Below are 72,089 nucleotides of genomic sequence, written 5' to 3' on the forward strand. Positions count from 1 at the left end.
CTTGTGACACAAGGCAGTGTGCGTCAACACATCCGCGGCGATATCTACTGGACTGGAAGTTGTATTACACTTGTTTTTGGCTGATGTTCGCCAACCATTCATGCAATTTTATTTATTCATTTTTTTTTTTTTTTAATAATCGATACTTGGCGTCAAGAATCGATGCAGTAGATCACGAAAATTAGAATCACGATGCATCATCATGACGATTATTTTGCACACCGCTACTGGCTACAGACATATGAAAATACTACAATGTTTTAAGATCAAGGCCATTCTGAACGCACAGTGAGAAATGTCTGACTGTGAAGAGTGATCCACTCTGCCTGTGCTTCATTACATTCCCAAATCTTTTCCTAATTAAATAAACAGCTTGGAAAACATGAGTCTTTACATTAACAGGCAGGTATTATTATTATTATTAGGCACATACCTGAACCATAAACATTATCCTAACAGCTCAATAAGTACATGGAATTTCTGAGAACAGAGAAGGGTCAGGCAACATAATGTTGAAATATAAGAATGAAAAACATTAATTTCTTTGCTACTTACATTTTATGATGAGTTTCCTTTTTTCTCTAATTGTGCCAGTGAAGCATACACTTTAGGCTCAAATCATCCCTAAATTCAAAAACATTAATGATTTAAAGTTTCTCTGAATGCAAATACAATAATGTGTCTCAACTGAGAAACAGAAGGGGAAATGAATCACAGGTAACTTTATGAACATGGTTACAGACCATGGCAGTGTCATAACAGCCACATGAAGCAATGAGAATAATATTTTTAAGTACTGTAATCCTAATTTATGGATTTAAACATCATCCCAGGTGTTGGAGTGTTTTACAGTCCATATTCTTCCAGATCCACCTGGATCCCAACTTTCAGGACTCTGCAGACTCGGATGCTTTCAGATGCTGCCTGCTCACAATGAGGTTTTTGATCACAAAACGGCAGTTTTCCACAATATTTCCCATTATTCACATCCATCAAACACGTGTTTGATAGATCTGAGGCCTGAAATGAGGACATTTATTCTGACCTGTTTGTTAATGTTTGTTGGTTTTAATCGGGCAACGAAGCAGCCACCTAATCTCTCCTATCATCTGTGTTATAGACCCTGTTTGTCATAATTTAATCTGATTGTTTCTCTATTTCTGCCTTTTGTTCTACAGGCTGCATAAACAGTCGGTTCCAGAGGAGAAGCTGATTTCCAACCTTTATGCTGTTTTTAGGTTACAAACGTTTCTTGTCCTGTCTGCTTGGATATCAAACCACCGTGACAGAGATTTGGGATCTGCTGACAGACCAGGATCTTTGGAGACTGATGTTAGACTGATTCACAGAGAATGGAGGATAGTGGGAGATGTTTCCTTTACTGGGAAATTATTAACATTCATTTCTTGTTCTTCATCATGCTGTTAAAAGCAAAAACTATTTTCATGTCAGTTAAAATGATTTAGTGAACTTCACAGTGACAGTCATTGACATAATATATGAGTAGACCCCACATTGATCGCTTTCACCTATGGACGCTGATGTGATTGGTGGCGCCATCTAGTGGCGGTGTTGAACAGCAATATAGAGCAGATTCCAGGTAAAACATCAGAGGTCTCTGTCTGGAAGAGCGCAGTCCTAGGAACAGCTAAGATACTGCGCAGAACCCTCAAACTCCCAGGCCATATATAAGTGTGTGTTTATATCTCTATATAACTATACTGTAAAAATAGTGTAAAGTACTGTAAAAATGTCAACAACTGTATTTATTTATATTTATATAAAAACATTGCACAGAACATTATTTTATGTTTTTCTTATATTTCATGCTTATTTATATTTCATATTATATGTGATTGTTATTTTTACTCATTTGTTTTGGTTTTTATTTATACTGTTTTATGTTTTACTTATTATTTTCTTTACGGCCCTTTGGTCAGCTGTGGTTGTTTTTAAGTGCTTAAGAAATAAATTAGATCGGAAGTTTTTTTTTTTTTTTTTTTTTTTTTTACTTTGTCACTTATTCTATTATTTTTATTTAAGGTCCACATAGTGTGAGCACTGTTGCTGTAATGTGTTGCTGCTGTAACTCCACTATTTCCCCACAGTGGGCCAACAAAGGGAGTTTCTATTCTATGTAGTGTATATCTGCTGTTTATTTAGTAATGTCTTCCAAAGCTCTGATGCCTTCATGAAGTTCTCCCTCCAGCCCTGATGTCAACAGTCTGTTGATTTAAACTAAAACACTCTGCAGTGCTGAGGCATCCTTCTACTGTTCTGCTTAAAGCAGCAGGTTAGGGCAGCAGGATGACCTCCCCAAGATGGCGCCCGTGATGTCTGCGCACAGACAGTCAATGCGGGGTCTAGTCTTATATTATCTCTCGATAGAGACGGGTTTCTGTGATTGCAGTGAACTAGGAGCGAAGAAGAGGTTTAACCGGAGCAAATTACTAAGTGGGCGAGCTGACCGCAGTAAGATGGCCGCCGACCAGAAGTTAGCTTAGCATGTTGATCTCCTCTAAGCAGTTTTCCAATCAGATGAGGCTAAAACCCACAGTGTGCATCATCAGGGAATCGTTTCTATCAGGTGTTTCCTACCTATCCGGTGTAAGATGATCTGGGGGATCCTGGTGAAATCCAGCAGTAGATGTTGATCGTCCATCTTTTCCTCCGAATTGACCAAACTCCCTTTAAACTCCGTGAATGTTTCTTCAGCAGGAGTTAACTGCTCGGTGATAAACTCTCCTTGAAGCTGGACTGAAGACATTCTCACTGCAAACACTCCCAGATTATCAGCCTCTCTACAATGACTCCACACACAAGCTAAGCTAACGCTGCTAATGCTACCCGATCACTACCAGCAGCTGATTGCGCATGCGCAGCTACATTTACATGCCGATTTTTTGAAGCGAGAGGGTCTGGATATTGCTACGGATTGAACTTTGTTTACCCCAGGCTCACACCGACTCCGGTCTTACCGTTGCGGTGCGGTGGGTGCGGCGCCGCAGTGATTCCAAGTCATTTAAAAGACGTAAACCTCTCTCACTGGCTGCTGAGCTGTCCGGCTGCGGTTACCGAGACACTCCGGCGCTGCAGAAAATTCCGCAAGAAAGCTATCCTTGCGGCGTGCCGGATCCCTCCGCAACAAGCTCTCGCAAAAATCCTTTATTTGGGCCGTGTTATCGCGTGAAGTTACGTGAACTCAAGTGAACTTCTGTTAAATCTCCGGACCTGTTGCCGGAGCCGCAGAGCCGCACCGCACCGTAGTCAAAAGGGCGGTGTGAGAGGGGGTGTGCGGGAGTTGCGGTCTCCGTCGGCTCGGTAACTGCACCGGAGCCAGTGTGAGCAAGGGGTTAAACGGAAAAATCAAGTAGGATATTTTAGATTCAAGTTTGGTTCAGCAATATTTAGTTAATAATTATGATGGATATGTTAAAATTTTTATAGATGCTTCAAAAATATTCAATAACAGGAATGGTGTTAATTTTAGATTTAAATTTTTAAATCAGGTGATCAATCAAAGATCAAAGAATCAAAGATAAAATCAAAGAATCAGTGATGGAGTTTTAGTGAACAGAGGAGAAATGTTTGTGATTATATTGACGTTAGAATAGATTGTAGAAATCCATCCAGTCAGAAGTTTAGTTTGTCCTGAATCTAGTTCATCATTATATTCACTTAAATACAATCATCCAGATAGCAGACCTGATATCTAATTAGGAATCCATCAGTTTTCCAGAATTAATGGGATTAATAGTTTCCGTTATATGGATTCTTTCTCATAAGGGAATAAAATGGAATGAGATGCTGATAAATATGCAAAACAAAGTACTAAAAGCAGTCAGATTGATATAATAGAACCATTTAGTAAAGGTGAAATGAAATCAGTAATTAAACTAAAGGTTAGAGGAAGATGTCAGAATTGGTGGGAGGAAGAAACAACTGGAAGATGGTGGAATGGTATTTAAAGAAAAGTTGGCATTATAAGGAAAACAGGAAGGAATAGAAAGGAGGAAATAATCAGATCAAGATACTACTTTGGTCACATCAGGGTAACACACTACAGGGAAATTAGATTTTTCGTTTCAATAACAATCAGTGGATCATGTTTTATTGTTTTGCACTAAATATGTAGATCAGAAAAAGGAATTGGTCAATAGATTACAAACCAATAAATTAAATTTAAACATAAAATACTTTTTAGACATGGACTCTAAATCAGAGGATCATTCTTTATTATTGAGATATCTTAAAACAACTAATTTGATAAAGAGGATTTAGTTCTTAGATTTCGTTTGTAGTAATGGTAGCAGGATATTGCATTAGTTCAACCCCGATCCACACTCCATTTCAGCTAGTGGTGGTAACTAACCAAAAGTTTTTGCCAATTGCCATAAAACACAAGAAGAAGAGTGGCTGCAGACCTGGGCCCTATTCGAATTCATGGGCTGCATCCTCAGAAGGCCAGATTCGAAGGACGATTACCTCGTAGCGAGGTCTGGTCAGATTCCAAGGCCGTTTCTCAATTCACGAGAACGCGAGTACGGACTCGTGTTCTCGTCAAATCAAGTACACCTTGCTAGCAAACAGAAAGGGCCGGGGAAGGACCTTCTTCTTCTTCTTGTGAGGTTTTATGGCGGCTGGCAAACTAGTGAAAAGTGCATTACCGCCACCAACTGATATGGAGTAAAGCAAGGAAACAGGAAACGATTCACCGCAGAAACAAAAAACTGTTTAACTTAACCCAACATAATAAATACTTAATCACATTTGCCCTCATAATTTAAATTTTCATTAAGTCATCGTCATTCTGCCAGTTTCTGATGGTCTTACTGGTTTTCCCATAATGATTTCAACCATTTCCCAGTTTAAATCTTTCACTTCCAGATAGTTTTCTGCAGCTTTCGCTATTATTTTAATTTTTTCGGTTTTTCTTGTCGTCTTTGCAGTACAATTGATCACTTCATTTTTTTCACGCTACCCTCTTCCAATCTGCTTCATTGTCACTATTTCCCTCTTCCATCCCACAAAAATTGCTTCCTGTTTCCTCACTACTCATGGCCCAGGACATTTCTCCACAAGCGACATTGAAACAGGCGCCATGCACCAAACAACCATCAGTGATGGGAGTAACAGCGTTGAAAGTAACGGCTTTACTAACGCCATTACCTGTTTTTAGTAACAAGTTATTCAAATTATAACTCTTACTGTAACTATAACGCAGTTACCATTGCCGACACCCCTGCACGTTACTCAGGTCGCCACAATAAACCTTTTTTCATGATAGGACTCATGCACGCCTTGTCATGAGAGAGGGGAGGATGGAGAGCGAGGAGGACTCCAGCGGCAAAACAGCGTTTTCCAGATGGAAATAGCAGTGTTACGTCGAGCTGCGTTTCCCCATCAGATACGGTTTCCCCTGCATCTCCGCACAGCGCAGGCGGCACGATAGATAGATAGATAGATAGATAGATAGATAGACAGACAGACAGACAGACAGACAGACAGACAGACAGACAGACAGACAGACAGACAGACAGACAGACAGACAGACAGACAGACAGACATCTATAGATAGGTATCTACAACAACCCAAAACACACAGGATTTCAGAATTAGACATCCCCAGGTATTAATTTCATAAACTCAACAGATCTGAACGCCCTCTTAAAAAACTTCACACCCATGACTAGAGGTAAGGCAGCCTGATGATATTTACACCCCATCAGATACCGTTACCCCCATGTTAAGCCGAGGGAACGCTATCTGATGGGGTTTAAAATGGGTCCCAGTGTTCCAAATCTTCATGTCCTGGATGGAACCCTTTGTTAAACATCGACAAACAAGGTCAAATTTCCCTTCAGAGGTAAACTTTATATATATTTGTACTTAAACCATGTGTCTAGCTTGCTAACGTGAGTGAACACGTACTATCCTACCTGCGGCCCAGACAGTGCTGATTGTTGTTCGAACCAAAGTAACTACTAATCTAATGTTTGGTGAACATGGTGCCTTAGCCCTTTGTTTAGAGTTTAATTAAAGCTATACGAATCTACATCGCCCAGCTCCCCAAATATAAATCTGTGTACACGTGCTAAGCAGTGTCTGTGTCTGTGCCTGCACGCTAAAACAAAGGGCAGATCTCTAGTTTCGTATTGTGACGGTACCAAAGTGAGTGTAAAAGACACTATATACTAAATGAAACTTGTGCATTGGTGCTATTCTACACATGTACACTGGAGCATGATCTGAACAATGACCATTTGTTGATTTGCTTTTGGTTTACAGACACAGACAACACTGGACATGGATCCCAGCTGTGAGTTGATCTCAGATACGAACCCTGAGTCCAAGCTTGTTAGCAAATTTTCCACTAGCTGGAAGAAAAGTGAAGCTTTAAGGGAGGCACAGAGGGAGCTAAACCTCTCAGAACATGCCATGGTGACAGCCTGCCAAACATGACCTGGGTCCACACAGAAGCTGATTTCAAGAATCCTGGAACAACAATGTGCCTTGACCAAGGTTTTGTCTACTGACTGCAAAGCTGCTGTCCTCATGGCAAGACCTGGATGTCTAACAATCCATGAAAAGGGCTCTCAGCCCTCTGCAGGACTTCACGGATGCATTGCCAGCTGAGCAATATGTCAGCATATCTTACCCGAAACCCATTCTCCATATTCTGATCACCTCAGTACTGGCCGAAGACCCAGAGGACCCTGACCTTACCAAGTCACTGAAAGCTAAAATCCTAAAATACTGTACCTCAGTAAATAACACTAAGTAACACATGGCCTGCTGAACATCACAACATTCCTTGATCCAAGTTTTAGAGCAAAATACAGTTCATGGGCACAGAGGACATGAGGGCCATAAAGGGACAAGGGGTCTCTGAGGTGATAATTAACTATTTTCTCTTTAGCTGCCATATTTTTGTTATGCAGCCATTCTTAAGTGTGCTATATACATTTAAAAATCAAATTTCTTGTTCTTCTAGGTGGTGGAAATTCACCAGCAGCAGCCTGAACCTCAGTGCAACATGGTGATAGAGGATAGTCCGGATTTGGACAATTCACCACCTGCAGCTTAAAAAAGGGGTACAGTAGGAGTACAGTTCTGTATCCTGAGGTACAATTTGGACTTACCCCTATAGGGCTACAAATTGGACTTTATGGCACATATTTGTACTTTTTGAGGGCCTGAAATGTACATTTTTGTTCTGTTAGGTTTTATTATTTATACATCATGTGCATTGTTAATTTGTTAGTCAGATTAGACAGAGCAGAAGGCCTTCCTTCACATTGTGGCTGTCACGGTGTGTACGGAGGTCATCTAATCAGGACAGCCTTCGTGTCTTTAAGAATACACAGGATATTGGAACATCTTGGAGCCGGTCTGATAGGAGAGCTGCTGTATCTGTAAACCTGAAGCATAGAAGCAAGCTGCATGGAGTTCAAGACATGGATGGCGTGTCAGTTTCTGATACGGACAGCTAAGCATCCACATGATGCAACACAGACTCAGAAGGTATAAGAAGCAGGGGACGACCTTCATCGGGGCTCAAACTTTGCCGGACGCTTGCGGACGTGATTTTTGAGACCACGTCTGTGCAAGCCCTAAACATTTTTCTCTGTCCTGTAACGACCTGATCTGGAATAAACTCTGTTACTTTTTTACTCCTGTTTTTATAGTCCTTTTTTATATGGTTTTACCCAGTTTGAGTTAAGAGCGGTAAATAACCTGCTCCCAGGAAAAGAACCAGTGAGTGACCCGGGGCGCTACAGCCTTTACTTCCAAGGGGACAAATCCTTCTCATTTTAACAGTTACCAAATAGTAAATTGTAGAAATATGTGCTATTAATTAATAATTTTAGGGTAAACTTTCAGAAGATGGACAACAAGGAAAGAAAAATGATAAGACAGTAATTAGAAGGTAACTGATTCAATGTTGATTTTACAATAAATGGCTATGGAAGAGTATTTTAAGAAGAAAAAAATACTGATTATTTTCTGCAATTAAAACAATCTGACATATTTAATACAGTTTACATTGGTATATTTCACATTATGCTGGAATTTTGCACTTGAGTGGCTTTTGAGTTGACTGGTCACCCATAGCGACCACCTGTCGCTATGAGCGACTGGGGGTCACTTTCCAGTTTGTGAAGGAAAGCACTATGGCATTAGCAGGTCTTTCAACCGAGGACCTGTTAAGAAAAGTAAAGAAAAAGGCATAGACAACTGTGATGCAGAAGCGCAGAGATAAGCTGTAAATTAATATAATGTACATTAAATGGCACGTGCCATTAAAATTAGCCAGACACCGTTTGCAATGTTAGCATTGGCATGAGCTGGCATTAGCGTGAGCTAGCGCTAATGTTAGTGTCGCTACCCGATCCATACCGGTAGCACGATCCGTACCATCAGCTCATTTGCGCCTGCGCAAACAGAATAACTTCCGGGTCGCCAAAAAATAATGTAATTACGGTACTGAAAAAACTTTATTTATATCCTTAAATAATTAAAGAATACTAAACTACATCGTAAAGACAATATTGAAGACTTTTCTGGAAGAAATTGATGCTTTTTAAATTCAATCCATTGTATTGCTTGACGTCATCATCAGACATGCTAAGAGCAGTCTGGGAATATATTATTGCGTAACGTTTATCTGATGCACTCTATTATATTTTTATAGTACAGAGTAAATAAAATATTTAAACAAATTTAAATATATATGCTTAGTGACGTATATTTGCGCATGCTCAGAGCAGTCAAAGTAACTATCACAAAGCGATTGAACTTTTTTATGTATTTCTGTTTTTTATTTTTAGAAAATGCAATATTGACGAAAATACAAAGATATACAAAAAGAAACCCATGCCTCTAAAAAATACAAAAGAATAAAAAAGTAAGAAAAAGGAAATATTGCCACCGGAAGTTATTCTGTTTTCGCACGCGCAAATGAGCTGATGGTACGGATCGTGCTTCAGGTACGGATCGGGTAATGACAGTTAGCATTAGCATGAGTTAGCACCGATGTTAGCATTAGCGTGAGCTAGCATTAGTGTGCGATTGCGCCAATTTTACCATTAACACGAGCTGGGATTAGCTAACACTAATGGCGTGAGCTAGCATTAACGCGAGCTAGCATTAGCGTGAACTAGCATTAGCACGAGCTAGCAATGTTAGCATTAGCGTGAACTAGTGCCAATTTTAGCATTAGCACCAGACTTCACTCAGTAAATGCAGGGCTGTCAACTCTCACCGACTGGGAGTAATATATATATATATTTATATATATATATATATATATATATATATATATATATATATATATGTATGTATATACCGTTCAAAAGTTTGGGGTCACATTGAATACTGTCTTACAGAATACTGTCACCTGCTGGACATTTAAAGACACTACAGGCAGCTTAATAAACTGAATTAATTTGATAACCTGGTACAATGATAGAATTTAAGTTATTGTAGGTTATATTGTATTATTTCAAATCTACGTTTAAATTGAAAAATCTTTGATATTTTTAGATGTAGCCAATAAATAATATCAACATAACATAACTTGAACATTTTGCAGAAAATGTGAGTAAGGATGGTTGTGGACTAGGATTTTAAATATTTTTAAAACAATAAGTACAGTAAAAACAGTCAATAAACTGAGAGTCAATTTGAAATGAACTTTAATTCAGATAAGTTGAGTGATAACAGAGGAAAAGCATGACACAACGAGAAAATAAAAATACGATGGCTACAACGTTCAAATTCCTTTTAGGCTGCTCGAAACTTTTATAATTTGAATGATAAACAGGAAAAAACGAACCATTTTCTTGGCATCATGTTGACAGATACGACTTAAACACAGTTTAGTGAGTCAGTCATTTAGAAACACCTCCTGGTTCGCTCACATGACTCCATCAATGATTCTTTGACCTGATTTTAAATAAAATTCTGGAACTACATACTAAACGCCATTCCTGTTATTTAATCATTTGAAGCATACGAAGAAACGTATCCATAAATAAAACAAAACAAATATTCATAATGTTTTTTATCTAAACATTGCTGAACAATAATTGATTCAGAAACATCCTGTTTGTTTTTTCCGTATAAACAGCAAAGTTAGATCCACATTTATAAGCAGACCCTCTAATTTTTCAAAATAAAATCGAGGGTGACCCGGAAGTAGATGTAGCTGCGCATGCGCAATGAGCTGCTGGTAGGGATCGGGTAACATTAGCAGCATTAGCTTAGCTTGTGTGTGGAGTCATTGTAGAGAGGCTGATAATCTGGGAGTGTTTGCAGTGAGAATGTCTTCAGTCCAGCTTCAAGGAGAGTTTATCACCGAGCAGTTAACTCCTGCTGAAGAAACATTCACGGAGTTTAAAGGGAGTTTGGTCAATTCGGAGGAAAAGATGGACGATCAACATCTACTGCTGGATTTCACCAGGATCCCCCAGATCATCTTACACCGGATAGGTAGGAAACACCTGATAGAAACGATTCCCTGATGATGCACACTGTGGATTTTAGCCTCATCTGATTGGAAAACTGCTTAGAGGAGATCAACATGCTAAGCTAAAGATAACTTCCGGTCGGCAGCCATCTTACTACGGTCAACCCACTTCTTACAGCTTTGTTTTTAATGACTGCGGTGAAATTAGTTTTAAGTTGGATATTCGACAGACATTTAAAACCTTTTTTCTCCTCCAGTTAAACCTCTTCTTCGCTCCGAGTATTTCTGCCCATCAGCAATGATAAACTGTACGGCTTTCTATACCCAGCAATTGTAGTATATAGACAAGAGCTGTCAGTCTGGTAAAGAATATCATTGTTATTCGAACTTGTAAAGGTTAACTTTATTTTGAAACACAGCTGACTAAATAATAAAACCTAACATGACTAAAACCTTTTTGAGTTTTAGTCGACTAAAACCTACTGAAACAATCACATATTGTAATGACTAAAATGCGACCAAGGCTAATAATAGTATTCATCCTAAAGACTAAGACTAAATCTAAGGTGGTCTTCAAAAACAACACTGGTTCCAGTGGTGAAATGGGCACTTCCTGTTGCCTGTTGTCATGGTGACTCAATGAGTCGTTTATTTTCAAACTTATTAAACTGAGTGGACCTACTTGGAGTTGATTGAACTAATTCATAGCAGCCGCTGTGAAACACTGAGAGTTCCCGACTTTTGGCTAGATCAGGGGTCTGCAACCTTTCCTATCCAAAGAGCCGTTTTGCCCAGAGTCCGACCAAGTAAAAGTTGTTTAGAGCCGCAAAATATACCATGACTTTTTCTAGAAAACCTTTTTTTTTAAATCTTGTATGGGAAATTAGTTGTTGCCATCTCAAACAATCAACAATTCATGTATTTTTAATGTTAAAACATATAATTTTCAAGCTAATTCATAGAAAAATGTCTCTTAAAACATATTTCTGGTTCTTTTAATCTCATTCTTTTCCATCTTATAAAAAACGCTAAAGCTATTATTTAGCTCTTTATATACATTTTAGCTACTATTAAGAGCCGCTGGAGAGGGTCCAAAGAGCCATATGTGGCTCCGGAGCCGCAGGTTGCAGACCCCTGGGCTAGATCAATTCAGATTTGCAAATTTCAATCTGAGTTTGTTAAACCTGATGGCAGCAGCCATATTTCTCTCCAGGATGGTGTCACAGCCAAACAGGAACAGAAGTATGGAGGACCAACTCTGCCATATTTGAAAGTAAATACATAAATAGACGCTCAATGAATAAATATGCATACTAATAATTGCCCCCAAAAATACAATAAACAAATGAATGTAGGTAGAAATTAAATTATACACTGAGACATAAATGTATTTTTCTCTTTTAATAAGCTTCTTCATTTATTTGCCTTTATAACAAATACCTTATTTATTGTCCATTATAATCTTCAACTTTATGTATTACTTTTTTTTATTAGTTTATTTATTGATGTGCATGATATAATATTTTTGTCTGTTGTATTCTTCCTTTGTATTCTTTTACCTTCTATATTTCTTCAACACTATTTATTTCTGCCTGTGGTTTTTACATTTCTGCCTCATTATGTTAAATTAGGAAGGAGTGTGTCCTAGGGGGCCCAACTTCTTAACTCACAGAGATCAGAGTGTTAAGTTAAAAGTTCTCTTTTCTGTTGCCGTTGTTCAATAAACGTACGTTTTAAGATCATTTGAGGCAAGTACATTATACTTTTAAGCATCACTATATATCCATATTAGAGACTGACATTTTTTCGGGAATCCCACGGGTCACTGGATTCCCATGGGATGGGAGTCAGTATTAGTAACGATCACGTGATTGGGTACAGGATTAAACATTAACGGGAGCAGACGGGAGCGAGAGCAAACCAATAATAACAAAAAAAAAAAAAAAAAAAAACTAGGATCGATGCCAAAAAATAAAATAAAATAGAAAGAAAAAAAATTCAGTACTGGCGCACCACATAGTTTTTTTTCCTTTAAGCCTACACTATAATGCGAGTCAAAAAAACTACACGACCCAAAAACCAACAGTGCTTCCGCTCTGAGTTTTTCACCCGCGCTCAAAAACAACAAGTATGGGGCTCTGTTCGAAATCCTGGGCTGCATCCTCCAAGGACGCGGTCTACCTAGACTGGATCCTTCGAAGTCCTTAAAAATAAGGAGACCCGAAGAGTTTTGCCTGTGTATTCGACCAGGTCTACCCTTCGGCGGGTTTTACCGCAGTATGCTCTGTTGCTTAGCAACCGCGAAAGTTGACACACAAAGCAGGAAAAGAATGAATACCGAAGTTTTCAAAACGGTTTGTTTATTTATTTATTTTTTATTATAAAGTTAACACATGACTGATGGGAATCCAGAGTGGAATAAAGGTTCCAACCACTGAGAGCAGGAACAAATAAAATCAAATGTAATGATAGAAACCTTAGTCAGTTAAATAACCTGCTGCTGTCATTCTGCACATCTCTGATGTTGCTGCTTTTTTCAAATATCCATTACTGTAAAAATGTCCATAGCTGCATATTGGTTATTTATTCTCCAGTTTTATATTGTTAAAACACTTTACAGGATTTTATTGTTTATATTTTAACTCTTCCCTATTATGTTATTCTTTCTAAGGTCGTCATTTGTGTGACCATTTTCAATAAGCTTTCTGCTGCTGTAAATTTGCCCATTGTGGGACAATAAAGACATTTTCTATTCTATAAAAGGGCTAGAAAGATATAAGTAAATCTAAACGATGTATGTATTAAAAAAATACATCTGCAAAATCTCTAATATTCAACAAGATATTGTGCAAAATGGCAACTAAAAAATAAAAATCCCATCAGATTTATAGTCCCCTCACTGCAGATATATTAGAATCTGTCCTTAAATTACAGCCAAACTCATTTACACAGTAACAGATAAAAACCTTTAGATAAATCAAACACTACCGCCACATATCTGACTCAATAACCATTAAAACAATATTTTCATTCATTTCAGACGGAACTATTCACAGAGTTGTATTATATTAAACTGAACTTCCAATTTTCACCACTGTTCGGCGCCAAGTAACCTTTCCTCTGATCCCGGCTTGCTTGGTCTCGCAATGAATCCTGGGTAAACCAAGAATACTGAGGTACATCGGACCCGTCCTTCAAATCGGCCAAAAAGAAGGACGCATTTAAAGGCCGCATAGCGAGGAGTCTTGGAATCCGACCAGACCTCGGCGCCGCGCTATGACCTAATCGTACTCTGAATCTGGCCTTCTGAGGACGCGTCCTAGGTTTTCGAACAGAGAATGGGAGTGGTGCAGGAGCGGGGGTGATTCTGAATGGGAGCGGGATGGCAGTGGGAGTAATTCCACCAGGAGTGGGACGGGACAGGATTTAGATTTCTACTCTGGCCCAGGATCTGGACGGGACACAATTTTTTTTTCTGTGGGAGTGGGACAGTACAGGAGTGAAAATCCACTCCTGTGTCAGTCTCTAATCCATATATATAATATATCCATTTACCTGTTTTATGAGTAATTTTAAATAAAATGTTCCGAACTTGAGTGGACCATGATAACCAGCGGAGCTCCGAGGCTAATGACAGCAAGGGCTAACAGCAGGCCGTCTATAGCAGCCCTCTCTCGGCATAGCATTTGCATGATGGGAAGTTATTATTTTTTATTATTATTTTTATTTTTTTGGTAAAATGTTCATTTGATTTGTGTTTATCTGATTGTGTTAATTATTATTCCCCCACTAAATGAAAAAAAGTCAGAATTTATTATTATCTAGAGACTATTAATAACAGGAGGAGAAAAGCAACTTCAGACGAGCCAAGCGTGTGGTGACGTCACGAGTACTTCTCTTCCAATTCACCCATATTTATGCTGTGGGCTCCCGTTCTCCCCGAGTCCAGACTTTCCTGGGTTCTTCTCAAGAACATACTTGATGAAGACTGTACTCGTGTTCTTATGAATTGAGAAATCATCAGACTCGACTTCAGACTCTCCTCTCCTCCTGTATATCTGACATATGCAGTAAAATGCTAACCAACCAATGAGCAGAAGTTGACCCTCTTAGACACAGCCCTTCCTCATTTGCATAATGAGGCATAAATGCATACAAAAATGTAAAAACGATAGGCAGAAATAAATTGTGTTGAAGAACAAGGTCAAAAAATACAAAGGAAGAATAAAACAAACAAAAATATTACATCATGCACATTTAGATAAATTATAATTGACAATAAATAAATAAGGTAATTATTATAAAGGCGAATAAATATAGGAGCTAAATAAAAGAGATGTATACATTTATGTCTCGCTTTATAACCTATATTTATTTGTTTATTGTATTTTGGAGGGCAATCAATCGAATGCTTATTTATTTATTGAGTATTTATTTATTTCTGTATTTATTTTAAGATATGGCAGAGTTGGTCCTCCATACAGATGAGGCAAAGCTACTATGAGCAAAAATGAAAAAGGGGTCCCTATGTCCTCCAGCAGTCTAAGCCTATAGCAGCAATATATAGAGATAGCTCAGGATAACCTGAGCCACTCTAACTATAAGCTTTATCAAAAAGGAAAGTTTTAAGCCTAGCCTTAAAAGTAGACAGGGTGTCAGCCTCACGGACTAAAACTGGTAGTTGGTTCCACAGGAGACGAGCCTGATAACTAAAAGATCTGCCTCCCATTCTACTTTTAGAAATTCTAGGAACTACTAGTAAACCTGCAGATTGAGAGCGAAGTGCTCTTTTAGGAACATAAGGAACAATCAGATCTCTGATATAAGATGGAGCTTGGCCTTTTAAGGCTTTATATGTGAGAAGGAGGATTTTAAATTCTATTCTGGATTTAACAGGAAGCCAATGAAGAGAAGCCAGGATAGGAGAGATATGATCTCTCTTTTTCATTTTCATCAGAACTCTGGCTGCAGCATTTTGGATCAGCTGAAGGCTTTTAACTACAGTTTGTTGACTTCCTGATAGTAAAGAATTACAAGCCTCGAAATAAAAAATGCATGGACTATTTCTCAGCATCTCCCCTGGTCATAATATTTCAAATTTTTGCAATGTTCTGGAGATAAAATAACTAAATGCTAGAAACTTGTTTGATATGGGATTTAAATGACAGGTCCTGATCAAAAATATACCAAGATATATTTATTTTATTATCTGAGATTGATTTAATTGAATCCAAATGAAGTGACTAATCTTCTTTTTCAAAAACTCTGACAGACATAATCTGCCTGTATCTGTTTAATGTGTAAGTGTATATATATTTGTATATTTGATATATATATATATATATATATATATATATATATAGCAGCTTAGCCGGGTGTAGCAGGAAAAAAAATCAGTTGTTGTGGAGAATTGTGTGGGTATGGTGAGTGGGAAAGAACAGGAGTTGGAAGACGCGCCAGCAGCACTTTATAGGTCTGCTGTATGGGAGCGCTTTGCATTTAGAGTGACCTACGATGACGGCGGAAAGAAAGTTGTGGATAAAAGTGCAACAGTGTGCAAGCATTGTGCAACACGTTTTGTTTACGCTAACAGCAACATGACCAACATGTCATGCTAACCCCGAAATCCCACATACTCCGTCAGCAACCCCCGCTCCGTCCCGCTGCGCTCCAGACCGGCTGCTCAAAGCAAAGCCTACAGCCCCCACTGTGGCTTCGTCTGCTCCCCTCTGAGTTCCTTGGAGATGGTAGAGGGCATGCGGGAGATGATTAAATTCAAAGCAGCAAAACATATGGAAATGATCCAGGGTTTCCGCGGATAGTTTAAAATAAATAAAATCCATTATTTTTGGGGCGATTTTTTCATTAATTCCATAAATTTTTATGGGATTTCGGTGTAACAATCGACATGTATCGAACCGAACCGAAAACCGTGACCAGAAACCGTGAATTGAACTGAACCGTGGATTTTGTGAACCGTTCCACCCCTAGTGTATATATACGTATGTATGTGTATATATATATATATATATATATATATATATATATATATATATATATATATATATATATATATATATATATAGTGTATATATATATATATATATATATATATATATATATATATATTAGGGGTGGAACGGTTCACAAAATCCACGGTTCGGTTCACTGTTTCGTGGTCACGGTTTTCGGTTCGGCAGTGATTTGCTGTAGCTCCGCTATCTGTAGCTAAGCTATTAGTTTAACTACATGTTCCAGTAGCTTGACCGTAGCGTCGCTGCTTTATTTATCAAGTAACTTTCCTGTAGTGGCGTTATTGCTTTGATCAAGTAGCGACGTAGCGTCCACAAACGCTACAAATCCAGGGCATAACTAAGAAATGAAACCAGGTTTTCTATTTCTAAACAACAATCAGCCACAAAACTACTGTAAATTGCAGTTTCAGCTGACGCTCTTATAAGTGGCGTAGTAGCACAGGCACATTCAGTAGGGTTAAGCAAGCGCACCCTTTCCGGGGCTGTCGTTCTATTGGTTGGAAAGGTTGCTAGGCGACGATCCAACTGCAATCCAAAAGAGAGCAAAAAAAAATCCGCAAGCAGAGCCTACGGGTTTGCGAGCGTATTTGAGACTCGAGCAGAGCGCAGTCTGTGCGCGAAGAGAAGGAGGCAAGCGAGAGGAGAAAATATCTGTGCAAGAAGCATTAAATCTGAGAGGAGAAACAAAGATTTGAGAGAGAAGAGAAAAGATTTGAGAGAGAGCGCATGTTTTGAGTGTGAGCATTATAAGTTTTGAGTGCAAGAAGATGAAATTCTTTTCTCAAAATGAAATGATGTGCTCTTGCATTATGGCAGGATAATTCTCCCATATGTGCCAGTGAGATACTCTAATTAGAGAGCAGTAGTGAAACTTCGATATTGTATTTTCATGGCCTAGTTTACCTGACAGGATGTTTACATAAATCTGTTTTTAGGCTTTGCACAGATAAGATTTTTTAGGTATGGAGGAACAGCTCTACCGTATATAAAATAAATACATAAATAAATTAATGCTCAATAAATAAATAAGCATCCAATTACCGTATTTTTACAACTACAAGGCGCATATAAACGTCTTTTTTCCCCCTCTAAATGTGCGGTGCGCCCTTTGGTGCGGTGCGCCCTATGTGTGTTGTTACTGCGGACTTTTGAGACCACCTCATTGAGGAGATGATGAAAGATTGGCTCAGGGAGGTGAATGTAAGGAGACCAGGTGGTTTTTTTCCACTCATCACCATTGCTGTTAATCTGTGACTGCATGCATGCCCATCTCACAGCTGATGTGAAATAAAAGGTGAATCTAATGAACGCTCTGCTCGCTGTTATCCCGGGGGTCTGACAAAGGAACTTCAACCGCTCGACATCGGTGTGAACCCGCTGTTCAAAGTAAGGCTGCGAACGGCGTGGGAGTAGGAATGTCTCACGGCCAGCTCCCAGGTTTGATTAATCCTTGTAATAAATACATGAATAAAGCACAATCATACTTAGTTTTGCTCCTGCTCTATTTTTAAATACGCAGTAGAGCTATTTAAAGGTAGTAGAGGACATGTACCTGTATATAAAAAACATGCCCAATAGTCCGGTGCGCCTTATGTGTGTGTTAAATACAGAAATGGCACACATAACTGAGACTGCGCCTTTTAGTACGGTGCGCCTTATGGTCGTGAAAATACGGTAATTGCCACCAAAAATACAATGAATAAATATGTAAGTAGAAATTTAATTATATGGTGAGACATAAATATATGTATCACTTAATTAGCTTCTTTATTTTTTCACCTTTTTTGTAAATGGTTTCATTTGTTGCTAGAATCGACTGTTTAATTGAGGTCTGAAGAAGTTTTCTCTAAGGGAGACCCTAAAGAAATAAGATGCCTTTTGTAGGGTTTTGTTTTCCCTAGAGATGTCCATTGAATGTAAACTCATAGCCATGTCTCGATGTGTAGAACAATACACCGTACCTTTAATTTGGTTCTAATAACATCAGATTGTTTATTTTTTGTCTACTAGTAAATAGTTCAGTTTTTATTTTAATATGCTGATCATAAAGCAATGTTTGCACTGTGACATAGGGCTGGGCGATAATTCAATAACGATATATATTGATCGATAGACATGTGGCACAATAGAAAAAAAGAGGGTCGATAAAAGTTCGATAAAGAAACGCAGTTTTCCTTCCTTCTCATTGTAGCCTATCATGTAGGTTTATGCTAGTCACTACTTCCTCCCAACCAATCACAATCGCGGACCCAGGCACGCCGTCACAAAGCGCCGCCCTCTCAAACCACAACACAGAGCACATGAAGATGTCGCAGCAAGGAGAGGAGGAGGAAATTGTTCCGCAGGAGTAGGCCCCGACGCGGCTCTCCTCCGAGGAATCTTCGGGAAAAAAATAAATAAATAAATAAATAAATAAATAAATATATATATATATATATATATATATATATATATATATATATATATATATATATATATTCAGTTCTGGGCAGTTTACCATGTAGTTCTAACAATTGAGAGAAAAATGCTGAGGGGCCAGCAACTTCAAAGTAATACCTCAGGTTAAAGCAGGAAACTAAGCTGAACCATAACGAGCTTCCAGCAGCACCTCTAGAAGAATAGGGGTGAGAAAAAATACCCCATAGAAATGCTAGGCTAAAGGGTGAGTTGATTTGGGTTTTTGTTTTTGTTGAGTGGAGTTTACATGGTAGCCTAGTCCTACAATCTTTTAATTACCACAAGCTGGTGGTGTACTATTCCCACCCAAATAGGGTATTCTATTTATTTATTTGTTATATTTATTTTGGTCACTTTTCTGGTCACTTTAGTTTATTCTTTGTCAGTATTTAATAACATAACTCAGGTCTCTTAAGTTATTTTTCTTTAAAACAATTCTCTTATGGTTAAAAAAGTTGGTTAAATAAAGATTTAATTGGAAGTCTGTGTTTGTGTTCTTTATTAAAATTAAATAATTTAGCAATATCATAAAAAGTCAAGGCAGAGCTGCACTTAAAATATGGTTTCAAATCTTTTCAATAATTATCGATATCGATCAATATGCATTTGTTTTTTATCGATAAGCTTTTTTTCTATATCGTCCAGCCCTACCTTTAAATATCTTAGCGTTTTAGGTAGCATATTCATTCAATCTATGTCTGGATTGTCATGGCATTACAAGGCATTTATGTAGGTTCTCTCTGTATTTTTTTTTCTTTTTTTTATATCAAAACCCTATGAGTTTAAATCTATTCTGACCCCTGAGCAGTGGTAACAAAGGGGTAAATTGGAGAAATAAAACTGAAATTGCTAAAGTAGAAAGAGGAATATTTTTGTTCTTTGCTTTTTTTTTTTGGAGTAATGAAGGTTGATTGATCTGTGTGTAATGCATAATTAATAGTGGATCAGGAAGTGTTTGCTTTTGAATGGGAACCTTGTTTGTCAAATCCATTCCTTTATTGTACATTTTGTTATTGTCCGTCTGCTTTATTAACCAATATGATCTGTTGCACTAGATCTGCTGTTTTAACAACTTTTGTGAGAAGCATTTATAAAATAGGGCATTCGTTCATAAAAAAGTTTATTTGAATTCTATAAATAAAAGTTTCCAGCACAACAGCAATGGTGGCAGAATTGTATACCCAGCAATTGTAGTATCTAGGTTAGAGCTCTCAGTCTGGTAAAGAATCTGGTTGCTATTAGAAATTGTAAAGGTTAACTTTATTTTGCAAAATAAAACTGACTAAAACCTTTTTATGTTTAGTCCACTAAAACCGACTAAAACCATCACATATCGTTAAGAATCAAATGTGACAAAGACTTATAATATTTTTCGTCAATATGACTAAGACTGAATCTAAGATGGCTGTCAAAAACACCACTCGATGTGGCTGATTTTCTTTTTTTTGTATAATAGCGCAATCTTAGCTCTCCGGAGCTTCTGTAGCTGGAGTATTGCTCCCACATTGCAGTTCGGCAAGCGACATAATGGCTACCAATGAGAGTGGGAAGTTTTTCCTGGAAAAATTATTGAAACCACCCATTGTTAAGAACTGGTTTGGGTTTAGAAACCCCCATGCGGCAACATTTCCCTAAAGGCAGTTGCTGTTATAAGCAGCAGCATCACAAAACTGTTTCAACATCTTAAACAGAGGTATCCAGCGGAATATGAAAAATGCCAGTCTCTCCGGGACGAACAACCCGTGCAGTTTTGGGGCGTACACATAGCGTATTCATAACGACTCCAGAACTTCTGTTCAACGACAGCACAATTTATGCATATTAACCTGCTGTTTACTACTAAAAAAAAAGAAAGAAAACAGAAAAAGAAAAAAAGGTTTGCAGTGGCAGCAGTTTCAGAAGCAGGTCTGCTAGGAAGTTTGTTGGTCGTGGCCGTGGGGGTGAACACAGGGAGGATCCATCACACTCACATTCTCTTTCCCCCTATGATGGTAATGAAGTCTGGAGTAGAACTGTTTCCAATATGCCTGGAACACTTCAGATACGTTGATACGTGTTGCAGATAAGTTCTTGATAAGTTATACACAAGTTACTAATAGATTTTGGATAAGCTAGACACCACAACTTACCTCTAATTTATGGCCCACGTATGGCAAATGCTGGCATACGTTGGGTACCCACCTCCCATGTCAAGCTCCTCAACGTACTTGCCGTATGACAGCATGTTTCAAACTGCTTCAGCATGCTCATAACTTATACAAAACTTTCCCAAAACTTATCACATGTATGCCAGCATTTTTGCAAGATTTTCGGGACATCAGGCATACGCTGGACTAAATCGTCAAGGTGTGATGGGGGCTTTAGGCAGTGAAAGGCATCCTCCTCTTGAGTTACATGGCTGAGTTACTTTTCTATTCTGTGATGGGGAACCCAGATAAGTTATCAGATGAACAGAAATTGGCTCTTAACATGTCTGTTATGTGATACTGCATTTCCATTTCATAGACTGAAGGTGATCACCTCATCGTTCAGGCCTTGCAGGCCTTCCTGCCTCCAGTAGAGTCTAGACTGATCAACAACAGAATTCTTCTGGCACTGTAATCTTTTTATAACTGTACTCATTTTATGATTTAACAAATTTTTACAGAGAAAAAAGCCTTGCTGCCCTGCTGAGTGCTACATTTATAGCAAAAAATGAGGAAATGCTCCAGATGGCTTTATCATTTAGGCTTTTTTTTCTCTTTCTTACCAGAATGCTTCTTTTTATTATGATAGAACAGATAAATTTACTTAGAAAAGCATTTAAAATCTGCTCAACCTCTGACACATTGAGCTGGGATATGTCTCTTCCAGGCAGAGGTGTACAGACAACCCTGCTGAGTTTAGGGTGTCGCATTTCTTCCTCATTTGCCAGACAGTCACTGTGGTGTTGGATGTAAATGCTTTACTTTCTTAAATAATTATTTGTAGGGAAACAAGTTTTGGCCAGAATGAACTTAATATCTTCAGGTTGCTTGACAGGATCCACCTGTTCCTCAAATTCAAGGACAGAGTTTGGTGCTTTTATATGTCAGGCGTCCTATTTTTATCCACCAAGAAAATTTCATTCTGCTGTGTTTGTCTTTCCAGACCGCCTGCAGGATTATGTTGGAAAAGAGGAGGATTTCTCTGACCAGCAGCTCTGTGGACAGGAGAGGAAATCCAGTTTGGACCAAGAGGAACCAGAACCTCTGCAGATAAAAGAAGAGCAGCAAGAACCAGAACATCCCTGCACAAAAGAGGAAACCATGGAGCTCCCTATAGGTGAGCAGGAAGAGCAGCTTGTTCTGAAGCAGCAGACTGAAGATACAGGAGAGAAACTTTTCCCATATTTGACATGGGGAGAAAACGTTCTTATAAAAGAACATTTAATGGATCACATGAGAACTCACACAGGCCAGAATATTTATGAATGTCTGTCCTATGGAAAAATGTTCACAAAGAAATCTAGACTTGATAGAACACCAAAAATCAAAGCCACCTTCAAACCTCTTAAAAGTGTCCCTTTGTCAGATTAATTTTCTCTCTTTTAATTGTGATAAAGAAAAGATTGTCTCCACTGCCTCCTTCACTAAAACAATGGTCAATTCATGACACTTGATCATCAATGTGCAAGAACTTAGAGCGCAACAGGTGAGGTAATTCTCTATGGGTACGAATCACATCCATCATGGCTATTCGATTCAGTATTGATTTCCTGACCCAACGATTAGATTATTTTCGATACTCAAAAAAACACCACGATACGATTCGATTGTTTGTTTTTTTTTTTGTTTTTTTTTACACCTTACAGGCTAGACAGTGTTTCAGTAGTGCAATGAGTGCAATGCAATACCTCGGCTCCAGAGTGTCAACATCCCCGCCCCCTCTGCAGACACTCTGCTGCACCTCTCCCAAAATTGTAGCTGACTGCAGAGAGCTGGCTTGTTTTGTTTTTTTATCAGGGTTCCTACAGCATAAGGCAAGTTAAATTCAAGCCTTTTTAAGACTTAAGACTTTTTAATGCTACTAGAAATAAAAAAAAATAAAATAAATAAAAAAGACCAAATTCACAAGAAACACAAGAAAAACCCGCTTGCGACAACTTAACCCAAAGGTTTATTTTAACATAAACCACTGCAGTAATGTTTCAAATTTTGAAAAGCTTCCCATACAGGAAGAAAGCTAAAAACACACAAATGACAGATATATTTTAACAATTATTTAACTGAATTCACAAACTTTGTTTTAGCAGGGAACAAAACTAATCAGTTTTAAAGCCACAACATAACCAGTGCTAAGTCTTTTTGCAGCTATTTTTCTTTGTATGGTTTTCTTAGTATGTTTGATTTGGTGATAAGTGGAGGCATTGCAGAGACAAGGGTGGAACAAAACGGAGAAATACCGGCTGTTTCTCGGTAACTCGATTTCGACGCTTTGTGTTTCGTGCTTCGCATGTGCGACTCCACTGCCTTAATTCCCATCGTTCCGAGCTTGAATGACTTCTTGCACTAAATCCACTGAGCCTCATGTATGTTCCCTGGTTTTAGCCATGGAGAAAACTCTTGGCTGGAGACAATTTTCATTACATTTACACTTGCTCATAATTTCCAGACAAAAACTTAATGGCGCATCTCCCAAATCTCCCAGCCACATAAACGCTTTTATTGGTTCCGCTGTCGGGACGGAACCAATAATGAAGAGCCATTTTTTTTTTTTTTTTTTTTTTTTAAAGGGATAGTTCGGTATTTTTGACATGAATCTGTATGGCATCCCCATCACCAGTGGCATGCAATCACACTGACCTACCCCTGGCAGCGTCCTGTGAGCAGAGTTATCGTCCAGTTTTGGTCAAGCCGAAAGTAGTCCGTCAGGTTTTTAGGAACAGCGAAATAAAACTTTTCTCTTCCCAAAACATTATGTGTTCAAAAGAGCGATAAAGGGCGTAGTCCGTCAGGTTTTTAGGAACAGCGAAATAAAACTTTTCTCTTCCCAAAACATTATGTGTTCAAAAGAGCGATAAAGGGCGGAGGAAGACATGGCTGTTGTCAGGTTCTCGCTGTCTGAATGACGGCGCGCACTGATACGAACAGAGAGAAAATAGGACCAATTGATAACGACGTGTGACTTTTTCCACTACAAAGTTTTTGGGATGCAAAAATATCGCTCTTTTGAACACATAATGTTTTGGGAAGAGAAAAGTTTTATTTCGCTGTTCCTAAAAACCTGACGGACTACTTTCGGCTTGACCAAAACTGGACGATAACTCTGCTCACAGGATGCTGCCAGGGGTAGGTCAGTGTGATTGCATGCCACTGGTGATGGGGATGCCATACAGATTCATGTCAAAAATACCGAACTATCCCTTTAATAAAAAAAAATATAAAAATTGTCAATTTTAACGTTTTATTTAGATTACAAAATAAATCGTACTAAAAATAATCCTTTTTATGATGTTTTAAAAATTAAGACCTACGAAAGACTGAATTAAGACATTTTAATACCAATTAAGGCCTTAGTTTTATTTAGAAGAATTCAATGCCTTTTAAGACTTTTTAAGGACCCGCGGCAAACAACTCGTGAAGTTTAACCCGCTAGAAGAGCAAGGTGCGCTAGAACGCTGGGACCCTTTTTCCACCTGGATCTCTGCTCTTTTTGGCCCTTGTGTCACTCCTTCGTCAGACTAAACTCACCCCCACTTCCTCACTGCCTCGGCCGTATCTAGAACTACAACGTGTTGCACAGACTATGCTTCAATATTGAGCATAAATCAAAAATGTCTGTGTTAGGCTCACTGCAACACACCGCTGTAAGAGTATAACCAGGAAGCGAGGTAGGGGGGCAAAATAGGTTTAGCGCCACCGCAGCACGGGAGGGAGAATTACTTCCAGGAACAAATGGATAAAAATAGAACAGAGGAAAAAAAAACATGAATCGATACTCTTGCCGACATGTCGATGCATCGGATCGTCGGCTGTTGGATCGATGCATTGATACAAAACGATTATTATTTACACCCCTATAAATCTCAGCAGGCATGCTCTTCCGTCAGCAAAAGCTAAAGGGCCATTCCACCTCTTTTTTTTAAAGCCTTAAGTGTTGTTAATCTTGTCGTTTTTAAAAACTAGCAATCAGTAGTGATGAGTTAATGAGGCATCTTGAAGCTTTTCAATACATTGCCAAACTGTATTAATACTAGCTTGATACTGTCTTACAGAATACTGATACCTACTGGACCTTTAAAGATACCACAGGCAGCTTATTTGACAGACTAAACGGAGTTGATTTGATGACCCGGTACAATTATATATTTTAGTTTATTGTAGGTTATATTGTTGTTTTTTTTTTTCATATCAATGTTTAAATTGAAAATATCTTTGATATTTTTAGATGCAGCAAATAAAGATTGTAAACATATCACGTGAAAGTTTAGGGGAAAATGGGAATGAGGATGCTTGTGGACTAGGTTTTTAAATAATAATTTGAAATCATAAGTGCAGCAAAAACAGTAAAATAACTATAATTTTTAAACAGTATAGTGTGTCAGTCATTTAGAAACTACTCCTGTATCACTTAGATTACTTTGTTTAAATGACAAGCGCACCGATAGTGTTTTGCTCTATGGGCTTGACGCATGCACCGATGCATAAGTGTTGCTGGACCAATCACTAGCAATCAGACACTTCAAACCTGGTTTATATTATCCCGAGATAAAAGCAGAATTTTTTAAACTAAAGGATCCAGGATGATCCTATATAAGCAAGCCAAAGGGGGTAGGATCTCTAAGTGGCTTGCTCCCTGGATCCTGATTGGTCCAAGGGCGGAGAGGATCAATCAAGGGGAGATTGATCCCAGCTCCTGCTACCTGTGTAGAAGCAAAGGGAAGGGGGGAGGGGAAAGAAAAACAAACAGCCATGGCAGGCATGTAATACCCCCACCCTTATGAGTCCAAACATAAATGTTTGGAATGCACAAAATAAAAGAAAAACATAAGCTTAAAGGGCACGTGACAAAGCATCTGCCAACATTCTCCGACCCTTTCTTGTGGCACATCGTAAGGTTGTATTCTTGAATGACTAAAGCCCACCACATACGTCTTTGATTCTGGTTGTACATCCTGGAAAGAAAGACAAGTGGGTTATGGTCTGTAAAGACAGTTATGGGTTTTACACTCAAGCTGAGGTAGGCTTCAAAATGCTGTAATGCCAAAAGTAGTGCAAGCGCTTCCTTCTCAATGGTAGAATATCTACTTCGATTATGTGTAAACTTCCTTGAGAAGTAACTTACAGGGTGCTCTATTCCATCTTTATCATCCTGTAGAAGAACAGCTCCTACCCCAACAGCACTGGCATCAATATCCAGGTTAAATGGCAGATTGAAGTTTGGGGCAGAAAGAACAGGAGAACAAGTGAGCAATCCTTTAAGTTGTTCAAAAGCGTGCTGACATTCATCAGACTAGGGCTGCAGCTAATGATTATTTTAAAAATCGATGAATCGGCCGATTATTTTTTCGATTAATCGATGAATCGGACAAAACAAAATTTTTACAGGTGCTGGTCATAAAATCAGAATATCATGAAAAAGTAGATTGATTTCAGTAATTCCATTTAAAAAGTGAAACTTGTATATTATATTCATACATTACATACAAACTCATATATTTCAGATGTTTATTTTGTTTAATTTTGATGATTACAAATGACAACAAATGAAAATCTCAAATTCATCATATCAGAAAATTAGAATATTGTGTAAAGGTTCAAAATTGATGGCCCCTGGTTCCACACTCTAATCAGCTAATTAACTCAAACCACCTGCAAAAGCCTTTAAATGGTCTTTCAGTCTAGTTCTATAGGCTACACAATCATGGGGAAGACTGCTGACTTGACAGTTGTCCAAAAGACGACCATCGACACCTTGCACAAGGAGGGCAAGACACAAAAGGTCATCGCTAAAGAGGCTGGCTGTTCACAGAGCTCAGTGTCCAAGCACATTAATAGAGAGGCGAAGGGAAGGAAAAGATGTGGTCGAAAAAAGTGTACAAGCAAGAGAGATAACCGCACCCTGGAGAGGATTGTGAAACAAAACCCATTCAAAAATGTGGGGGAGATTCACAAAGAGTGGACTGCAGCTGGAGTGAGTGCTTCAAGAACCACCACACACAGACGTATGAAAGACATGGGTTTCTGCTGTCGCATTCCTTGTGTCAAGCCACTCTTGAACCACAGACAGCGTCAGAAGCGTCTTGCCTGGGCTAAAGAGAAACAGCACTGGACTGCTGGTGAGTGGTCCAAAGTCATGTTCTCTGATGAAAGTAAATTTTGCATTTCCTTTGGAAATCAAGGTCCCAGAGTCTGGAGGAAAAGAAGAGAGGCACTTCATCCACGTTGCTTGAAGTCCAGTGTAAAGTTTCCACAGTCAGTGATGGTTTGGGGTGCCATGTCATCTGCTGGTGTTGGTCCATTGTGTTTTCTGAGGTCCAGGGTCAACGCAGCCACATACCAGGAAGTTTTAGAGCACTTCATGCTTCCTGCAGCTGACCAACTTTTTGGAGATGCAGATTTCATTTTCCAACAGGACTTGGCACCTGCACACAGTGCCAAAGCTACCAGTACCTGGTTGAAGGACCATGGTATCCCTGTTCTTAATTGGCCAGCAAACTCTCCTGACCTTAACCCCATAGAAAATCTATGGGGTATTGTGAAGAAGAAGATGCAATACACCAGACCCAACAATTCAGAAGAGCTAAAAGCCACTATTAGAGCAACCTGGGCTATCATAACACCTGAGCAGTGCCACAGACTGATCGACTCCATGCCACGCCGCATTGCTGCAGTAATACAGGCCAAAGGAGGCCCAACTAAATACTGAGTGCTGTACATGCTCATACTTTTCATGTTCATACTTTTCAGTTGGCCAACATTTCTATAAATCCTTTGTTTTTATTGGTCTTCAGTAATATTCTAATTTTCTGATATGATGAATTTGAGATTTTCATTTGTTGTCATTTGTAATCATCAAAATTAAACAAAATAAACATCTGAAATATATGAGTTTGTATGTAATGTATGAATATAATATACAAGTTTCACTTTTTAAATGGAATTACTGAAATCAATGTACTTTTTCATGATATTCTAATTTTATGACCAGCACCAGTTTATTAACCTCTTTATTCCAAAATAAACATTTTAGACAGAACAAACAAGCACACAAGTACAGGTTGCTCATTAACTGTACTGGTGCAATATGAAAAATAAATGTTTGTGATAAAACTACGCAAACTTACATGAGAAATGTGGCTGTACATCCACAAAATAGAGGGTACTTTGTTTCATAAAGCGCAAAAAGAGACAGGCATTTTTGTTTTTTAAAGCCCCTATGGAGTTCAAACAATAGTTCCCCCCATTTCAACAAATTCATTTTTTTTAGACTAGAAGAGTTCTGCCTTTTAAGACAGGAAAGTATAGCAGTTAAAGTTGCTGCTTGAGAAAATACTTAACCATAGAGATAAAATAGCCCTGTGATTCAAATTATAAATTGTATTTGGAATAAAAATGAGAGAACTAGGGGTACTAAAAAACACATCCTCCACAGACAGATATTTACATGGGAATGTGGCATATAATTAATTGACATATTACTGATCTTGCTGGATTTTATTCTGCTTTACTTCCATAAACTGCAGGATCTTCTTTTCTTTATCTTTGCCAGAAGATTTAAACTTTAAAAGCCTTGCCCTCATAATTTGCAAGTTAATTTATTTATAAAGAAAATATAAACGCTGCTTAAGCTAATTCAAATGAAATTAAAAATAAAATAAGTAGCCAACCTTATCACTGTTTGTAACCTACTAACAAGGTAAGGAAAGCATTAGATGAGCTACCTGAGAAACTAACGTTACGTTTCCCCACTTTAAAACCAAACAAACATGGTTACTCATCCTGCTGATCAGCTCTCTTCACTGCCATTGAAGGCTCCAGCGTGTTTTCTTTTCAGGTGCTGCGTCATAACAGTGGTGCTTCCGTGCCATGTTCATTTGTTTTTACAAAAGTTGCATGTTACGACTTTTTTCACTTTACAAAGCGCAGGCTATTTTAATTATTGTGATCAATTTGCGCCGTCAATCCCGGCGCATGCGCGCTTCATTTGCAGTCTGGACGCTGAGGGTAAACTCCTCACTAATATCCTGCGGCTCTGACTCCAGCGCTGAGAGGGATTCCTGTTGGAGAGGGAGAAAGGGGTTGGGATGGGGGAGGCGCCCCACGGCAGGCAAAAGCCGCCAGTGACACCGTAAAAAGTTGCCAGATTTGTCGCTAGTCGCTTTTTTGAAAAATAGTCGCTGGAGGGGTATTTTTATCGATTTTATCGATTCGTTGTTGCAGCCCTACATCAGACCAAATAAAAGGTTTAGAGGGGCTTGTCAAAGTTGTTAAAGGGGCTGCTTCCGTGGAAAAGTTTTTGCAAAAGCGACGGTAGAATCCAGCCATGCCCAGGACTCGGTGGAGCTCTCTTCTACTGGTAGGAACTGGAAAGTCAGAAATGACTTTGATTTTAGCATCCACAGGACACACCCTTCCTCCACCAACCCGTTGGCCAAGATAGAGAATGGTACATTTACCAAACACACACTTCGAAAGATTGTCAGCGAGGCAGTTGAAAGGCGTTTGAAGACCTCAAGCAAAGTAGCAAGATGACTAGACCAGTCATTCGAATACACAACAATGTCATCTAGATATACCCGACAGTTTGGCACATCACCCAGTACTTTATTAACAAGCCTTTGAAATGTGGTTGGAGCATTACACAGCCCGAAAGGCATCGCTGTGTACTGGAGAAAACTGTCTGGTGTGACAAAAGCTGATATGTCAGAGGCTTCTTTTGTTAGGGGCACCTGCCAATATCCTTTCAGCATGTCAAGTTTAGTGAAAAATGTTGCTGGTCCAATCTCATCTATACAGTCTTCAATGAGAGGCAAAGGTGTGCATCAAGGACTGTTACAGCATTCACTTTGCGAAAGTCTGTACAGAACCTTGAACTTCCATAAGCCTTCATGTCCAACAAACATGGAAAACTCCATGGGCTATAACTTGGAATGGCAAGTCCATTCTCAACCAGATACTCAACCTCCTTTTTTCATGATCTCCCTCTTGGTGGGGTTGACACGATATGCCCTCTGCTTTATAGGTGCAGGATTGGTAAGAACAACGTCATGAGACACCACACAAGTCTGGGTGGGAACATCCCCAAACAGACATGGGAGATTAAAAGAAATTTGTTTATGTCCTCCATTTGGCTATCTGATAAATGGGATAGATAACCGGGTAGGTTAGCCAGTATTTTACTATTGCTAAGTCTTGCAACCTGTGGAGGGTTTTTGCGTATTACTACATCCTCCCCAGTCAACTTTGAAATGCAGGATACAGGGGAAACGGCTTCAACCTGACTCTGAGTTGGTTGATCAGTCACCCTGGAATGATACAATTTCATCATATTAACATGACAAGGCCTGGGCTTGCGACGGCGATCTGGGGTTTGGACAATGTAGTTTGTTTCACTTAGTTTCCTTTCTACCATGTATGGTCCTGAAAACTTTGTTTCCAATGAAGAACCAGGGATGGGCAGCAGGATAAAAATTTTATCACCAGGATGAAACTCACTAGTGACCGCTTTCCGTTCGTAGTGTCGTTTCATTTTGACCTGCTTTGAAGTCAAGGCATTCTGACCAAGAGAGCAAGCTGCTTGAAGGCGTTCTCTCATCTTCGAGACATAGTCTGGAATACTTTTTACAGAGCGAGAGGGTGAAACTAGCTGTTCTTTAAGGACATTTAGAGGTCCCCTAACCTCATGTCCAAACACAAGTCCAGCAGGACTGCAACCTAAAGTGTCCTGCACTGTGTCACGCACAGCAAACAACAAAAATGGGATACCTTCATCCCAGTCCCTCTCTGTTTCCATACAGTATTTTTGCAGCATTTTCTTTCATGTCTGGTGGAATCTTTCTAGTGCACCTTGGCTTTCAGGGTGGTAAGAGCTTGAGGTGACATGCTCTACCCCCCACTGTTTTAGTGCCTGGGCAAAGGTTCTAGACTTGAAGTTGGTGCCCTGGTCTGTCTGGACAACCCTAGGAAGACCAAATATGGAGAAAAACTTTACCAGAGCTTTTATGACCACAGAAGCAGTGATCCTCCTCAGGGGCACGGCTTAAGGAAACCTTGTGGAAGCACACATCATCGTCAAGATGAACTGGTTTCCACTTCTTGACTTTTGAAAAGGCCCCACACAATCCACAATCACCTTTCCAAATGGTTCACCCATTACTGGAATTGGGCACAAAGGAGCAGGAGGTATAACCTGGTTTGGCTTGCCTGCAACTTGACAAACATGGCAGGTACGACAGTAAAGTGAAACTTCAGATTTGAGACCTGGCCAAAAGAAGTGTCTCAGAAATTTGTCATAAGTTTTATTTATACCCAAATGCCCTGACAGTTGATGATCATGAGCTGATGCTAACACCTGTCTGCGGTATGGGGTTGGCACAACCTGATACGTGGCATTCCAGTCTTCCAAGTTCTCACCAGCCCAGTGTCGCAACAGGATTCCATCATCAAGCACATATGCCACCTTCTTCCCCTGGGCTTCCTGCTGAGTAAGAACAGATGAATGACATTTCAACAGAGTCATGTCCTGTTTTTGTGCCGCAATGAACTCCTCTCTAGAAGCTGGTAATTTGGACATATCTGGACCCGGAAGAGGAAAGATACTTTCAGGTTGGTTGAGTTCAGTCTCTGATCTGATAGGTTGAGACTGCCCTGTGGCAAGAAAAGAGTCAGACAAATCAAGACTGTATTTCTTTGACTGGGCCCGTGTGACCATGCAAGCAGGGAAAATACCGAGAGACATTGGTTCAAAGTCAGCTTGTGTCAGGTGTGTCCAACACCTCAGGCACAGGTAAAACCTTTCCACCAGTTAAGTCATTCCCCAGAATGAGATCAATCCCCCTTATGGGCAAGGCAGGAAGAACAGCAACCCTGCAAAAACCAATCACAACAGATGAAGTAAGGTGGATTTTATACAAGGGTGCAGATACAAAAGCCATTCCTATACCTTGGACAACCACTCTTGACTGACAAGATGAGGTGACAGGCAGAGACAAAATACCCTCTTGACTGATTGTCTGGGACCCGCCTGTGTCCCTCAGTATTTTGACTTGCCGGCCGTCCTTTGGATCCCCTGTTAAAGAGACAAGACCCTGGGTAACAAAGGGTAGGAAACAGGGATCTAGTTCATCTCCATTTTTAGCAGTCTGATAACTAGAGAGCGACACATTTTTAAGCAACCCAACACCTTTTGTCTGTGTTGCCCAAGCCTTGCTTTTTAAGGACAGGCAGTCAGCAATGAAATGGCCTTTTTTATGGCAGTAAAAGCACTCTCTTACTTCACGAGGAGAAAGTGGAGGCTGCTTAGCCTTAGCTTCTGACAGGGTGGGGTCAGGCTTTTGCTGACGGACGTTCAACACTTTATCTGCACGGGGTACAGACACAAATACATTCTTGTGTGTCAACATAAACTCATCAGCTACAATAGCTGCTTTAGAAAGAGAGGCCACCTTTTGCTCATTCAAAAAGACTACCAGTCTCTCAGGCAATGTGTTCTTAAAGTCTTCCAACATAATTAGTTGGCAAAGAGACTCAAAGTCACCTTTAACCTCACTGGCAGCATACCATTTGTCAAAAAGGGGTCCTTTCTCACGTGCAAATTCCACATAGGTCTGGGCACTAGACCTTTTATGGTTTCTGAATTTCTGCCTGTACGTTTCAAGTACAAGCTCATAAGCATGCAAGATTGGCTCTCTCAGTACATCATATTTCATGCTGTCCTCTGTTGACAGAGATGAAACAACCTCCTGTGCTTTACCCATGAGCTTGCACTGCAGTACCACAGCCCACATCTCCTTTGGCCACTCTAGTGCTACAGCAATCCTCTCAAATGCATTAAAATAAGAGTCCATTTCTGACTCCCTAAACACATGAACCAAAGCAATGTTCTTGCTGACATCAAACTTGTTCCTATCCAGCACCACCTGGAGGAGACTCAGAGTAGACAGATGAACGAGGTGGTGATTTGTCATGTTAAAGCCTCCTAGCCTTAACCTCAAGCTGTTTCAGTTTAACCTCTTTTTCAGCTTCAATCTCCAACTTACGTATTTTGAGCTTGAAATCAAACTCAGCTTTTCTCACCAACTCGCGCTCCTAAGCCTCCAACTGCAAGCGAGCTAGCCGAACCTTGAGTCTAACATTACCACTGAAGCCACTGAACTCTGGTTGCATGTGTCTGAAGTTGTATTAGGCATCCTTGGTTCTACCAATTCCTTTGGAGGAGTGGCCAATGCAGGTGCTCCTTTATTTTCCGAAGGATGGAGTCCTAGATCAACAAAAGAGTCATCACACACATTTACATCCATTTTGCTTGAGTCTTTCTTGAGACTTTAATCTCAACCAGTTTTCGAACAACAGTGTTCTTGATTTCAGCTTTCGAAAAATGTTTTTTCACCAGAATGTCAAAATGTTCAGCCAGACCTAACAAGTCATCCTTACGACACAGTTCCAGCGTTGCATGGCTAGGAGCCTGTACAAACTCCTCGAAGCTAAAGCTCATGTCTAAACAAACACAAGGTTCTCCAGAATTATTGTGGATGTCAACAGCTCAGGGAAAAAGTGGCCATCCCGGACAAGCAACCAAGTCACATATCAGATTCTTGTTTTGTTTTATGGAGTTACTAATAAATCGAATTCTTACCAAATTCAGTTGAGACATATTTTCCATCCACAAAGGCAAAAATCATTTCCTTTTGCTAATTTTTCTATTAGAAATTAGAGGGTATTCCAGATAAAACAAATGGAAACATTTTGCTTCAGCCTTCTGCCTCTGGTTGACATGTTGTTTTTATACACGTCTCTGCATTTCAAATAGTTTAAAAGAAACAATTGGCCTAATCATTATTTTATTGTCATTCTGTACTATATCTTAATGCTTTAGACTTGTTTAGACTATTTGGAGTTGTCATAGTGATGCACAGTTGTTTCACTACGACTGAGTCATCATATAGGAGGAGCTTGAGCTGCATGAATCTTTGTCATAATAATAATAAGTTTGTCACAGAACTTTAGTGTGGATTAGTTTTTTACTTTAGCTTTGTGTTTGTCTTTCCAGACCACCTTAACCCATTTAGGCCGGGAAAGCATTACCGCATTTCTACCATTCAAGCCGGGGGCGCTGTTGCGTAATTCTACCATTGACGCCGGGAGAGCATATAAGTCTAGCAAGAAGAAATAAGTTTTTTTCAAGCAAACATGGAGGAGTTTGACAGAGAAGAGTTGTCGGAAGGCAGTGATTTTGAGGAGTGTGTCGGCTTTGCTGACGGTATAGATGAAAATGATGACTTTGAACGCGCTGAACCAATCGAACTACCACCGCAATGCATGGAGTGTTTTCAACCGCACACCTGGAGTGAAAGTTGATTTGCCTGCAGACGCCACACCGCTGCAGGCATTTGAGCATATTTTTAATGAAGAACTTTGGATGCATCTTGTTACCGAGACGAATAGGTACAGTGACCAAACAAACCAAACTCCAACAAGAGCAAAGATGGCAAAGTGGTCACCCGTGACTGTGACGGAGATGAAGACATTTATTGGGCTGTGTATGGGCATGGGACTTCTTGTGTTGCCAGTACGAAGAGATTATTGGCGACAGAGTAAACCTCTCTTCAGGACGCAGTTCCCCCAAAATATGTCCCGGGACAGATTTGTGGCCATCTGGAGGTAAGTTGTATGCAATTTATAACAGACATATGCATTATTATGCATAATAATACTGTTAATAAGTAATCATCAGATAGTTATTTATGTAATGTTTGTTCTTTATTTTAAAAACGTTTTATATTGCACATTCTCAATGAAGACTTGATCACATATGGAAAAAATAAAAGGTTGAATTTTTTTATTTTTTGATTACTGCTTTTCACTTTTTTTTGTGAAGAATTTCAAAGATAAAATATATTTTGAGTTCTATCTGCTACAGAAGCTGAGATATCAATAATTTACTAGGCGTTGACACAGTTGCTGAATTTACAGGGAAAACTTCAGGTTTTAGGGGTATTTTTTAAAATCTGCCATAGGTTTTTAAGGTGTTTTTTCCAGGCGTTTTAGGCCTAAATGGGTTAAGGATTATGTTGGCAAAGAGGAGAATTTCTCTGACCAGCAGCTCTGTGGACAGGAGAGGAATTCCAGTTTCGATCAAGAGGAACCAGAAGCTCTTCAGATAAAAGAAGAACAGCAAAAACCAGAATATCTCTGTACAAAAGAGGAAACCGTGGAACTATCCATAACTGAGCATGATGAACAGTTTGTTCTAAAGCACGGGACTGTAGTTACAGGAGAGAAACCTTTCCCATGTTTAACATATGGAGAAAACTTTGTAAGAAACGAATATTTTAGGGTTCACACCCACACAGGTCAGATGATTTCTGAATGTCTGTCCTGTAGAAAAATGTTCACAAAGAAATCTAATCTTGATAGACACATCAGAATTCATACAGGTGAGAAGCCTTTCTCCTGTACTATTTGTGACAAGAATTTCACTGAAAAAAGTAGTTTGATTAAACACATCAGAATTCATACAGGTGAGAAGCCTTTCTCCTGTACCATTTGTAACAAGAATTTCACTCAAAAGAGTAGTTTGAGTTATCACATGAGAATTCACACAGATGAGAACCCTTTTTCCTGTTCAATTTGTAACAAGAATTTTACTCAAAAGAGTAGATTGACTTCTCACATGAGAATTCACACAGGTGAGATACCTTTTGAATGTCTATCCTGTGGGAAAGGCTTCACCTCTAAATCTGATCTTAAAAGACACACCAGACTTCACACAGATGAGAAGCCTTTTTCTTGTACAATTTGTAACAAGAATTTTACTCAAAAGAGTAATTTGACTTGTCACATGAGAATTCACACAGATGAGAAGCCTTTTTCCTGTACAATTTGTAACAAGAATTTTACTCAAAAGAGTAGTTTAACTTCTCACATTAAAATTCACACAGGTGAAAAGGCTTTTTCCTGTACAATTTGTAACAAGAATTTTACTCAAAAGAATAGTTTGACTTCTCACATGAGAATTCACACTGGTGAGAAGCCTTTTGAATGTCTATCCTGTGGGAAAGGCTTCACCTCTAAGTCTGATCTTGATAGACACATCAGAATTCACACAGGTGAAAAGCCGTTTGTCTGCACCAATTGTAACAAGAGTTTTTCTCAAAAAAGTAGTTTGACTTCTCACATGAGAATTCACACTGGTGAGAAGCCTTTTGAATGTCTATCATGTGAAAAAGGCTTCACCTCTAAGTCTGATCTTGATAGACATATCAGAAGTCACACAGGTGAGAAACCTTTTGGCTGTACCATTTGTAACAAGAATTTTACTGAAAAAAGTCATTTGACTACTCACGTTAGAATTCACACTGGTGAGAAGCCCTTTTCCTGCATGATTTGTGGCAAGAGTTTTACTCTAAAAAGTATTTTGACTAAACACATGAGAATTCACACAGGTGAGCAGCTGGTTTCCTGAATGAATTTTGCTCAAGGTTTTAAATGAGGAGGTAATTTGAGTATTCGGATGACATTTAAATATGCATGATGTAAAATGGTTTATATATATTTTTTGAATATTTGTTTCACATTAGTCACAGCAGTTGGACGACACAGGAATGAGCATTATGTGTGTTTTCCATGTTTGGCTAGTAATAAAATGTCCATCTTGAAACTCCTTCACGACTTTACATGAGAGATCCATGGGTTAATGGTCTTTTTGGAGCAAAGTTTTGAGAAAGCCATTAATTAACAGCTCTGTTTACATGGAAACTAGAACAGATAAGGTGTTATATTGTGAACCAGGTAAATATTCGGGTCCTAGACGAATATGTGTGAACATTTGAAGGTTTATTATTTTGTGGTTAAGTAATTTATATTTAAATGGTCAAACAATTAAACTTGCCCTAACAAAAACAAAGATTCACAATTTCTTACTTTTTCTGTAATTTAGGCAATAAACATAATAAAGCGCAACAACAACATATTGGTTAAAGATGAAGCAAGTTTGCTTTCCATACTACAAGTAATGGAGAAGTTATAGATGTTTAAATTGAAAACAAGCCAGACAGACCCATACTGTGCCGTTTTGGCATGGTGTGGCAGAACTTTTTCTGGATGAATTTTTCAGAAAAAAAGAGATATTTGGAAACTTTTAGCTGAATGATAAGGTATTAGATGGATATATTCCAGAAACAGACATCCTCAGAATAAAAAATAAAAGCAAAGCTAGGACAGTTTTAATGTGCTTTGCTCAGTTTTGCTGATGTTTTTGGAGGATTTTCTAAGAGATCAGCTACAAATGATCAGAGTTTAGCTAATTCAGTGTCTTTGTTGGCTTTCATTAGCAATGCATCAATCAGCCCTGCTAAATGTGTTGTTGAAACCAGGCCCACCAACACTCCAACTGTTTTAGCCACAGTGTTAGAGCTATGGTCAATGGATATTAGAATGAAGTAGATCATCTATAGAGGAGTCTCAGATGAAGATTTGGGACATATAGAAGTGTGTGTCAATCTCAGAGTTAGTCAGCTACAAGCTAATTAATGTTGTAAAGTAGCTCCAGCCACCTTGAAAGGGGGTGCTGGGATTATGGGGTTAAACTACGGGACATCAAAGAACTCAGTTTAGAGGCTGGAGTCTGTAGTTCAGGTAAATTAAAGTCCTAAAATGATGAAACATGTTTGTTTAAAAAGATAAACAGGATTGATGATGATGATGTTATTTTTACTGATCAGTTTGAACCTGCTTTAACTTGGTAAAAAGCCTTTGTCTTAACAATGTATTAAAGAAATCTGACTCTCCTCTAGAAGTGTGAAGTTTCTGATTTTTAAAGATTTTTTTTAAATATAATTTTCCTTTGAACTAATTTTAATAGTTTTGTTCTGTATTCTGTAGATGTTCTATTTACCTGCTATGATTGGTAACTCACCTATTTTATACAACTGATTTTATGGATTATATTCTGCTGTGGATGTTTTTAACTATTGTAATCATTTCAAAATTGATAAACAGAGCAGAAATAAAAACCTCCATGGATTATAAAAAAAAAAAAAATCTTTATATGGTTTCATATGAAATAGAAACAATCTTCTTCCATATTTCCTCAAACTAAAGCTCTGATATCTTTTTTTTTATGGCATTCAACTTCCTTCTGGATGACCGGAGAAATAATATTAGGAAATATTGTAGGAATGTAGTCTGGACTGAGTTGATTTAGGCTATTTACACCTGATTGACAAATGTTTCAGTTGATATATCTAGGTGTATCCAGTGCCCCTACAACCAAGCAACTAGAGGAGTGAATGGTCTAACTATGTGACAGTGTGGGTTCCTGTCACTATGCCTTCAGGTGATCATGCTTCCTATCTACTTGGCAACAGGGTTATCCCTTTGTCTGGTAAGCCCGCATGACTTTCACTGGAATTTGTTACTCACATCATCAAGATAATGAATTTGAATTTGGACATAGGGAACCAGTATCCCTGCTTTATCTCAAACATATCCATGGGTTTTGAAGATGACAGTTTTGCTCTGCAGCTGACTTTGCTCTACAACACCTCCCCCCAAGACGGTATCACAAAACACTCCTACGGAGGTCTACCTTTTCCAGAAAAGATCAAACCACACAGAATTTCTTTTTCCTTTTCTTTGAAGCTTTGAGAGGTTCACATCAGAGAGACATCATCATTGCCTCATGTCCAGGGAACAGTCGCTGCAAACTGACCAGAGGCTAAGTCATGATGGTTGACATTCAGCACCGAATTGCTGCAAAACAGACTGTGACATTTCTTATAGAGTTTTAAGAACTTTTCTATGCTTAAATGGAGAAAGAGAAAGAAGGAAACCATTCCCCTAATGTGTGGCACATGGAACAAAAGATGGCACCCCTGCTTTGAGCCATGCTAAGCTGCTAAATGCCGGAGAAAACTCAAGCTTCTTAAAACAGATATGAACATAGGTACAGGTCTAGTACGAGTCAGGGAGAGTTTCTACATAATGGTAAATGGCCTGTAGTTATATAGTGCTTTTTTTCAAGTCACGAGACTTGACCAAAGCGCTTTTAACTACATTCACTCATTCACCCATTCACACACACACACACACTGATGGTGGCAAGCTACATTGTAGCCACAGCTGCCCTGGGGCTCACTGACAGAAGCGGGGCTGCCGTACACTGGTGCCACCGGGCCCTCTGACCACCATCAGTAGACAATGCAGGTGAAATGTTTTGCCCAAGGACACAACGACACTGAAAGTCTGCTTGAACCGTCAATCCTTCGATTTCAGGGCAAACTCTTACATCCGACGCCACTGTTTCTTTAATGATGTTTGATCATTTTATGTTTATACTGCTGAGTGAAGACAAAGCTAACAAGATGGACTACATGGTAGTCTATGCTAATATGTTTGGAGCTGTTGTTTAATGGGTAAAAACAATATTTGTGTCTCTAAGGGGTTAAACTCTTAATTTAGCAGTCACGTGTTTGCTCATATGCTTGTTACATTTTGATTACCAAGTTATGACCAAAAGTCCTTTATTGGGAATCCTTACATCCGCTGTCTCACTCAAGGAAGGTAACAAATCAATTAACTAAAGGTTATTGGTTCCTGGTTAAGCTAATAATTTAATAAAACATTATTTAACCAAATGTTGTTTTATTCATCTGTTTTATTTGCCTGTGAATTGGTTTGAAAACGTTCCAATTGCTCTTAATTAGTTAATGCTAATTTGATCAAATTTCAGGATAGATCTTTGTTCTCAAGCACAAAATCCAGGCTAAGCTGTGAAAACATTGCATCCTCACTGATTAGGGGTTTTAACCATGTGTTTCCTTTGTGTATATAGTAGCTTAGTTGAGTTTAATTAGTACTGTCAACAGTTTTTAACTGAAAGATGTTGGACTTGGAGCTGAATGATTTTTATGAATAAACTTATATTTTGAATTGAAGTTGTGGTGAATTTATTAAATATATGTGCAGAATTATCTATTTGACCATGATTTAAACTTGATTTATACTTTCATTTGTTGTTCAAACCCACAGCCTGTAGGATGTGTGTTCATAAACAATATATGACAGTCTGAATATTCTCTGAGTAAATAACTTATTTACTACCCCTACTGGGGTGGGTAACAAATATGTTAAGGTTGCACAACACTTGCCACATTCTGGCATTGCTTGTGCCATGTGCAATACCTGGAAATGGCACATATATTCGTAAATGGTTGTGGCAGCCTGCATGGAGCTTGTGGAAAGGAAGGATCTGATCCAGATCCCATAAAAATCAGAAATGTTGTATTAGAACAGGACCAACTAAGACAATATTCAAAAGGCCCTGCACTTCATGAACCATGTTAATCAGCTGAATTTGCAAACAATGATTCTAAGTTTAGATCCTGAAAAGCATTTGATTTGGTTTGTTGCGTATTTTGATATAAATGTATATGCATGTTGTGGGAGATTATATTGTATATTAATATTCATATTTACTCACTATAAAAGTTATCACTCAGTCTATTTGTCTCTCAAGGCCACACCATTCCCTGCAGAATGTTGTTTGTAGACCAGACATAGCTTCTTCCCATAACAATCCAGATTCTTTCTCAAGGTTTATTCATAACATGTTACTGTTAAGCAAAGTGTGTGTAATTTGTTATGACTCTGACTGCTTTCCATTGTTGTAACTAAGGGGGGACGAACCCTGCCCAGATCAGAACAGAGCAGAATGCTTTGCCATGATGACTGTTCTCTCTTTGCAAAGATTATTAATAAATGTGCCGACTGAGTGAAATCCATCGATCTCCGTTTATTTAACTAGGATGAATAGTTGAATACTTTTTTTCCCACGACAATTTGGCGTTGTCAATGCAGGATTGTCTTTGACTGATTTTTTCTGAGGACAGCGATTGTCAGAAGTGTCAGGTACCACCTGGCGGAGGCAGTCTTCCAGCCTCAATAGCCCGTTAGAAGGTTAAGGGAGTGAGGACTTCTGGCATCGAGGTCCCTGGAGGTCAGCAGGAGGATCAAAAGAAACCATTTTATTGAGACGGTGAGATGATCTTTTGTCGGCACAGTTTAAATTAAATTTCAAAAACTAAATTACAAAACAACAGATTGTTAACAGATTTAAAGATTACTAGAAATCAAATACTGGAAAATTAGCTCAAACAAAGTCCTCCTTAGGGCTGGGTACCGAACTTCGGTTCTTTTATGGTACCGACCGAAATGCTTCGGTTCTACAGAGTATCGAAACATGCCTCGTCTTTCGGTACTGTTGTGGGAAAATGTATATCTTTCTCTCATTATATATTAATATTCAATACTCACTATAAAAGTTTTCACTCAGTCTGTTTCTTTCTCAAGGCCACACCATTCCCTGCAGAATGTTGTTTGTAGACCAGACAGAGCTTCTTCCCATAACAATCCAGATTCTTTCTCAAGGTTTATTCATAACATGTTACTGTTAAGCAAAGTGTGTGTAATTTGTTATGACTCTGACTGCTTTCGATTGTTGTAACTAGGGGGGAACGAACCCTGCCCAGATCAGAACAGAGCAGAATGCTGTGCCATGATGACTGTTCTCTCTTTGCAAAGATATTAATAAATGTGCCGACTGAGTAAAATCCATCGGTCTCCGTTAATTTAACTAGGATGAATAGTTGAATACTTTTTTCCCACGACAGTTCTATCCTGTGATTCAATCTGGAGGGTCATAAACTTTATGACCTGCATCCAGTAGGTCAGGAGGCAGAGTCACACGGTTGTGTGACTTCCATCCAGCCAGATGGTCATTTCACACTGTCCTATGACCTGCATCCTGCCAGATAATCATTACTGGGTTTTCTGTTTAAGACCTGCCCTATTATGTTGTAAACTGTTAATAAAAGGCTTTGCTGTGAAGGGATCTGTGAGAAAAGGTGCTGGTTTGAGCCAGCAGTTCTTCTCCCCTACTGCAGAGGCTGACGTTTCCAAATCCCTGTCTGTGTTTGATCATTTCGTCCTCTTAATCTTTTAAACTCACATTTCTCTGGATTAAAACCCAACAGATGTTCTGGTTGATTCTACCTTCAGCCCAGTCCAGAGTGAACTTCTGGTTTAAGACTGTTTTCCCGATGCCAGCCACGCCCATCGTCATCACAGTTCTGATCTTACCCCTTCCTTCATGTGGATTGAAGATGTTTTCTGTACTGGTTTTTGTTCTCCATCTGTTTATCTTCCAGAATGCTGCTTCAATCGTTCTTACCTCATGTTCATCATTGACATGTGATGTGGAGCTCTGTGTAGATGTCATCAGGAAAGGTTTTCTTTCCAGCTTTAGCAACGCCTTCAGAGACACATTCAAACTTCTTCTTTAGAAACAATTTAACACATTGACATCCACCATCATCATCTAAATAAATAAATTGAACATTATCTCACAGAGGGCTGCCATTGTGCGGTGCCCGAGGAGCAGTGTGGTGAGGGACCCAGAGTGGCAGTCTGGGGGAGTGGGGGATCGAACTCCCAATCTCAGGATTCAAAGCCCTATCCCCTAACCACTAGGTCACCACTGTCCTCTGAAGGAAATGAAGAAACAAAAACACGGCAGGAAACATTTCAGCCAAACAAAGAATAAAAACATTTCTGATATTCTCAGTGGAGGCTGGGTTTTTTTCATTTCTATGGAGAACACATTCACAGATATTTAAGAAAACTTGTTTTTATACCAAGGCATCTAAGCTAGGAGGCCATTGCATTATCCAGCCAAGAAATCCTGAAATTTACAGCAAAAAATATCATGGTTTCAAGGTGTTTGGCCCACATGCAGACACAGATGGGGGAAAACAGGAGCAATTTAAGATGTGTATTGACTACACAACAATAATAAATCTAGTCCCGAACAGGCTTCACAGATGAGGTTCGGAACGTCAGTGTTCAGGGTTCTGCGGGAGAAGAGAGAAAGGTGATTAAGACTAAGAAAACCAAAAATAACCTGCGTTGTTGCTGCTCTGCTTACCGCCAGGTACAGATAACCTATCTGGGGAGAGTGAGAGGAGGAATGGGTTCTGTAACTCACAGCTTGCTGGTGGGAGGAGGTGGCTGAGCAACATAACATTAAGAGAATGAAGCCATAAAATTATGAGGATAAAGTCGTAAAATAAAAAAAAATAAAGCCCTAAAATTATAAGAATAAAGTCGTAAAATTACAAGAACAAAGTCGTAACATTACGAGAATAAAGTTGTAAAATTACGACACCAAAGTCATAATATTACGACAGTAAAGTCATAAAATTACAGGAATAAAGTAACATCATGAGAATAAAGTCATAATATTATGAGAATAAAGTGGTATTTTATGACTACTCCTACAAAAAGAACGTTCTTCCCTAAAATGAAGAATGTCAAGTATTATGAGAAGCAATACTTTGGCAACGGTTTGACAAATGAGGATAACACACCAACATCAAATCAGGCAGTATGTCAAGCAGGTCGGGGCTTGAAGCTTTCTTTCTGAAATGTGCTGTGGTATAATTAGATTAGATTAGATTCATCTTTATTGTCATTACACAGGTACAGGTACAAGGCAACGAAATGCAGTTTAGGTCTAACCAGAAGTGCAATAGCAGCAAGTGCAGGATAAATAATGGTTCCATAAATACAGGACATGGGTATCTACTGAATGAGTAAAGAGATTAATACCATTATGAATAATGAATATAATATATAGATCACTAGTGTTATGAACTAAATTTACAGCTGGATATGTACCGAATATGATATACAGGTGGATATTACTATAAAAAAGGTTTTTACAGTAATGTACAATAGCATATATACAGATGGGTTTTGCTATAAAATGAGCAAATAAAGTTTGGACAGAAGCTATCTAAATTAAAGTGCAGTGGAAGGTAATTGCATGTTACAGTTAAAGTACGTTATTGCAAATGTATATGTAAACGATTAGTACTGTGAATAAACTGTCGGCAGTGCATATATAAGCAGTCGGCAGTACAAATCAATATTCAGTCAAGGTGAGTAGTGCAAGATGCATATAAAGATTTGTTACAATAGTAACAGTCAGGAGTGCAGGTAATCATTACAGTCTAAAAAAAAAAAAACAGAATAGCAAAATGGTGGTAGGTGTGCGGAAGGAGAGTAGTCTATCAGTGAGGGTTAGAGTTCAGTAAAGAGACAGCTCTGGGGGAAAAGCTGTTGTTTAGTCTGCTGGTTCTGGTCCGGAGGCACCTGAAACACCTGCCAGAGGGCAGGAGAGAAAACAGTCTGTGGGCTGGGTGGGATGAGTCCTTAAGAATGCTGCGGGCTTGATGTAGGCAGCGTTTCTTCTGGATGTGCTCAATGGTGGCTAGTGAAGTCCCAGTGATGTGCTGGGCGGCTTTCATCACCCGCTGCAGTGCCCTGCGTTCTGCAACAGAACAGCTTCAGTACCACACTATTACACAGTTGGTTAGGATGCTTTCTATTGCACAGCAATAGAAGTTCACCAGGATAGTTGAGTGGAGCTGATTCTTCCTCAGTGTTCTTAGGAATAAGAGAAGCTGGTGAGCCTTCTTGACCAGGTAGGAGGTGTTGGTTGACCAGGACATGTCCACTGAGATGTGGGTCCCCAGAAACTTGAAACTGGAGACACGTTCAACAGCTATTCCATTGATGTCGATTGTGTCGTGGGTGCCTGTTGAATCTTCCCTTAAGTCTATGATGAGCTCCTTCGTTTTGGTGGTGTTGAGGAGCTGGTTATTTTCAGTGCACCATGTGCCCAAGTGCTCGATCTCCTCCCTATAAACAGACTCATCTTTGTTGCTGATGAGACCAATCACTGTGGTGTTGTCCGCACACTTGATGATGGAATTAGACATGTACACAGGCTTGCAGTCATGGGTGAAGAGGGAGTAGAGAAGCGGGTTTAGCACACAGCTCTGTGGTATACCAGTGTAGAGTGTGATGGAAGTGGAGCAGTTGGAGCTTGATCGGACATCTGTGGGGCGTTGGTCAGATAGTCCAGAATCCAGTTGCACATGGAGGTGTTGATGCCCAGGTAATGACTTAATTCTCATTATTGTTCCACTTTTTTCTCATAATATTCCAACTTTATTCTCATAATGTTACGACTTAATTCTCGAAATTAAATAAAAAAACTGTAGCCAAGCCCTAATACTCTGTCGTACAGTCAAAGGCCGATTTAAATCCACTGAGGGTTTCAGCACTTTTACCGTTTTCTGGTAGTTTGTTCAGATTCCTGGAGGAATAGAACTAAAAGATGGTTCTCCATGTTTGGTTCTGGTTCTGGAGAGTAGAATCCATCCAGTATCCCTCAATGGTCTAATTGGTTGATTCACTGACAAAAGGATGTAATGTATTTTAGAGCTCAGCCATTCAGTGATTCAATGGGTCTATGATGTCAGAGTTCAACAGACAAAAGAAGGAAGCATTGATTGGAGATCATCAGTCATACCTGCTGCACAGCTGTTCTGGCTGGTTGTCAGCGGTCCATTTCCGGTTCTGGCACTTTCTCCAGACTGGGGTTTACTCCTCTCCCTCCGTCTGTGGAGACATTTCTTTATCACTGTAATAGTTCACTACCAACAGAGTGGGGCTGTTCTACTGAAGCTGAATATGTTTATGAAGGTCCTCCACAGACAGAGGACCAGAAGCGGGGTCAGAACCGTCTCTTTGCTGTCTGACTAGTTTCTGTCTATTACTGATCCAAACTGGGATTGATAAGGTTTGAATCTCACAGGTATGAGGATGGAGAAGGCAGGAAGGACATTCAGCTAATGTAGCCAGAACAAGGACCAAGCCCTGCACAATCGGATCAGGGACATGGAGCATCTACTCTACCACTGAACCACCCAGAATCCAAATAGAACCTGAACTGGACCAGAGGCAGGGTGACGCTAAGTTTCGTTTGATGCTAGGATGAGAGATCGCACAGAGAAACATGATGAAGCTCTGAACAGACCCAACCTGCGGCTCCACACGTTGGACTGTGTGGACAAAGACACCAAGGAGCCCACGGCACTGAGGGCTGCTTCTACAGCCCATTTCCACTGCTGGAAGGAACCAGAACCATTGTGCTGATTCATGACACACTGAGTCTCTATCTCTGCTCATTTCGATTCAGATCTGAACAACTTCTGGGATTTATCATGCTCGAAGTAGAGAAAATGACTTTGGACCTGTCAGTAATCTGTGTAATGCTGATGAGAAAAAGTCCAAACCAGTGAAGATTACCCAGTTCAGATTCTAGAGGTTCTGACTCTGCAGTCACATCCATCAGTTAGAAACTGGTTCCTTACTCCAAGTCTGAGGGTCCAGGTTCTGCACTGAAGTATGGCCTGGAATCTTTGGACCGGTCACTCCTCAAAGATGGACAGCTGGATCCTAGAGGTTCTGCTCTCTGTCTGCGGTTCTGACCTCTGAAACACAAACATAGAAGAACTGGGTTCTGATGGTCTGGATCAGATGGGTCAGAGCAACACCTTAAGGACAACATGCTCATGTCACAGTTTAAGGAAGCTAATGAGATCAGATTTCTAGGAATGATTCCCCAAATGTATTACTATAGTATCCATTACTAGTACTGTAAAGCCCAGAAAGTTCTGGACACAGACTCATTGATCACATCTAGTCTGAGAAGGTGGAGAGCAGAGGTTCTGCTCCCTGATATCAGAACCAAAGCTGTTCATCTTGTCTGTGAAGGGACAACCCAACCCTGTTGTTCTGCTTTTCCCTGTTAACCTTTGGCCGGGTCATCAGCCTATTGGATCAAGTCGACCCAGTATATATGTCGGGTCAAATGTTCCCAGTCCAGAACCTCCTGTGGTCCAGAAGTTTTAGAGAGCATCTCTGATCCTGGTTGCTCCTAGGATTCTTGGTTGGTTCTGTTTTCCTCCACCATTGATTCTCAGGCCTTCATTAAAACTCTACTGATTTACTGACTAACATCCTTCATGTTTGTTTAGCTTTAAGCTGAAAGAAAAATGAAAGAACGTTGGATTTAGAGGATAAACCAGTTCACTTCTAAAAGTACTATCTCTGTGAAGTCACGTGAATCAGTTAGAAACTGGTTCCTTACTTTATGTCAGAGGATCCAGGTTCTGCACTGAAGTCTGGAGGTTCACCTATTGACCAGTCACTCCTCATTGATGGACAGCTGGATCCTGGACGTTCTGCTCTATCCTCCTTTAGATCCCAATCTTCCATCCTCCAGACTTCAGTCAGTCTGACAGAGAAACCAGAACCAGTCAGTTCCCAGTGGTTCAGATCCAGTTGGTGTCCAGTAAAGCAGAAAGCTGATTCCAATCATGTGTGTAGAGCAACAGAGGAACCTAACTTCAGGAAGAACCATCTGGGTCTGAATATATTGAAATACAGCCCTATCATATGGTGTAGCGACTCCATAGCAATCCTTGTCACTTGAGAAGTAGAAATAGGGTCCTGTATGTGTATAGGGCGCTGCCATCTTGATCAGAAATGCACACGGAATCCAGTAATAAGCTTTTGGTCTTTTAATCCTGTCCAGAGACTTATATAGTCACTCACAACAGATTGTAACGTACATAATGTAACATACTGATTTAGATCATAAAGCAAAAGGTCAACAAGAAATACGGCTACCCCGCTCCCCTCTCTCGGCTGGAGTGCAGGTAAACACCCATTTAAGCAATCAGCTGTCACCACATGTGTCACCCCAGCAACTACGCCCACGTGATACATTCGCCTGCACACCTATCATTATGGCTCCTACATATGGCCTAGTAGTGGGACTTTAGAATGAGTCTGCGTTATTATGTCCCTCTCTGCTGAAATATCATTAACTAGAATTTGTCTCTATCATATACCCTCTAAAAATGATTTTATGATCAGCAAAAAGAACTCCTGAAAATATTTTAAAAGAAATTATATTTTAAGATTTTAATATTAACTGGATTGAAAGAAAGGACTCCAAAGTTTTCCAAAACCTGTCGGCATATGAATATGTGCACAAGTGGAGATACTTCAAGTAGAGGTGCTCCAACAATGTCTGAGTTACAAACAGGTGCAGTATGTCAGAACAGAGATTTTAGGGGGTGGGGCCTCACACTAATTAAACTATAGCAGCCCAGTCACATATATGACATCACAGTATATTGACAGCGACTCTCCCTTCCAGAGATTCTGGCGATCGTCCTCTGTTGCTCTATGCTCTATCTGAGATAGACTTCTACGTAGCCTGGTGCTCGTCTAAAAACTGAGAGAGAATTTGATAGAAAGTGTTGGTTTTGTCACGATTTACTGTACAGGTCAATTGCTTTTCAGGTGTAAATAAATAATAAAATATTAAAAACTGTGTCTAGAAAATCCTCTGAAAGCCCAAACCCAGCAGTGAACAGGATTCAAAGCTTCTTCCTGCTCCTCCTCCTCCAGGTAACACCTCCTGCTTTATTGATGAAGGGAGGAGCAGCTGTAAAGGAAGAGGAAACAATGCAGCGACAGGAGGGAGGTTCAACAATGCCAAGTTTACAGAAAGTGAGCTCCTGATGAAACTTTGCATCCCTTGGAGAGCAGATAGAGGTCTGATGAAAATTACCAGAAGATATTTGTCTCTGCTGATTGGTGATGTCTGCTACTAGACTAGACTAGATGCTGAAAACATTTATAGTTCTGATACAGGGGCGGAGCCAGGGGTGGAGCCCAGCCAGGTGATTGGTTTTTCTCATGGGATATATCAGCATCATTACTGCATGGATGTCCCATCCCTGCAGATGTACCCAAAGCTTTGATGGTTTCCTACTAATAACTGCTGCTGACTGATGACTATTCATGATGATTATCTTAATTTTCCAATATCTCCTTGTAGCTACAGCTGTGATGATCTGTTTGATCATTTTAGCTGCTTTATCTTTAGTTCTTGTTTTGTTTTTTTTTATTTTGTGAGTGTTCTAGTTAAAGAGTTTGTTGGATAGAATAGTTGATTGTAACAGGGATAGATTGTGTTTAATAAATCAGATACACATCTATGTTTATTTCTATATGAGAGTAATCTGCTGTCTCTAAAATTCAGAGCTTCACTGTTGCTAGTTTAAGTGTACAGAAAGATTTACCGGGATTCTGTTTAATGAATGCTGCCAAGTGCAGCTTTGAACTATAATTATTAACATTTACTGGTGGTTACACAACCTAAGTCCACAATATTTTGGACTGTCCAAACATTTCTGGTACATCCAGTTAATGATTGTTAGCTGTTAATCCCTGTTATTAATTATATTTATAAAATTCTATCAGCCCAATAATCCCATCCCCTAGTGGAGTTTAAATATCTATTCATTTTGGAGGATTTGAATTAAAATCATACCTTATTAAAAATTATAATAAGTAATCCAGATCAAACCATCATAACTGCACAGCAGAGCTCTGGCCTAAAGATTGAACTTTTCGCCAAAATGAGATAAAAGCTCTTGAGTGGTTTCTAATTATCCACAGATAACTGTCCTGATGGGTAGGGATGCACAATATTGGGATTTTGGCCGATATCCGATATGCCGATATTTTAAAACTCATGTAGCCGATAACCGATATCGATAACGATGTTAAAGCTGGACAAAAATAAGTAGTCAATGAAAATAGCAGTTTTACTATCCATTTCTGACACTTCAAAATAATATACTCAGATATATTTTCATATGCTGATATCAAATTGATTTTTAAAAACGCGGTATCAAACTATTTTACTTTGAAAATCTCGGGAAATTTCATCGTTCTGTTACAAACTCTCGTAATATTTTGCAAATTCTTGTGAGATTTTGTTAGTAAAATAGGTCAATACCGCGTCAATATATCAACATATAAAAATATGGCAAAATTTCATGAATTTTCGGATTTCGTAGCGTAACTATGATATATAGCAATATTTCATTAGTAAAAGAGATTGACATGGTGTTTTTAAATGGCCATATATCAGCATATGAAGATATTGTGATATTTTAATGCGTCAATATTTTTCCCTCGTCTTTAGAAGTTTTTAAGTCTGTAAAAAAGAAGTTTTTGAGGAAGAAGAAGTAGTATTTTTTTTTTTTTTTTTTTTAGACTTTAGAAACTCAGAAACTGATCAAATATCGGGTTAAATATCGGTGGGTTGGCTGATGTCTGATATTCAGTTTTAAGGCCGACACAGGCCGATACCGATAGGGGGCCGATTATGTCGTGCATCCCTACTGATGGGGAAACATCTGGACTTCTTTACTTCCTCTTGAATTTAGGTTTTAGATGAAAACAGTTATTAAATTCACTCACCGTGATCCAGACTTTTCTCCTTGTTCTGCCACCCAATGGAGTCAGAACCAGTTCCTCCTGATCCGGTACCGGAATCCCAGTCAGAAGTCCAGGTCCAGTGAAGTTCAGTTAAGCAGACTGGGATCAGATTGTCCCTTTCTGCTTCTCTCCTTTACCCTGGAATCAAACCTTCATGCTGCCAATCCTACTTCCAGGTTCAGGGTCCAGTTCATCTTTATTATCCCCATGGGGGCCATTCGTTTTACAACAGGCAGTAAAAACCCAGAAGGAAACATAACACGCTCTCAACATCCCAAAGTTACATAATCAGGGTCAACAAATGGAGAACTGGGAGACTTTCTGAACCAGTTAGTTCCGAATGCTGGCAGCTACATCTGAAGCCGGATTGGATCAGAACCAGGTCTGTCCTGATTGGATGACTTGGATAGAGTCGACTGGATCAGGCTTTCTTCAGTGAACTGATCCTGTTCACTTTACTATGGTCCTGAAAGGAAGTCATAGATATTCAATGCTAGATCTTTCCAACAGTCTACAGGTGATTTTCCTACTTGACCTTTGATTGAAGAGAAGATCAGAATAGATTCTGATCAACTAGAATCACACTTTCCATCAAACTTTTATCCGCATGAAAACAAAGCTTCTAGTAAAAAAGCTCCAGTTGGTCTGTTTCTGAAACACAAAGTCAGCGAGGAGTTCAAAGCAACAGTTCCTTTCAGTGAGGGTCCCAAGGAGTTTCTACTGACATCTGTCCAAAGATCCTGATTAGGGATGGGGATTGAAACCCGGTTCTATCAAGGACCCGGTTTCAGTTTTTTCAAAACCCGAAAATCAATAACGTTTGGGCTTATCGATACCACTATCGAGTCTGGTCGTTTTTTTTTTTTTTTCTCCCGGAGGTCCTGTAACATAATTGTATGTCCCTCGAGTCGCGTCACAGCATTTAAATCTAATCAGTCCAATCACTGCAGCATGTCCACCAATGTTTTGGAATGAAATTGTAAGCAAACAGATATTAAAAGTAAAACAAGTGAAGTCTGGCAGTTAACTTATCTCGTGACTCGAGGATGGCTGAACGGACGAAAAGGTCAAAAGTTTGGCTTCATTTTACCAAGCTCAAAGATAAAGAAGAAGCGAAATGCAACTTTTGTTGCAAAACCATCTCTTTTAAAGGGGGGAACACAACCTCAAAGGCCAAGCACATTACTATTGTGCATCAAATAAAGGCCAAATGCAGTACCTTTGACTGTCTCCGGGTTGAAAAGACTCCTCCTCCTCCTGCCGCCGCACCACAGTCGTCCTCTGTGGGCCAGGACAAACTTGTATGTTTTGTTTAGTTTCAGGCTAATGTAATCAATTTTATTATCATGTTACTGTAGATTATTGTAGAATTTGTAGTCTGTATAACAGATGTTAAATATATGCAAGTTGCCTAAAAAAATGCTTCTGAGAATGGTCAATATTACATCCATGACACTGAAATTATGGTGTAAAACAAATGTAGTGTGTTAAAGTTAGGAGGATTTGTCCCCTTGGAAGTAAAGGCTGTGGCGCCCCGGGGGCCTCCTCACCGGTTCTTTTCCTGGGAGCAAGTTATTTACTACTCTTAACCCAAACTGGGTAAAACCATATAAAAAAGGACTATAAAAACAGGAGTAAAAAAGTAACAGAGTTTATTCCAGATCAGGTCGTTACAGGACAGAGAAAAATGCTTAGAGCTATGCACAGCTGTGGTCTCAAAAATCCCTTCCGCAAGCGTCCGGCAAAGTTTGAGCCCCGAACAACGTCATCTCCTGCTTCTTATACCTTCTGAGTCTGTGTTGCATCATGTGGATGCTTAGCTGTCCGTATCAGAAACTGACACGCCATCCATGTCTTGAACTCCATGCAGCTTGCTTCTATGCTTCAGGGTTACAGATACAGCAGCTCTCCTATCAGACCGGCTCCAAGATGTGCCCATATCCTGTGTATTTTTAAAGACACGAAGGCTGTCCTGATTAGATGAGCTCCGTACACACTGTGACATCCACAATGTCAAGGAAGGCCTTCTGCTCTGTCTAATCTGACTAACAAAATAACAATGCACATGATGTATAAATAATAAAACCTAACAAGTGTTTTTATTAACTTTATTTGTTTCCCATCCCATTAAAATAGATTCACACCTGTGCTACCTGGGCTTCCTGCCGATCACAATGACCCTAAAATCCGTGAATACTGGAGTCCAATACAGTCCAACAGTACTTTTCACAGTACATTGATGACAAAATATTTGAAGATCTGGTAGCCTTTACAAATCAAAGACAGCTGCAAACTACAGGAGTGTCACTGAATACTACTGCCCAAGAAATCAAAATTTTCTTTGGCATATCAGTCCACATATCCCAGAGTGAAATTGTTTTAGGCTAGAAAAACCAAAGTACCAGTCATTAGGAAGAAGATGACAAGGGACAGGTTCTACAAGCTATGAAGTTCACTTAAGATTGTCAATGACCTGGATGTGAGTGAAGAGACAAAGAAGTCAGATATTCATTGGAGAGTCAGACCATTGCTTGACCGTGTGAGGCTGAGGTTGTCTCAGCCTTCCAAGGAGTGATAAAGTGTGCATTGATGAGCAAATCACCCCATTCACAGGCTGTTGCCCAATCAGGCAGTATGTGCCAGGAAAGCCAAACACTACTGGCCAGAAGGTCTTTGTGCTTGCCTCTCCAAATGGTCTCATCCTTGATTTTGAGGTTTATCAGGGGAAGAACACATTCAGGGGGCAAAGACTGGGAGTTGGAGCTGCAGCAGTCTTGTGAATGGTCGCGTCTGTTCCTCCAGGAACTTATGTGTTCTTAGACCTTTGTGACAGAATGCTAAGCTTCTATCGCATGTCTACCAGGATGAAGAGGTGGACATCACGTGTGATGACGCATTTCTTTGATGTTGCCATCACAAATGCTTGGATTCAGTACAAGTCTGACAGTATAGCACTGAATCGACCAGCTAAAAACACAGAGCACTACCTGGACTTCAAACGGCATTTGGCTGAAGAGCTGATGGATAGTCCAGCATTTCATGACAGCAGTGAAGAAAGTGAGGAAGAGTATCAGCCACCAACCAAAACAAGGATTCCACAACCAGAGCCATCTGTACGCAGACTAGGAGCTAGACACATGGCAGAGATGATGGACATAAAGCATGCGGAAAGATGCAGGAACAAGGGTTGCAATGGCAAGACATACATGAGGTGCACCAAATGCAAGATGTTCCTCTGCATAACAAAAACGAAAAGATGCTTCCAGGATTATCACAGCTAAAACTGCTTAGTTCTATGTCTTATAGTTTATTGTTGAAGTAAATACATGTATTTTTGCTGTTGCAAGCAACAAACAAAAGAAGAATTTTACAGAATTGTATCTGTTTTTATCAAATGTCAAAGGTTCATAGGTAAATATCACTTTCAAGACATAATCTTTATTTCTTAAGCTTGTTCTATTTTCCCATGAAAATTGTCCTGTTGTTCTCCACAGTGGACATGCAATAAAATTAAAATTAAAAATATATTTAAAAAAATTTAAATTGTAATGTGTTTTTTTAGGTCCAAATATTTGGGAAATCACACAAAAAAAGAAATTGTAAAACATTTTTTTCTTCGGTTCTCAGAAGGATATATCACTTGTTAAGCAATAAAAGCAATACCAGTTCTGTTAAAAACATAAAAGTATCGATAGTGGTATCGATAAAGACTCGGATCGATAAGGAGTATCGATAAAGGTATCCATATCAATAAATATTAACAATCCCCATCCCTAATGCTGATTAGTTAGAATCAGCCTCATTCAGGGTTAAAGCCGACAGTCAAATTGGAGGCACAATAAAGCCTGGCGTACACTGTGCACTTTTCAGGGCGATTTTCCAGTCGTGCGAGTATTTTTCAATCGGGCTGACTTTCCGCCTTATCGTGCGTCGTGTAGTGTACAGGGGGTTACGAGCGGCGATCAGCCTCTAACGACCACCTCCCCATCAGGAATAGTGAGGTTGGGAGAATATCAAACATGTTTGATTTTCTCCCAACTGTCTTGTCAAATGGCTTAGGACGCATGCGCAAACAAGGATTCTTCTTTTTATTCGTCCTCTCAGTTTTGTAGAAGCAGTGTGGCAGAGACGCAATGAGTGAAATGCAGTTCTGCCTGTACAATTGAAGCCCGCTGTAGCCACGTTTGCTCAGCCATTTCCTTTTTCCAAATATGTCGTCACCTTTTCTTTTTAGGGCTTTTAGCAGAAAAATGCACAAATTGCCAAGGCAGTGTGTTTCATTCTAGTGAGCTTAATATTCACTAGATCCTCCATTAGATTCCTCTTCTAAAGCAGAGTTGTAGTTTAACACACATCTCTGCAGCTTCTCTACTGTTACCCACTCTTTACTCCATCCAGACAGTGTCTTGCCCACGACCAAAATCTAATAAATTAGCAAAGATTCCCAAAGGAGTAAATCATGATAATCTAATTAAAATCAAAATAACTCCAATTGGGGAAAAAGTTAAAACAATTAAATGCGGTCTGTTTAACATAAGATCGCTTTCCTCTAAAAGTCTACTAGTTAATGACTTGATTTGTGATAATCACATTGACTTGTTTTGCCTTACAGAAACCTGGCTGCAGCAAGAGGATTATGTGAGCATAAATGAGGCAACTCCTTCAAGCTATTTAAATTTTCACATCCCCAGAAGTTCTGGGCGAGGAGGAGGAGTAGCAACAATCTTCCAGTCTGACTTACTGATTACTCCCAAAACAGTTAATACCTACAACTCTTTTGAACATTTAACCCTTAATTTCCCTGATCCAAATTTCAAGGCAAGAAAACCTCTTCTTTTTGTAACTTTGTATCGTCCACCAGGTCCTTACTCTGAATTTTTAGATGAGTTTTCAGAGTTCCTTTCTGATTTGGTATTAAATACTGACAGGGTCATCATAGTGGGAGATTTTAACATCCATGCTGACATTGAAGGCGATAGCTTAAGAGCAGCCTTTAATGCTATCTTAGACACTATTGGCTTTGTTCAAAATGTGAATAGTCCCACGCATTCTCATCTTCATACTTTGGATCTTGTGCTGACATACGGCATAGAATGTGAAGAAATAACAGTATTTCCTCACAACCCTGTCCTCTCTGACCACTTTCTTATAACCTTCAGGATTACTTTAACAGAGTTCTCCTCCCCCAAAAGAATGTTCAATTTTAGTAGATCTTTATCAGATAGTGCAGTTATAAATTTTAAAGAATCTGCTTCACTTTCTCTCTCCTCTGTGTCGCTGAGCAGTGCTGCAGAGTGCAAAAGCTTAGCTTATTCCCCTTCACAGGTTGATGATTTTGTTGATGGGGTTGCTAGTTCTCTGCGTATTGCCTTAGACAACGCAGCTCCTTTGAAAATGAAAACCGTTAAAAATAGAAAGCTTGCTCCTTGGTTTAATGCAGAGCTGCGTACTTTGAAGCAAAATGCTAGGAAACTGGAGAGAAAATATCGCTCCACAGGCCTGCGAGAGTCCTTCCTAGTCTGGAAAAATGGTTTACTGCTGTATAAGAGGACCCTTTGTAAAGCAAGAGCAGCATACTTCTCCTCATTAATAGAGGAGAATAAGAATAATCCTAGATTTCTTTTTAATACAGTTGCCAAACTCACCCAGAGCTATAGCTCTGTTGAACCGTCCATTCCACCTGCTCTTAGCAGCAATGATTTTATGGGATTCTTTATAAATAAGATTGATCTTATTAAAAATAAGATCATAAGCACTCCTCTATCCGCGATTGTACCTGAGGTAGTCATGGAATCTGAACCGGGTTTAGACTGCTTTGATCCAGTTGAACTCTCTGAATTAGCAAAATTATTGTCTTCATCTAAGCCTTCAACTTGTATGTTAGATCCAGTTCCAACCAGGTTATTTAAGGAGGTATTCCCTTTGATCTCCTCCTCCATTTTAGATGTGATTAATCTATCTCTGTTACAGGGATATGTACCTAAAGCTTTTAAGATTGCTGTAATTAAACCTCTGCTTAAGAAACCGTCTCTTGACCCAGATGACTTGATCAATTATAGACCTATATCCAATCTTCCTTTCTTATCCAAAATTCTTGAGAAAGTAGTTGCCAAACAAGTTTGCGATCACTTCCACCATAATGAACTTTTTGAAGAGTTTCAGTCTGGCTTTAGAGCTCATCATAGCACTGAAACAGCTCTGGTGAAAGTCACTAATGATATTCTCATGGCCTCAGATAATGGACTTGTATCTGTGCTCGTCCTGTTGGATCTTAGTGCTGCATTTGATACAGTTGACCATAATATTCTTTTAGAAAGACTTGAATATTTTGTTGGAATTAAAGGAACAGCACTAGACTGGTTTAAATCTTATCTATCTGATTGAATTCAGTTTGTTCATGTTAATGATAGATCTTCAACACGCTCAAAGGTTACCTGTGGAGTACCACAGGGATCAGTGCTAGGACCAATTCTCTTTACTTTATACATGCTCCCAATTGGTAGAATTATTAGACAGCATGGGATTAATTTCCACTGTTATGCTGATGATACCCAGCTATATCTGTCTATAAATCCAGATGAAGCTAACCCATTACATAGATTACAGGCATGTCTTGAAGACATAAAAACCTGGATGACTCTTAACTTTCTGCTTCTGAATGCAGACAAAACAGAAGTTATAGTCTTTGGACCAGAGTCTCTGAAAAAGAAACTGATTAGCCAGTCACTTCATTTGGATGGGATTAAACTGATTTCAGATAATAAAGTAAAAAATCTTGGTGTTATTTTTGATCAGGACCTGTCATTTAAATTCCACATCAAAGAGGTTTCTAGAATTTCCTTCTTTCATCTGAGGAACATTGCAAAAATTAGAAATATCCTGTCCAGGGGTGATGCTGAGAAACTAGTCCATGCATTTGTTACTTCAAGGCTGGACTATTGTAATTCTTTACTATCAGGAAGTCCACAAACTGTAGTTAAAAGCCTTCAGCTGATCCAAAATGCTGCAGCCAGAGTTCTAATGAAAATGAAAAAGAGAGATCATATCTCTCCTATTCTAGCTTCTCTTCATTGGCTTCCTGTTAAATCAAGAATAGAATTTAAAATCCTCCTTCTCACATATAAAGCCTTAAATGGCCAAGCTCCATCTTATATCAGAGATCTGATTGTTCCTTATGTTCCTAACAGAGCACTTCGCTCTCAATCTGCAGGTTTACTAGTGGTTCCTAGAATTTCTAAAAGTAGAATGGGAGGCAGATCTTTTAGTTATCAGGCTCCTCTCCTGTGGAACCAACTACCAGTTTTAGTCCGTGAGGCAGACACCCTGTCTACTTTTAAGGCTAGGCTTAAAACTTTCATTTTTGATAAAGCTTATAGTTAGGGTGGCTCAGGTTATCCTGAGCTATCTCTATAGTTATGCTGCTATAGGCTTAGACTTTTGGAGGACATAGGGACCCCCATTTCATCATTCTGCTTCATTCTCTCTCTGTTCTCCTATTCTGCAGAATCTGTTAGTTCAATCTCTAACCTTCTGCTCTCTCTGCTTTTCCTCAGAGTAGCTTTGCCTCGTCTGTTCCTGTTTGGCTGTGACGTCATCCTGGAAAGAAACATCAGCTGTGCTGCTTCTATCAACACCCTTGTTAATAGATGTTGGAGATCGGCCTGTTTTCCAGTGTGGTCCTGTTTCTCTGACCGTGACTGAGTGGATGTGCTCTCTTCGTCCTCTGACATGGGAGCTGCCTTGGAGCTCGTCTGCCTGGCTGTGTGTTTCCTGGACGGGGCCGCCTTTTACAGCTGCTTTTTGTATCTCTGCTTCTGTCTCCTTGAACCCCAGTCGGCCTCGGCAGATGGCCGCTCACACTGAGCCTGGTTCTGCTGGAGGTTTCTTCCTGTTAAAAGGGAGTTTTTCCTCTCCACTGTCGCTACAAGCATGCTTAGTGTGGGGGATTGTATTTGAGTCAATGAGTCAATGCAATCAACTGGTTTTCCTTAGATAGAAAACTTTGTATCAATTTGACTGTATGATCTGGTTGAACTGTAAAGTGCCTTGAGATGACATGTGTTGTGAATTTGGCGCTATATAAATAAACTGAATTGAATTGAATTGAATTCTAATTGTTTGACTTCTGGATAGATGAGTCAGAGCAGCTCCATCTTACTGCGGAGCTGAGTCCGACGTGGTTTTTAGTCGTTCAGTGTGAGCAGGTAGATCATATCAGAACGTCGGGCCAAACATAAATCGTGAGCTGTGAACTCACACTGTACAACTAAACCCTGCGTTTAGTCGTACAGTGTGAGCAGCAGCTGCATGCAACGATTGAAGTAAATCGCACATTGTACGCCAGGCTTACGAAACAGTGGTCAGCGTTGACTCTTTTTAATAGAAGATAAAGAGGAGATAAAGAAGTCAGATCTGCAGGGAACCAAGGGATGAAATAAGAGCATCTGATCAAACGCATTTCATCCTCAACTCTTCTGATCAAAAGTTGACAAAAAAATCCAACAACCAGCAAATGAGACCAGTACAGATGTAATAAACACTCTTCGGTTCATCTGCTAAAATCTATGGCTGAATACGACTAATGGCTGGAGAAAAGTCAACGAATAATGAGCAAACAATGGAGCGAGCTTCCACTAGTTGCTCAGGAACCATGTGTTAAAGCTTCTCCCCCTCTGCTCCTCCTGCAGGCACATTTAAAATGCTCCAATTCATCCTGGACAGCTTTCAATAGAGCATTGTAACCAGATTTACAGCTGACTTCATCAGAGATGTCTTAGGGTTCCAATCTTCTGTATTACAGCAAGAACTGAGTCCTTCTAAAGATGCAGAACAAGTTCCAGCTGTAGAGACCAAATAAAAATAAAACTGAAAGGATCTGTGGTTTGAAAATTCACTAATTCTGACATCAATCACCATCAGGAACAGGACTCCTCTGTCTTTAATGGTAAATATATAGAATTTTACAACCTGCTAAAATGCTGATGGTCACAAAATGTTTGGAAAGAAAATGAACGTCCTTAACAACAGACCTTAGAACAGAAAAACAAACACTGGACGTGTGCTGCTTTTGTTCAAAGACAGTAATAAAATCATAGTGTAATTAAGTGACATAAAAATAATAATAAGAAAAATAGTCTCAGAATTTTATCTTTTTAAGACATTCAAATTAAACCACTGAATTTTTAACCTGTACTATTATGGATTTGATTTTTTTAACTTAAAATTCACCACCAAAAAAACTGCTTGAAAGAATTCCACTACTTTTTTTTACTGCAGAAATTAAAATATGAAAAAAAATTCAGGTGCATAAATTCACAGCTGCTAAATTTTAACAGCAGAAATTCACCTAAAAGATTTATGCAAAAATCTAGACTTGAAAATGTTTGGACCTTTTGAAGACTGAAGTCAAAGGAATCTGCACTAGATTAATTCAAACTGCTTTTAGCGACTCAAATGACACTCATTTGTTCACATGACTCACCAATATGAGTTAGCGGAGCATGCAGTAGCTGCCATCAGATTCAACTTGGATATTGCAGGGTGTTTTTTTTTTATAGCTGCATTACCTGTTAGCTGTTAAAAACTGAAGCAATAGAAACAGCTATGGTGGTGAAGAAGAAGAACGAACCATGGAGAAAACTGCATTTAATTTAACTCTGGATGGATTATTAAAGAGGACTGTGTCTGCAGCCTGCATGAGAGAGGCATGTTGGGTAGTGAAAAACCTATCCCTGAGCCTAATTAGGAGTTTTAAGTGTTGTGTAGTCTTGCTGCGTGCAGACAGATACATTTGGATTGATTTAGGAGTTTACTACCCAAAGACAAGGGTGTCAGCCAAAAAACTCACCACCTCCATCAACCCCATCAGACCCTTTTACATTGAATTTATAACACTGAATTTTGAACATATGCAATTATGGATATATTTTTTTTATTAAAATTCACCACCAAAAAAATAAACAATTGTAAATATTCCACTGCATAAATATAGTTAGTCAGTATAACACTGGCCTGTTTTTCTTAGAGCTCCTTCACTATTTATTTAAAAAGTTCTAGTTTATGTAGCCTAATGCAGAAACTTACTCTACACTGTTTTAAAGTCATGTAGCTATTAAATCTGAAGTGTATTAACAATTATTGGTGTTTCAACAATTGAAATGTCTGCAGATGTTAAAGCAGTGAACAGTCTAACGCATATATGCAGTAAAAATGTATGTACAATTTTGCATAGCCTATTAAAGGTATAGTGGAGGATTGTTTTGGGATTTTTTTTAAAAGACCAACCCTTTTCACTTAAAAAATGCACATGCACAACCCTGTCCCCGTTCCCAAGAGGGAACCCCTATTAAACGTGTGCGAGAGTATGCAGGAGCCCATTTCTCTTTGTGCACGCTCTGTTTAAAAGTTTGTTTGCATCGCTCATAGAAGCTTAAATCCAAAACAAGATTTGCCATTTTTCCACTATGTCAAACTCACCTCCAGTAAGTGAAAATGGGGACCAGTGTGTAGGACGGCCTTACATAAACATATCACCAGAATGATTGACAATTAGGAGGACAACTTATTTAGATGATCCACCTGGAAAAAGAGAATCCTCCACTATACCTTTAACTATATTAATTCTGTTAATGCATGTATAAAAGCCTAAATGATTAAATCTGTTATGCACCTAAATATACTGATTACAGAACAAAAAGTTCTGCTCTGGAACATCCAAGGAGAAGAGCAAGAAGGTTCAGTTCAGATAATTAAAGTAAATTATTGTTCTGCTGATCATTGCTGTATTTTAAGGGGTTTCTACGTTTCTGGGCACCTAATTTCAATTTATGGCTAATTAACCAGCTTAACTAACCTGCAACCATCTAAATAAGATGTGTTAAATACAGGGTTCCATTCACTCCAGTCCTGGAGGGCCAGTGTCCTTCACCTTTTAGATGCATCACTGCCTTGACACACATTGGTCAAAGTCGTTAATAAGCAGGCCTACGGAGAAACTGACTGCATGTGTGGAAGTGTGTGGAAGCAGAAACATGAAATAAAGACACCTGATGTTGAGGACTGACTGTCTTTTTGCAATGATCTAAAACAGGCAGTGTGCCTTGGAGAGCAGGTTAAAAACATTCTTATAATGTATTAAAAATAATTTTCCTTTAAAGAAAGGAAAAATCCACATTATGGAGTACCTTAAAGTACAAAAGACAGAATACTGGATCACAGAGAGCAGTTATTTTGAGCCAAGCTGAGACCAGTGAGAAGACTGGATACTGCTTTGGAAGAAAAGCAGCCCAAAGACGAATGATTGGAGTCATATTTCCTGACTGATCTGTAAATGAGTTAGTTAAATATTTAGATAGATGGATTTGTGCGGCCGCTGCTATAATGCAGACGCTACACACCCCTATCCTCACCGATGGTCATGAAATCTGGATCATGACCCAAAGAAGGAGAATCTGGATCCATGTGGCTGAAATGAACTTCTCTGCAGGGTGGCTGGGCTCTCCCTTACAGAGAGGGTGAGGAGCTCAGTCATCCAGGAGAGGCTCAGAGTAGAGCTGCTTCTCCTCCACATCCAGAGGAGTTAGTTGGGGTGGCTCAGACATCTTTTTCTGATGCCCCCTGGCGCCTCCCGCAGGATATGTTCCAGGTACGTTCCACCAGGAGGAGACCCAGGACTCTGTGGAGGGACTATGTCTCTCTGGTGGCCTAGAAGGGCCTCTGGCTTCTCCCAGCAGAGCTGGAGGAGGTGTCTGATGGGAGTGAAGTCTGTGAGTCTCTTTTTTTTTTTTTTTTTACAGTGTCCTGTCTGGCAACGTGGCAATAAGAATAATTGTCTTGATGCCAAAAAGAGCCCAACAGATTTTACTTTCACAAGTGTAGCAGTATGGCAATTGCCATATAGCTCCACTTGTTTCACGCATACAAATTGCTTTATTATAATTATGCAGGGAGTTTTACAGTTTATATGGACACTGCAATGTAAATAGGGCAGAAAAACAGAACAAAAGGGAAAAAAGAAAGAGAAAAGATGAAAGAAAGAAGAGAAAGGAGACAATGACAAAACATTTTCAGTCTGCTTCATCACCTGTAACGAGATGAAAAAAGAACAGCACAACCGAAAGACATGGTACGAGATATACAATAAATCAACACCTTGAAACTATCGCAAAAGTAATATTATTAAGTCTGACATGTACTCTGTGTTACCTGAAGATATGAATGTGGGGTTTCTGTTTGGAAGTGAATCTCTAAGTACCTGGAGCCTAGCACCTGTAATTGTTTGTGAGGGTGCACTTGTGCATGTAAAGTTTATCCATAGAAAAAATACTCAATAGTGGTTGTGGAGAGCTGGAGAAGCACCCCCCCAGAGCACCGAATCCAGCGCCGGAAGACCCAAAGCCCCAGGCGCCCAAAGGGACCCCAAGAGCGAAGGCACCAAGGAGGGGCCAGCCCCGGAAATCGGACCCCCACCAAGGGAGGAGGAGAGACGGACCCCAAGAAGCCCCCCAGCCATGCCAGCGCCCTGGGGAGCGCGGAGGCAAGTCCGCGGCCACCCTGAAGTAGGGCCGGGCAAAGAACACCGGCCCCCCCACGGCACCGACCGAAACGCCCCGGCCCCACAGAGCACCGAAACACGCCCCGCCCCCCGGCACCAAGCCCCGGCGACCAGCCGCAACACCCAACGCGACCGCACCACCCCCGAAAAACACACAGGCGGCCACGCCCACCGCCGGAGCCCACGCGCATCCGCCGCGAACCGGCCGCGACCCCCAAAATAACCACGCCGCTTCCCCACCGGACCAAGCTAGAGCAGCACAGCCGCGCCTGCCGCCCCCCCTCGCCACCTGCACAAGCCCCCAACATGCCCCTGAAGCACCTCCGCCGCCCCGCCCCCCCGACGCGCGCCGGGCGTAGCCACTCCAACCCCCACCCACCCCGCAGCCACACCCGCCGCGATCAGCGGGACCAAAGCAGCTCCACCATGCCTCCAAGCGGGAAAACCCACCCGAAGACCCAATCAGCGCAGCCAGCCCATCCACACCAGCCCCCCAACACCAACCCCGCTGGAGCCGCCCAGACCCCCACACACCAGCAGCGCGCCGCCAGCAGGACCCCCACCCAACGGGGCCGCCCCCCGAGAGAACAGACATGCCAATCCCCCCCGGAAAAAGAACGCCAAGCAGAAAAGCCCCCCCAATGCGACAGTAGACACCAGACACTGACCTGCCCGCAACCGCTCCCCCCACCGGGAGAAAAAAATTAATAAATAAATAAATAATAAATAATTCATGTATATATATCTATATATAGATCTATATATATCTATATCTATCTATCTATCTATCTATATATATATATATATATATATATATATATATATATATATATATATATACACACATACATACATATATATACATACATACATATATATATACATACATACATACATATATATACATACATACATACATATATATATACATACATACATACATATATATATATATAAATAAAAAAAAATAGAAAAAAAAATAAAAAAAAAAATAAATAAAATTCCCCTAAGCAAGAGGAGAAATGCAAGCGGAAAAACCAGAGCCCAGAACAAAACCCAAGACCCGCACCTCATTATGCCGTGCAGCTCCCCTCCCCTCCAAACCGGTACCACAAGACCAGCATCGGAAAAAGCACCGCCCAGGAATCGGCATCGAAGCGAAGGCACCGGCACCTGCACCAACAATCCCAGAACAACACCCGGCCCCACCCCGAAGTGAATCCAGTCCCGGGCCCCAGTGATCCGAGGCCCCAGGGGCAGTCTGGGAGTCTCTGCTGAGTCCCCCAGATAAATGTAGGACAACGAGCACGAGTATTTCCTTTAGAAAAATTTATGTTTTATTCAGCTAGACAAAAAGTTTTTTTCTACATGCTTCTGCCTTTGGAAAACTTAAATCTTTGTGTTTTGTTCAGAAAGCTCTTTAATATTAGAAACCGTTTTGGGTAAAAAAGGATGAGGTGTCATGCTGAATGTACTCAGAAAGGATTTTGAAAAGGTACCAGACAGTTATTTGGCATTTCAGATGCATTAAATTATAGCCATAAAGCATCCCGTGCTGATTTAATTGATTCTGCAGGAGCAGTGCAACTCCCAGAAAGTCAGTTTAGGCTTTTTCGCCTAAACAGTCCTAAGGACTTAAGGTACCTGCTCAATGCTGACAAACTAAAACTACTTCCATTTCCCAGTGTCGCATACCTAAAAGTAAATAAAAGCATATGAAATCCAACAACCTACTTATTATTCACGTTTCATGTAGCGTACATCCTAAATTAATGCTGATGAAGGTTCTCTGTATTCCAGGTCATAGTCATCCCGTAAAAATTCAAAAAATATCCACTGGACTTGGTTTTCAAGATTAGAAGACGTTTCGCCACCTCTCCAGGAAGCTTTCTCAATTCAAAATTGAATCCTAAATTAATGTCTTTCCTGATCTCCTAAAGATGACATCTCATAATTATATATTATCTCGTAATTATGCGAAAAGATCTTTCCCTTAATTGATCCTGGCTTTAATACCAGTGATGGTTCAACACTTTCTTTCTCAAACATGTAGAAACTAATTTGTCTATATCTGAAATAATTAAATTCACCAAATGTACACAAAGAAATATTGAAGACATGTTAGTCGTCCTCTGTACATTTTATTACGTTTACAAAATTATATTACAGAATTAGGTTGTCTAATAAATAGAGAAAACATGGAAAATGATTGTTTTTAACTTATTTAAATCCATGTGGTTTTTATTTATGTTTGTCACATCAAGTAGTAGTAATTACAAAAATAGGAAACATCCACCACAGAAGATAATGCAAGAAAAAGACATTTGTTAGAGTAGAAATTGCTTTTACTGTTATTGAAACATTTTCCCTAGAAGCTAGAAAAGGGCTTTAACTTGTGAGTTTCTCATGTAATGAGGAGAAGGAGTTTCTACACGGACATTTTATCCGATGTCTAACATGGAAAAGGCCTCTGCTGTTAATTCCTGTGGTATCGAACTGCTTTGACTCATTTTTCGATTTATTTAATTTGTCATGGAGGAAAAATGTTTCTCACATGAGTCATCATGTGCCTAGTCAACATACTCTTTTGAGTAAAACTTTTATCACAAACATTACAGGAGAAAGGCTTCTCACCTGTGTGAGTTCTTATGTGTTTATTAAGGTCAGACTTAAAGTTGAAGCTTTTCTCACAGGACAGACATTTGAAAGGCTTCTCACCTGTGTGATTTCTTATGTGCCTATCAAGATCAGACTTAAAGCTGAAGCCTTTCTCACAGGACAGACATTTGAAAGGTCTCTCACCTGTGTGATTTCTTATATGCTTATTAAGATCAGACCTAAAGTTGAAGCTTCTTTCACAGGACGGACATTTGAAAGGCTTCTCGGCTGTGTGAATTGTGATGTGTGATTTAAGATAAGATTGACTAGTGAAGCTTTTTCCACAATACATACATTTGAAAGGCTTTTCACCAGTGTGAATTCGTGTGTGCTTATTAAGATAAGACTGACAGCTGAAGCTTTTTCCACAAGACAGACATTCAAAAGGCTTCTCACCTGTGTGAATTCGTATGTGCTTATTAAGATCAGACTGAGAGCTGAAGCTTTTTCCACAGGACAGACATTTGAAAGGCTTCTCACCTGTGTGAGTTCTCATATGAGAAGTCAAATGAACTTTTTGCGTAAAACTTTTGTAACAAATTGTACAGGAGAAAGGCTTTTCACCTGTGTGAGTTCTTATGTGCTTACTAAGTTCAGAGTTAAAGTTGAAACGCTTCCCACAGGACAAACATTCTAAAGGCTTCTCACCTGTGTGAACGCTAATGTGTTTATCAAGTTCAGCTTTCTGAGTGAAGCTTTTTCCACAGTACAGACATTCACAAATCTTAAGACCTGTGTGATTTCTCATGTGATCTATTAAATGTTCTTTTTTCAGAAATATTTCCTGGCATGTCAAACATGGAAAAGGTTTCTCCTCTGTATCTTCATTATCGTGCTTCAGAACAAGCTGCTCTTCCTGCTCACTAATGGGGAGCTCCACGATTTCCTCTTTGGTCCAAGGATGTTCTGGTTCTTGCTGCTCTTCTTTAATCTGCATAGGTTCTGGTTCCTCTTGACCCGAACTGGAATTCCTCTGTTCACAGAGCTGCTGGTCAGAGAAATCCTCCTCATTTCCAACATAATCCTGAAGGTGGTCTGGAAAGAAAAACACAGTAGAAAGACTTTCAATTGTAGGTTAAAGAAAGGACAATTCCCTTCAGTCATCCTTGTGTTGATCTAAGTACATATAAAATGATTGCAATTACATCTTCCACCATGCAAAGCAGCTCTGACTTCACAATCACAAGTTATAAAAGACCAGTCAATGCTCCACTGTCGCCCTGTGAGATTTGGACCTCCACTTTTATCATCAAAGCTTTAGAATCTGTGTGAACGGAAAAACAGCATATTGTAAACCATTAAAGAAATGTTTAAACTACTTTTCAGTTGATATATTTTTTAGATGACCTCCAGGGTTTACCCTACTTTCCACACACAGACTGCTAGAGATAGGATCAAGCTCAATGTTATCAGCACTGGTAAGAAGAGGATGGATGGCTTGATTTTTCAGATTTAGCTCTCCTCAGTTAAGCTTTATTTTTTTCTGTACATTTCTTTCTTACTTTTATTTCTGACCAGTTTCAAAATTATATTTTTTGACAATGTTTTATTACTTAAGTTTCAAACCAGTTTTTTTTTTTTAGAGTATATCAACATTATTATGAACAAACTCTCCCCAAAGTAGCTCCACTGATGTTTATCTACGTTCATGTGAACGACATTTTTTTGTTGGTTGGGTCTGAAGATCTTCAGATCCAGCATCTATGTGTTGTGATACAAACACTACTGGACCACATAGCTACAGTCTGAGCAATCCAAATGAACGATAAATACACATCCCTTTAAGACAATGACTCCAGCCAGGTTACTAGCACATGTCCCTTTGAGACAGAAACAAGCAGATCCGATGGCTCCGGTGCGCATCCCTGCTAGAAAGGTGCAGCAGCACGAATGATAATGATGCAAACCCATTTTTAGAGAATCTTGATGCAAGCAAACAAAATCGTCCAATGTCATGTCACTTCCACACCAAGTGAAGCTACAGAACTTTCTCAGTAGAGCTCCGTCTCCTAGTTGAGCCCCAAGTGTTATCTGAGTTCAGGCTTTTTTTTCAATGCACCACATCAACCAATCAGCGAAGCTAATCTGTGAGCTGGGAGGGAGACAGACACAGCAGTGCCAATGCAGGGGTTATGAGACTTCCCCGGAAACTGTTTATTAGTGCCTAAATTAACTTAAAATGTCAAAACCTGCTGGCAAATATGTTCGCTTTTAATATTGTGGTGCTTGCAGTTTGTACCATATACCTGAAATACTCCGATATCTTCTTCCAGTCGCCATGAACAGTAGGAGAAAAACTGGGCCTTAGGCAGCTGCTGCTGGGGATTCCCAGTGACAGCATGTAGAGGTTTGCACAGCTATGACAATGAAAAAAGTTTTTAAGGCTGGATCCTAATCTTGATGAACTGATTGCAGAGACTGCATACAAATATATTCAAACTACTTTTTACACACTTAGAGCAAATATAGCAAAGCCACACTCTGCTATTGAGCACAGGCGCAGCAGAAGTATCAGACGCATCTGGTGACACTTTACTAGATGCACTCCAGGAGCATCAGTGATGCTATTAAGACTTTAATGTGTTCCAGCAAAAAAAAAAAAATCCATAAATGATATCTAAAGCACATATTTCATTGCATACTGTTTATTTTTGGATAAAGATCCAGAAGAAAAGGTACATAGATATTTGAATATTTCTCTCTCATAGTTCTTTTTTCTATCTCTTTTAATATTTCAACATTTTAGTTAACATATTCTTGAAATTTAGGTCCGAATTGCCATGGCATTATAAGGCAATTATTTAGGTTATCTGTGTCTCTTTTTTATATGAAAAATCCTGTGAATTTGAATCTACTTTGACTCCTGAGCATCAGTAACCAAGGGGTAAATTCTTAGAAATAAAGCCACAATTACCAAAGTAAAAGAATTTTTTGGTTCTTTGTTTTTTTTTGGAGTAATGAAGATTTTATTTTTCTGTGTCTAATGTATAATTCATAGTAGATCAGGAAGTGTTTGCTTTTAGGTTCGAAACCCTATATGACTAAAACCATTCCTTTATGTAAATATTGTCAGTTTGTGTGTCTGCTAAATGAATCACAATGTGTGGAACTAGATCTGCGATTTTCACAACTTTTGTGAGAGACTTTTGTATAAAGTAGTGTATTCATTCATAAAATGTTTATTTGAATTCTATAAATCAAAATTTTCTGCACAACAGCAATGATGAACTGTACGGCAGCATTCTATACCCAGCACTTGTAATATCTGGGCTAGAGCTGTCAGTCGGGTAAATAATCTGGTTGTTAAAGTGTAAATGTTAGCTGTTTTTTGTCCAACATACAGTGGGGGAAATAAGTATTTGACCCCTTGCTGATTTTGCAGGTTTGCCCACTTACAAAGAATGCAACGATCTATAATTTTAATCGTATGTACATTCTAACAGTGAGAGACAGAATCCCAAAGAAAATTCCAGAAAATCACATCATATGAATTTATTAAAATTGGTAACCATCTGATGAGGAAAAACAAGTAAAAGTAAGTATAAGTAGATCATTGCAGTCTTTGCAAGTGGGCAAACCTGCAAAATCAGCAAGGGGTCAAATACTTATTTCCCCCACTCTAAAAGGGACTAAAACTAGACAAAGTTCTAGTTCGAAGTTAATTGGCTGTGTTCAGCTGGAGCGAGGAGCAGTGGGTAGCACTGCTGCTTTGCAGCAATAAGCTTCCGGGTTCGATTGCTGGCCCGGGGTGTTTCTGCATTGAGTTTTTCATATTCTCCCTGAGCATGCGTGGGTTCTCTCTGGGTACTCCGGCTTCCTCCCACAGTCCAAAAACATGACTGTTAGGTTAATTGGCTTCTCTAAATTCTCCTTAGGAGTGAGTGTGTGCCTGAATGGTTGTTTGCCCTGTGATGGACTGGCGACCTGTCCATGGTGGACCCCGCCTCTCGCCCGTAGACAGCTAGAGATAGGAACCAGCACCCCTCGCCACCCCAGCAGGGACAAGGCATTATGGAAAATGGATGGAAGGTGGCTGTCTTTTTGCATGATCCAAACGCTGATATGTAATTAATATAATTGGTTTGAAATATTTCTAGCTGTTCTGTTGGAGTCGAGTGACAAAAACGTTTCTTCAAGGTTGACCGTTTCCATGCAACCAATGTGTTAAATATGGATATTTTGTTCCAAACTCTCTAATAAAAGAAAGAAAAATATTTGGTTATCGTTTAAACTCTTAACAGGTTCACTGCAGAACCTACTTTCTGAAAATTTTATTGAGGTGACCCCACTCTGTTGAAAGAGGAAACAAGAAAAAATATCTCACATTTTAGAATCTTAAACATAATTCACATGATCAGGGGATTTTGAAAATTTATGTCACCATTTAATCACAATCCCCTGAATGAAACACAGATCAATAACATTTTAAAGCTAAAATCACTAAGGTGATACAGAGTTATTTGTCTAGAATAGTGGTCACCAAGGGGCCTTCAAGGACCACATGGGGGCCCTTAGGTTGTTCTGAAACAGTAAACAAAGTTTGAAATGTTATTTTATTCTGTTGCTCTTCTTTTTTAATAATTTATAGAGCATTTCATTTTATTAATCATTTAGAGCATTTATAGATTACAGAATGACCTTAAAAAAAATTGAAATTAAAGGAAACAAAAATATGTTTATTATGTATGTAGTGTTATTGAACGCTGACCCCTGCAGTTCAGGTCAGTAATAGTAGCCCTTCGAATGACTGAGTACCCATTTAGTAGCTCTAAGCCTTAAAAAGGTTGGTGACCTCTGGTCTACAATGTGAGCTGGAATGGAAAGTTTTGTGTTTACATCTTTAAGCTTTCTCTCCCGATTCTTTCCTGACAAGAAATCACTCTGAGCAAACACTTTAAATATCACTTTATGTATTAAAGTACAAGAACAAATGACAGCAACTTAAACATAATTGTAATCCTACACAGACCGGAAGATTTGCACAGATAAGACGGTACCATCAGGTTCGCTTTGTCAGAGAGTCCAAAATAGCAGCAGCAGTACCAAATAGCAAATAATGGTTAAAGAGGCATTTTATAGAACTCCATTATCACAGCCTGCGACATCTTCACATCATTATATCATACGTTTGTAAATGAGGAGACATCCCTGGCTACAGCCATATGAAAATAGTACAGCGTTTTAAGATTAAAGGAATAGTACACCCAAAACATGATTAGCCTTCATTTTCTACTCACCCCCATGCTGAACAACACTCTGGAGTACTTTTTTGATATCTCAAATGCATCTGGAGATCTGGGAGGCTTCTTGCTGTCTGCTGACATTCAAATAATGGAGGTCTATGGCGCCCAAGACAGAAAGGTCCATAAAAGTCCACAAAAACGTGTCAATATTCCTCCATACTGCTCGTCCAATGTATTCCAAGTGTCCTGAGTGGGTAGCGTCCATAATTTACTCGAAACGAAGTCATTTAGAATGTTTTTAGTGCATAAACAGTAGTGTATAGGATTTCCTGAAAGCGCGCGCCCGCACGTTCACGACGCTACGGAAACTGCGGCAGACCAAACCGGATGAAAGTGCGCATTCAGCTCGGCAAAGAACTCATGCTCTTCCTCAACACTGAAGTCCTCAGACATTTTTCTTTCGTTGTTTCTTTCTTTGCACAGGTAAACAGCACATTTCTTCTTCTACACTTGCATTATTGGCAGAGCAGACGCTGAATGCGCACTTTCATCTGGTTGGTCTGCCGGCTTCCGTAGCGTCGTGAACGTGCGGGAGCGCGCTTTCAGGAAATCCTATACACTACTGTTTATTAGGGGTGTGCAAAATAATCGTCATGATGATGCATCGTGATTCTAATTTTCGTGATCTACTGCATCGATTCTTGATGCCAAGTATCGATTATTAATTTAAAAAAATGAATAAATAAAATTGCATTAATGGTTGGCGAACATCAGCCAAAAACAAGTATAATACAACTTCCAGTCCAGTAGATGTCGCTGCGGATGTGTTGACACATGCTGCCTTGTGTCACAAGCATTTCTACTGCGCCGAGTCATTCAAAAACAAAACATGGAGGAGAAAATATTGCAATGCATCGCAATAATTCAAGTATCGTGATGCATCGTGATAGAATCGAATCGTGGCCTGTGAATCGTGATTCAAATCGAATCGTGACTTCTTTGGCAATACCCACCCCTACTGTTTATGCTCTAAAAACATTCTAAATGACTTCGTTTCGAGTAAATTCTGGACGCTACCCACTCAGGACACTTGGAATACATTGGACGAGCAGTATGGAGGAATATTGACACGTTTTTTGTGGACTTTTATGGACCTTTCTGCCTCGGGCGCCATAGACCTCCATTATTTGAATGTCAGCAGACAGCAAGAAGCCTCCCAGATCTCTAGATGCATTTGAGATATCAAAAAAGTACTCCAGAGTGTTGTTCAGCATG

At 39.5% G+C, this 72,089-nt stretch overlaps 2 protein-coding genes and 1 long non-coding RNA gene across 3 annotated transcripts; 1 reads left to right on the top strand and 2 right to left on the bottom strand.

Annotated features, from left to right (window-relative positions):
* The first annotated feature begins 22,237 nt into the window (after positions 1-22,237).
* LOC119775319 (gastrula zinc finger protein XlCGF26.1-like) lies at positions 22,238-37,325 on the top strand. Its single transcript, XM_038273258.1, has 3 exons — positions 22,238-22,266; positions 34,195-34,200; positions 35,204-37,325. The coding sequence occupies exons 1-3, from the start codon at positions 22,251-22,253 to the stop codon at positions 36,607-36,609; spliced, it is 1,428 nt and encodes a 475-aa protein (XP_038129186.1). The 5' UTR covers positions 22,238-22,250; the 3' UTR covers positions 36,610-37,325.
* An 8,947-nt stretch (positions 37,326-46,272) lies between these two features.
* Positions 46,273-50,524, bottom strand: LOC119775340. The gene is made up of 3 exons (XR_005279641.1): positions 50,403-50,524; positions 47,206-47,352; positions 46,273-46,546 (listed from the first exon to the last, which is right to left on the bottom strand). It is a non-coding gene; the product is annotated as an uncharacterized LOC119775340 (long non-coding RNA).
* Positions 50,525-65,484: 14,960 nt separating this feature from the next.
* On the bottom strand, positions 65,485-67,978 carry LOC119775321 (zinc finger protein OZF-like). The gene is made up of 2 exons (XM_038273261.1): positions 67,878-67,978; positions 65,485-66,666 (listed from the first exon to the last, which is right to left on the bottom strand). The coding sequence occupies exons 1-2, from the start codon at positions 67,909-67,911 to the stop codon at positions 65,504-65,506; spliced, it is 1,197 nt and encodes a 398-aa protein (XP_038129189.1). The 5' UTR covers positions 67,912-67,978; the 3' UTR covers positions 65,485-65,503.
* Between the last annotated feature and the right edge of the window lie 4,111 nt (positions 67,979-72,089).

This window comes from Cyprinodon tularosa, unplaced genomic scaffold, assembly GCF_016077235.1.
Source record: "Cyprinodon tularosa strain WSP-4 unplaced genomic scaffold, ASM1607723v1 ctg867, whole genome shotgun sequence".
NCBI classification, from domain to species: domain Eukaryota; kingdom Metazoa; phylum Chordata; class Actinopteri; order Cyprinodontiformes; family Cyprinodontidae; genus Cyprinodon; species Cyprinodon tularosa.

Coding starts and splice junctions, on each gene's coding strand:
- LOC119775321 (XM_038273261.1), bottom strand. CDS start 67,911: ATGGCGACTGGAAGAAGATATCGGAGTATTTCAG. Junction 66,667..67,877: donor AAGATATCGGAGTATTTCAG/GTATATGGTACA, acceptor TTTTCTTTCCAG/ACCACCTTCAGGATTATGTT.